Source organism: Manacus candei, unplaced genomic scaffold (assembly GCF_025592945.1).
Source record: "Manacus candei isolate 608988 ecotype Guabito, Panama unplaced genomic scaffold, ASM2559294v1 h1tg000017l, whole genome shotgun sequence".
Taxonomy (NCBI): Eukaryota; Metazoa; Chordata; class Aves; order Passeriformes; family Pipridae; genus Manacus; species Manacus candei.
Genome location: NW_026138065.1, coordinates 2,454,997 through 2,527,085, shown reverse-complemented (window position 1 = coordinate 2,527,085; position 72,089 = coordinate 2,454,997). Strand labels below are relative to the sequence as shown.

The 72,089-nt window shown below is 40.1% G+C and overlaps 1 protein-coding gene and 1 long non-coding RNA gene across 2 annotated transcripts; one reads left to right on the top strand and one right to left on the bottom strand.

The window, feature by feature from the left end:
• Positions 1–16,713: 16,713 nt before the first annotated feature.
• KCNK1 (potassium two pore domain channel subfamily K member 1) lies at positions 16,714–50,815 on the bottom strand. The gene is made up of 3 exons (XM_051783218.1): positions 50,230–50,815; positions 22,965–23,360; positions 16,714–19,473 (listed from the first exon to the last, which is right to left on the bottom strand). Exons 1-3 carry the CDS (start codon positions 50,582–50,584, stop codon positions 19,214–19,216), a joined length of 1,011 nt encoding a protein of 336 aa, XP_051639178.1. The 5' UTR covers positions 50,585–50,815; the 3' UTR covers positions 16,714–19,213.
• Positions 50,816–61,942: 11,127 nt separating this feature from the next.
• LOC127469168 (uncharacterized) lies at positions 61,943–66,350 on the top strand. Its single transcript, XR_007903884.1, has 3 exons — positions 61,943–62,019; positions 66,052–66,252; positions 66,297–66,350. It is a non-coding gene; the product is annotated as an uncharacterized LOC127469168 (long non-coding RNA).
• Positions 66,351–72,089: the final 5,739 nt, after the last annotated feature.

The window sequence follows — 72,089 nt, the reverse complement described above, 5'->3', positions numbered from 1 at the left end:
TCACTTCAACCAACAGACATCGAAATTGCAACTACCAAGTCTCATCACTGGATCCAACAGGTGGTGACTATATAGCTTTCTACTTTTATCCTTTCTTTCTCTTTCTTATACGTTTTCTTAATTGTTATTTTTATGCTTTTATATCGCTATATTACTATAGGCAATAACAACCAAAACTGTTAACTACCTGTTTTCCCCTGCCACCAAAATTGTTTTAAAATAAGCCCTACATATATACATTTAGAAACACTGACCATTTAGCGTTGTTTCACTCTAATCCGCCCCAAGGGATCTGTTAACAAGAACCTGGGCTACCCTCTCCTTCTGGGGTAGGTCATAACACACGGTGACACTTGAACTAATTCAGATATTCTAGCCAAACTAGAAGTGCTGTAAGAGCCACAAGGGTTGCAGTATTTGCATTGTGTAAGTTAGTACCATCCCTTTCATAGCCCAGTGCCACATCATCTAGGCATGAACTCTTGCTTTGAAGCCCAGTTCCTAGCTGTTTGGAAGTGGTGTGTTTGAGTGTCTATGTCTTACATCAGAGAATAGCGGGAATAAATTACAGGATTTGTCTGCACAGCAAAATGAGGTGCGTCTGCTTCTGCACAAACAAGCTGGCACAGCTCATGCCACAGATGAAGGAGACTCAAGCAGGCTTTGCAGGGAAGGACCCAGGTGATGGTGGATGCTCACTAGTTATACTGCCATGCAAGCAGGCAAAGCTTTTTATTTATGGTTCTGTTTGCAGCTTGTAGAAGCAAATACACCACACCTACTAAGTGGTTATACATGGTAATTCTAAAATGAGGCCACTCATTGTCTGTTCCCAAGAGCCGTCACAGTCTCAAAGCAGTGATTCATGTGGGAGCTCAGTGGATGGATACAGCCTGCTTGCCTCATGTCAGCATCTCATTGCCAGACAGCTCCCTCTTAGAACATGGGGTTTGCAAGGTTTGACCCTCAAAACTGCATCCTCCCATGAAGAAAAGCAACATGATTCATGCACTTTTCTTCCAGAAGCTGTCACTAGCAACAGTAAATTGTAGAGAATTAAAGTCTTTCTCTCCAGGTGACTTACAAGAGTTTAAATCAACGCCCCTTCTCTACATGCCTTAGTTCTTTGTGGCCCCTTTTGGCATGGTCCCTATCTCTAGTCTTTTTTCCCTTGGTGCCCCCTCCTTCCTTCTCCACGTCCTTACTTCTCCTCTCCTGCCTCCCTCAGCTTGCAAGCTTGGCTTTTGAAGGTTCCTCCACCATCTTCTCCCACAGGACTTCACCTGGCTCTCCCAACCCTTCATGCAACACTTGTGCCCAAACACATTAGAAAGTAAATCAACATTCCAGGTTGCTACAGGCTTGGGCAGAAAGCCCAGTGAGAGTGTTTCTCTTTTGCTGTGTTCAAGACCAAAAGTCAAAACAATTGATTCTTCTGTGAAGAGCGCCCAAGCAATCTCTCTGCTAAGTGAGGTATAACTAGTCCCACTCCAAATACAGGGCACAGGGAGCAAGTGAGGCCATACAGTGCACAAAAAAGCAAACAGCCCAGCCACTGAGGTGATGAAAGCTTAGAGCTGATAGTGACTAAAAAGGCTTTATTTCTTCCAATGAACATTAGATATTTATTATGAAGTCCAATCTGGATTTGAAGGCAGTATTTTTTAGGGAAAAAAAGTTTCATATATGTGAAACCTTGAAGTTGGGTGTACTGTTCATGCCACCTGAACAGCTTGGAAGAGAGTGACTTTCTACCCGTTTAATTCAGGATTCAGTATTTCTTTGCCTTTTTGTCTTTCACTCAGCCTTATTTTCTGGTAGAAATTGAAAACACCATTGTTTGAAAGCAAAATGCTTGAATACAGCCATAAAGGGTTTATACTCTACAGTCTTTAGAAGGAAGTATCAGCTGTTAAGGTGTACAGGTGACCAGCCCTAAGCCAAACACTGCACAGGATTAAAGAGGGAAAGCAGCTGGCCGGGCATATCTGAGACTGCACTAATCCAACAGGAACTGGAAAAAACTAATAGGCATTTCAGAGAGTGAAATAGGAGCATGAGGAACTCCCTTTAGCTGAAACTTCAAGAGATAGGGAGATGCTTATTTATTGGCTGTCACTGAGGTCAAATCAACAAAGCTGGGGCCTGTGGGCAAAAATTAAATAGAAGCAGGTCAGTTATTTGGGAAAGGAAAGGTATTAAAAGGGATTGGTTGCTAGGTGAAACAACTCATGATTTGGGCTCTATGGGTTACTCATCAAACATCCCTGCAGCTGATCAACACAGCCTGAAGCAAGACAATAAACCTGTTATAATGATACTGTGCACATCTTGCTTCCTTCCCTTGTCAGAGCAGTTGAGAGGCTGTCATTGAATGTCAGGCTAGATGGGGCTGGAGGATGGACTGAACACCACCTTAGCATCAGTGTTCCTAAGTAATCTTCCTAACATGCACCCAAACTTGTTTATTTATTTTTGTTTTAATGAAGATTTAGTGCAAGAAAAAGTGTTTAGAAGTAGTTCATGTTATTGCAGAACACTGGTTTAAGTCTGTTTGCACTCTTCTGCCGTATTGTCCTTCGTAGCAGCCCTTGGCTGAGCATAGCCATGAGAATAATGTCCAGGCTTCAGCCACACCTTGGTGTTCTGCTTGTACCCTGTCCTACTTGTTTTCCTTCATTAATACACTGCTCAGGGAAGGTTGAGGGACTTGCTAAAACTGGGCACTTTCTGGAGTTGTTTCCCTCATTAAGGTAGTACACAGAAATTTGTATCAGTTTGCCTCGTGTCTGTGCCCTTGTCCTCTTCCCACTTTACTCCCTGTCAAGTACTTTTCCTGGTTAGCAGACCAGAAATTAAATTTCAGCAATACAGAGAACTCCTGGGGATACAGTCTCTACTTGAACCAGTGGATCACTTTGTTAATTCCCCAATGAAGAAATTTTGGGAGAGAAAAAGTCTATTAGATGTGGGGAAAAAAAAAATTAAAAAATTGATGTGTTTGATAGTGAGCTAAGAATAAACTCAGAAGCAAGAGCTCTGGCAGGCTGTAGCCACACAGTGTGATCTTTTCCCAGTCTGGTCACATAAAGGGGGGGTTTGACAAACCAATCACACAAAAGCTGCAATTCTGCATGTCTTGGGCAAATCCATCAGTGAAGTTTGGTACAATTTAAAAAAACACCAAACAAACAACAAAACCAAACTAAAAAACCCTCAGTCCTCTGCCACGCATGCTTGTTGCGAGGTGCCACCCAGGACATCCTGGCCCTGTGGGCAGAAAGGAGAGCGCTACCACCATCATGGTTTCCTGCAAGCCATAGCTGCCCTCAGCTGGGGCTGTGTGAGATGTAGGCAGAGCATGAGCCTCCCCTAAGGAAAACATAACAAAGAGAAGGACCACAGGTAAGTGGAGGCCTATATTTGCAACCACAGGTGCCCAAACCCTAGTTTCATGCAGGGCACCTCCAAAAAGGCTCAAATCCCTATTCCATGTGGACTTTTTCATTGTGCCCTGTTTTGGGCCCCCGGGAGCAGCACCAGAACCTGGGCTTGCTGCTTTGCCTTGAGAGAGCACCCTCAGCCAGAATGTTGTGACAGACCAAGCACCTTGGGCTAAGAGACATACAATTTCTCCAGAAAGAAGAGAAGGGTCCTGTCCTCAGCCCATGCTTGTCTGGGGTACTCAGGTTCTGTGCCCTCCTCCACAGCTATAGTTCCTGCCTCCTGCCTGGCTATGGGGTCAAGTAGAGCTGTAGCACATGCTCATATGCTCCACAAGCCACTGTGTGGGTGAGGTTTTCATACCATCTCAGACTCAACCTGGCTGGGGTCTCTGCTTCTTTGTATGGTCCTGTGCCTCAGCCCTAGACAATCATCTTCTTTTAACAGGCTCTGCACAAGTTTTATGGTTTCTCATGTCCTACTTTTACGGGTTACCACCAAGCAGGAAATGCATTTGATTGTCGCATGCAGCAAAGACATTTGCTATGTGAAATTTCACTCAACCTAAATAGAGCCAAGCACCAGCCTTAGGAGGAGATCAGAGGTCATATCATTACAGTTGTGCTTTAGGGCATCAACATATACCTCCACCTCCCCACAGGCTTGAAGGGACATCCCACGCAAAAATCTCTCCCAAATAAGCATAGTAGGGACATACCAGACTTTCAGTCTCTAACAGCCTACATTTTACTGAAAGTTGCTTCATTTTTTGGAACTTCATGAGCATTCATCCCTAACCTCTGACACCCAGAGCAGTCAGCTGTTTGGCATTCACTTGCCATCAGAATTGGGTGATTTCTTCTCCTGAGAAATGTCTGGAGCAGCTGAGTTTGTAAAAGTGCCAGAGACTAGCCAGGAAGACGCTTTTGCATGACAATGTGTTTTAAAGCAGCCATTCAGTCGGTGAACTGGGCAGGGACAGAGGAAAGAAGTGCCCAAGGATCCCCAGAAGGGGATGGTTCAGCAGGAGGTGGTCAGAGAAGGGGGACAGGGGTGAAGGAAAGACTAGGAGTAGAAAGGAGTGGGCAATCAAGGGGAAAGTAAGGAGGAGTTAAGGCAGTTATGGATTTATGACAGCTGGGATTTTATGAAGCCTTTCAAATACTGACATGCTTTTTAGGCATTTTGAGTCTTTTCCACTGCTGTGTGATAAGAGAAACGCAGCTGCAAGATGGCATATGGCTCAGATAAGAGGAGGCTAATAAACATATGGATGAGGTTTAAATCCAGCTAGATCAAAGGAATATATTTGGCTATTCTCATAGCAAGGGCTTTATTTATCTTTGCCTTGCTATTTCCCCTCAGATAGGAAACATCCTTTAGTCCCAGGGCAGTCTAGCCTTCTTCTCTAGGTCTCCAAACAGAACCTGTGAGAGTCTAAAAAGAAAACTGATCTCCTAGCTTACATTTGCTCCCAGCACAGCCCTCTCATTTCTCTCTAGTCTCAGCTTCTCACTCCCTAGCATCACCCTTACTCCTTTATAGCCTTACCCACCCTAAGCAGCAGTTACAGCCCCTCACCAGTCCCTGCACACCCCCTCTGGCCCTGAGCTGGGGAAAGGTGCAGTGAACAGGAGACACATGCTTCGTCTTACCTTTTTCCAGGACCGAGGCCATTGCACATACATGAATGCAGACCTAGATAGACTGCCTGCAAGGCTACTCACACCTCTTGCACCCGCCAGCACTGATAAGAGCCACCATCACTCTCTGCTGCAAGTCCTCACTCCATAGCTAAAGCTGCCAGGACTTGTCTTACCAGGTGTTTTTTCTCTGCACGTTGCTAGATTTTTGTGATACTCCTATTTATCTAGTCTTAGTCTGACCCTCTGAAGAGAAGAAGCTTCTGCCCTTCAAACCACAGACCTCTCCCTACCCAGTCACTGATTGCCATCACCTACCCCAGCTGCCTGGTCTCAGTTAAAGGAGGAGCTGTCTGAACCCCAGAGGACACATTTTCTTCTTTAAGGAGCTCTGCAGATGACTCTGTGACTGTTCACTCACATTCATCCAATAAAGTTAGCAAACATGTTTAGTAAAAGAAAATGACATCATCTTAAATATAGCATTGAGTGTGATTTTGGGGCAGGATTTGGTCTACTGAGGAATATTAACTCCCCCTTTAAGATAATATCTACTTTATCTGTTGCAAAAATATATAGCTCTGTTTACTCTCCATAGGTATTTGCCCAACAGACAATATTGTCTAGTTTTGAAAACACATCAGGGCACACAAAAGAGCTGCCAGACTCTTATTGAGCTAATGATTCATTTTGTATCGTTTTTTTCCTTATCTTGGGATCCAGGCTGTCGTCTTGAATTATTTTAAAATGAACTGCTGCATCTTATCTCTATTAGAATATTTTATCCTCTGTTCACTCTTGTATCTCTTCCTTATCCACAACATTAAAAGTAAACAATTCTGAGCCTTCTTATTTGATTATTGGAGTTTTATTTTATTGCTTCTTAAATTCAGAAAACTTTTTAAAACAAGAATTTATATCTCGCTTCCCTTTATATTCTGATTCTCTGGTGTGAGTGTTCTTCCTGGCTGCTCAGCTCTTTCCAGCAGACTTTTCTCATACGCTGGATGATGAAACTCCACGTCCTCCAGTTCGCCAGCTATGTGATGCTGGAAGAGAAAGACTCCTAGAGACTAGAATAGGTGATACGTGAGCCCACCTGTTCTGTCTACATTACACCATTTCTCTGCTTCATTAGCCACAGGGTCTGATGTCCTGCCCACTATGCCCCTCCGTGCCAGCCCAAACAGCATGGTCCTTTCCTGTGCACACCAGCTTTTCTTTAAGTTTATTTTAATTTTGGCCTCTTATTCACAAAAATCAAGTCCAATCTACACAACCTAGTCTCACCATAGGATGGGCAATATGTAGCTACGTTTCTATTGGTTCAGCACAACACATGCATCCAGTTATCAATGAAATACAAATCTGGAAAGGTGGGAATTGAGTGAAATGTGCTTTTAGCATTTTCATTATCACAGGCAGATTGCAATGAAGTAGCTTTACACCACAACACCCAAGCAGTCATCTTAAAATCTCTAAGTATGCCTCTCAGGAGCCATTTATTTAATATTTTATCATATTAGGCTTAAAATTAAGAAATACTTTGTACAGAATTGCAATCACATGAACCTGCGAATACAATAGGACAGGACATATAGAGTAGAAGTGGACCAAGTATATGGACTAGTAAGAAGCAGGGATGCGACACTGGGCAGCAAAGCTTCACTGACACAGATATGGACATAATTAGCAGAGGCCCAAAGAGTGGTGTACAGCACCCTGCAGAGCAATCAGAGCTCCACACCAGAGAGCAGAACAGTAACTGGCATCAGAGCAGAAGCTGAAATGAAAGCTGACAGTGGAACAAATGTTGGTCGGTAAAACACAGGCTGATTATATACCAGTTAGCATTGATTCGGATGCCAAGAATAACAGCAGGCACTGGAACAGAGTGGGGGAGTGTGAGGCACTGAGAAGGAGCTCAGCACAACAGAGCAGGAGATGATTAAACAAACAAACAAACATACAAACAAACCCTCATCCCAAGGAGGAAATGATTAAAGCAGCATGAACACAGAGCTGCAGCCACCTTCAATGGGAAGCAAATTCTGCAGAGAGCCAGCAGACTGGGAAAGCCAGCAAATGGCAACTTTATATCACTGAGGAAAACAAATCAGTATGAGCTGTTAGCCAGCATATGTTTGACCTTTCTGAGAAAACCAGCATAAGCGCTTTTATCAGTGAACATGGCAGGAAGATGAGCAAGCATAGAAGGAAGTTTGATTTCCAGACCCTCTGCGATCCTGCCTGCCAAGAGGTGGGAAGGCATGCAGCCATCAGCCAGCCCTGGCCCTGGCCAGTATTCCTTCTCATAGGCAAGGGAATGTGAGACATGGTCATCTGCACTACTCTTATGCAGAGAGTCTCATTTAACTCTTGAGCACTTCGGGACCTGTTGGAAGATGTTGTGTACACGAAAGGCACTGTTCTCCTAACCAGTGACATATCCAGGCTCTCTGTGGCCGTGTCTTACTGGGATAAAGGAGATGACATCAAGAAGAAACACCCAATAGGTTAAACCATGTTAGGTCTTGTATTTCATATTTAAAGTCAATGTTTTGATATCCATCAAGACACTTCTTTTTTCTTTCAAGAACACAGGGCAAGCATTTTTCACCTCCTTTGTTACATTTTATTAATGGGCAGAGGTAAAGTTAGGAAAACAACAAACCCCATCATGCTTGCTAAAAAGACTTACAAAATGTGATCATAGAAATAGCTGGCTAGAATGTACAAATGCATACAGATGGGGAGTCCTGCCAAAAGGGTTATTCCAGTCAACAGCACAGATTGGTTGGCCTCATCTCTACAGAAGAGTTTAGTGACTCACACAAATTTGTTTGTAAAGTTAGGATACTGCAAGAATTACAAACAGCATAAGGACTTAAGTGAAGAGGAGAGAATAAAAAAAAGGTTAGTTGGTAGGGGTGTTACCAACACATAGAGGTATCTCAAATCACAAATTAGCCCATTTCACTTATTGCCTATGGTGCAGACAAGGTCTGTATTTATAATGGGTGACTGGATTATGGCATAGGAAAAATTAGGTAGTCCTGGGGCTAGTAAACACATGAAATGTGATGGAGGAAAAGTGTGGCATAATTCAGCAGGGGTCAAAGAAGAAAGTCTGTTGCCTTGTGTTTGAGATTTTATCAAGGGCTACTGGGGAGGAGGATGATCTGGTTGCACAGTAAAACCATATGCTGTTGCTTAGCCTCCTGCATGCAACAGCCAGGAAAATTGTAACAGTAGATCCAAGAAGTATCAGGTGAGAAGCTTTCCATGGTGGCAGGGAAGGCCCTGGCACTGGATAGGGGCCACAACATTCTCACTGAGCTGTCAGTGTGCATTTCTCATTGACTGCCTTTCAAAAAGATGATTATAAACAGACAAATGGGAAAAGGGCTACTCAGAAACAAGAGATAAGTCTCTCTGTTTCTTAAGGGTAGATCAAAAAAAGCCTGTCTTGTGTAGCTGTGTTAAGAGAAAACTGAGAGTTGAGTTATATTTGAGCAATAAATAAGGGAAGAGAGAGGAATTATTTCCATTCAGATAAAAGCTGCTATAAGCTTAAGTAGGTATACACTGAGACTGAAATAATTTGGCTTGGAAAGAAGAAGAAATTTAATTTTCAGAAATAAAGTGCCAGAGCCACCTTGAACAGGGATGCTGGGAGAAAGTATTTGATTGTTACAAGATAATGTTGGATTATGTTACAGAAGAGATTGTGTGAACACAGGGATGGTTCTTGGGTTTGGAAATGATAGTGTAAGATATGGAGTTTCAATTCCTTTAGTATTATTCAGAGTTCCAGTTGAAAAGAGACTTAGTCACATGTGTTTGTGATACTAGATTTAGCTGTTCACTCTCATGCTAGGCCAGTTTCCTAGTTATCTCTTGGCTCCAGGACAGATTTTCTCTTTCTTACTTGATGCTGTTCATTCTGATTTTGATTTTTACTCTTCTTTAGGGCACTACAGCTTTTGCAGGCAGCAGTAAGGTGTTGGTCCAGGTGCATGGATGACTCAGTGGCACAGAGAACACTATCAGGCAGTCCACCAGTTTGTGTTCCCCCCTGACCTCAGAGTGGTCCAGGTCAGCTGAGACAATTTTGCTTGCTCTTTTCCACGAAATTTTAAGTGGTATTAGACACAATGGGGGAAGACTCTCATGTTTGGCAGCTGATAGAGCTTGAAAATGAAAGAAAGAATATGATAAAGAAAGGTACTGCCATCTGCAATTGAGAAGTCTTTGCAACTGATAGGCTTTTTCCTCTGACCTGGACCGAGTCCAGTCCTGCAAGCATTTCCACAGATCAGTAGATCTGGGCTGGGAGAGACCCTCTCATTTTGGGGAAAATTTACCTACAGAAACCATGACCATTTGTAAATTAGAGCTTTCGGTGTGTACCCTTCCCAAGCCGAACACTCACCCGGGTTTTCTTGTTTTATTAGAACAGGAGAACCAAATCCTACTAAGTGACAACAAATAGAAAACATTACATATAAATAACCCAAAAGGTACAACCCATTTAAATATAACCAAAGGAGCTGTTATTTAAAGTGCATATTTTTTACCCAAGAATATTTCCCGGCTACTAATCTGTAACATAAATGAGCATGAATTCTATTTTCCTGAGCAGGAGCACTGCTTACCCAAAATCTCCTTCAGAACCAGTCTTAGCAGCCATTAAACCTGCTAGATGTACTTAGACTAAACCATTTGACAGCAGCATCTCTCAGAGGACTGGTAACGGAGTAAAACTTAAGCCTGTTAAAAACATATACTGTTTTGCCATGGCTTTAACACATACCTAGAGCTAATATGAAGCCCAAATCTCTATTTGTTTTGAGTTTGTCCCTCTAGATGGTATTTATCCAGCACCTCCAAGCCTGTCACAAATAACTTGCTATAATCCATTTAGCTGGGCTTGAAGTTAAACAGTATCATATGGAAGAGTAGCTGTTAACGCTATGGTTTGTGCACACCATTGAAGTTCGGATGAGAAATAGGCCAAATTTACATTAAAATTTCTAAATTCCCATGGGAATGTGCACTGTAGCTGCTGCATGGGGGTGAGAATATGAAGATAATCTAAGCAAGAGAGGAACAGAAATTCACATCCCATCTCACTGCCTGTTATTGCTTCCTCATAGTCTTTCAGAGACCAGTTTGTCATTACAGAAATTGAGTTCTTGGAATTGAGGAAGAAGCCTCAGGTCTCATACATGATTCTGATTCTTGGATAAACTGTGTGTGTCAATGCTTTCATCTACAGTAAAATAGTACCACAAATATGAAGGGGGCAGAATCTTGTTGCATTTCTAGAGTGTGATAGAGCCATGATCTACCAAGCAGAAGGGTTTATAAAGTCAATTAACAAGATAAACTGGCTTCCTTTTGAGAGAGGTGCAGAAATACAGGTTGAAATTGGAATGGTGACTCCTTGTAATACTCAACACATGGGTTTTCTACTGCTTTTATATCTCACGCCTAGCAATATGTGAGGTTAAATAATGAGATGTGCTTAAAATGCCAGATTTGACCACATGACCTCAGGGAATGCCTCACAGAGCTGCAAACGTTGATAGTATTAGGACAGCATAATGTTGCTGATGCAATGTCTCTAAAAAACATTTAAAAATAAGCTTGTATTGCATTCAAGAAGGTTGGTACCTCCTGGACTACAAGATGACTCCAAAAAGTTGTGATAAAAAGGTAGAAAAATAGCAGAAGTAAATGGTTGTGTTAGCTATCCCTCTTGGTCAGTTTGGTGCATGCACATTCCTCTGTTTCTTGGAATGCAGCAAAATTACCTTCCTGGGGTCTTGCTGAACTGGGGTTAGTGCTTTCCATTTATTCCTGCTTTTCTGCTCTGGCTACTATCTCTGGAAGTTTCACCCAGGCTTACATTTTGCAGCTGGGAAAGAAAGTCCTGGGTAACACCTGCCCAGGGGTTCTATTTTTGTTCAAGCATTCAGTGTCAGTTCTGTCCTCATACAGATCAATACATTACTCTATTTAGTCACCAAACTCACATCTAAGGGCATTCAGGACTAAAACTTTTCAAAAAACTATTGTTATGTTGAGATTAGTTTATGTTTCAATGCATGACTTGCAAAGAAAAATCCACAACCCTTATTAGCCTCCTTTGTGAGAAAATTGAGGTAGCAACACTTTCACCATCAAGATTACCAGTAGCTTGGTAGATATTCACATGGTTTTGGATTGTTTAGAGGTGGGGCCTCGGTGCCTTAATCACCTCAGTATCTTGGAGTTAGGTCTCTTGCCTCATCTCTAATAGGAAATTGCAGCCTCAGTTGTATTTTAAACACAACCAGACCTCACTAAGGGAGTCACGGCACAGGTATCCCCATTGCACACCACAGGGCCACTGTCTATCACAGAGGGATGCTACAGCCCTAGAGCAGCTCTGGCTAATATCAGATCTTTTTTGAGCTGTACTCTGAAGTTAATAAAAATACACCTCCCCTCTCTTTGCAATGCCCTCCCTGCAAGGTGCTTCAGTCCTGACCAAGGGAGCATTTATACATTCAGATGTGTGCTCAGCATCTTGTTGATGCCTCAGGCACTGCCACAAGAGCAGGAGGATTGATGAGCTATTGCTTAAAATTAGTGCTTTGAGATTGTCTGAAATAAATGTGCAATTGATGCTTCTAGCAGCTCTGCCCACGTTTCTCTGAGCTCTGACAACCTCTTGCATCCTGAGGGTCAACACAAGAGGCAAACAGCTTCTGCCCAGGAGGTTGGGCAGATGGGCTAGGAGGGGTTTACAAAGCTCCTGGCTCTTGTAGGATGCAGCAGATTATGTTAAAAATCAATGTCTGTTTCAGACATTTAGGACCATGTAGGGCAGAGAAGACTTGGTGCTGTCACAGCCTCTCCTGTCCCCATGCATCTCCCCCAGGGTAGTTGGGGTAGGGACAAGTACCAGCTGTGCCCTACAGGGACTGGGTGAGGAGAGGGATGAAGGGAAACCTGGGGGTCCCCAAAGAGCTGGAAAGCATGGCAGTAGGAACAATGGTGGCTAATGCCATCTTCCCTTTTTACTCCCTGGCCACAGCCCAGCCCCACTGCAGAGTTACCACCATGAGTACTGGCAGCAATATGGCACCCTGGTTTCAGTGCTCCACTGAAAAATGCATGTTGAACCAGGAATGAGCTGAGCTTTTGTCAAGATGTTTGTGTTCAGCACCCAGAAGAGCTTGGCATGCTTTACCTACTAAAGGGGACATTGAGGAATGCTCGTCTTCTCAGGGCAAGCTGGCAGCTAACATAATGTGGTCTGTCACCTAGCAGACAAAAACATAACAAAGTCCTATAGAAATGCTGCTTTTGGAACAATTAATTAGAAATTGTGTAGCTAGCCAAAGGAAACAGGAAATTTTTAACTGGTAATTAGCATCAGGGACAGAGAATGAGAGCTGGGACACAGTTTCTGTCAGACTTAGAATTTGGATCTGTTCTAATACAGCTACTGCAAATATGTCTTTGTTCCTGTAAGATGTCAGGGAAGAGCATCACAAGGGCCATTTCTGCCTTTAAAATGCAGAAATGAACCTTTTCCCTCCACACTTGCCAATTGTAACAGATTGACTAGTTCCTACTTCTCTCTGTCTCTTACCAGTGTATTTCAAAGCTTCCCACGCCTCAGTGTGGAAGTTTAAAAGTTAAGTAACTCCAAAAAAGCAGTATCTCCTCTTTGATAATCCTTCTATCAAATTATTTTACTCCTTTCTGCACATTGCCTTGTGTGTAGGCTCCTTTCCAGCGCCTGGAGCACTCTGATTTGCCCCTGCCTGCTCCAAGTATTCACCATGTACCCCCTTCACTGGAGGGGTAAACATTTTTACTGTTTACCTTTAGTCTCAGAGCAGCTGTGGTCTACCTTCTTGTGTCCCATTAAGGCTGCTCTCCCCTCATCACTCCATCTTCTAGAGGTGGGGATGTTGCTTGCAAGCCTTCCTGGGGCAAAGACTGCCTGCCTTCACGCTCTGTATGGGTCAGGAAGGCCACGGAGTATTCTCAGCTCTCAGCAGGGGTCAGCAGTACCAGGTCGAGCTCCTGGCAATGAGGGGTCTGACCAATCAGTCTTTCATATTGATTTTTCTCTTCGCTGAATGTGCAGCAGGAATTTGAGTTAAATGAAGTGTGGGTTTTAATTTTTGCGTACTAAATTTCAAACAAGGACTTACTGCCCCATGCAAATAGCATTAATCTGCAAAAGTAGCCCATTAAAACATTTGCGGGACTTGGTCCTAAAGGTGGTGATATACTTTGTTACCAGCATCAATATTTTTTGCATCTCTGTTCAGAAAGCATTCCTCAAATCACAGCTTGCAATCACTACACAAATTTATCAGATCTTTGCCCATAATCAGGAACCCAGCCCAGGAGTGCAGAATTAGGATTTGCTAATTCCTATCTAAACTGATACTACAGTTTGCCATCTTCTGTTTATGCAAGCATTCCAAATAATTTTTGCTCTTGTGTGCCTGAGATGGAAGCTTTACAGTTGCAGAATAAAATGGCATTGCAGGCCAGAATAAAATCAGACTAATGCTTATAAGCCCAGCAGCAATGCACTTAAAAAGAAAAATAAAACCATTTAATTCTTCTAGATGAGCTATTAGTTTTTATAGTCATTACATTACTAGCAGCATGAACCTTGGCTGACGTAGAGAATGCAGACAAGTGAATCATACAGTCCTTATATACCAGACATTGGAATTGGTTTTAGAAAGAAAGTGGTATTCTTAGTGGTGGCTGCAGCTAAAGTTAATGGACAGGAATGGGGCTTTCCCAGGGATTGCCTGTCCCCTTACCTAGTCCCATCATCAGTCCTTAGGGTAGATGGTAAACTTCCTTCTACTCTCTTAATCTCACCTTGCCGCTTCATGAAATGGCCCAGCTAGGTATGAGAGAGTGCTTAAGGACAGTCAGAGAATATTGCGAGGAAGATAAACTCAGAAGGTTGAAAGGGTCCACCAGTCTCAAAAAATTAGGCACAGAGAAAAGAAGTCACAGCTCTATGTGCTACTCTAGATACTTGCATATACGTACAGTACACACAAGACTGCAAGACCTCTGGGATTAGCACCAAATGAATTCTGGGAGCTTTGAGCCTCACAGAAGAGTATGTTTCTCACTTTTTAAGGCAGAGAGTTCACTCTTCTCTTTCCATTCAGCCTGGAAATTAAAAAGGAAGGCAGACTCAGGGCCAGGGTCTTGAGCCACATTTACCCCTGTCACACTGACCTACACTCTTGCTCATGGGTCTGAACACTCAGTAAACTTGATACAGGAAAACTTATGATAACAAGCAGGAGCCTGTTAGGAGCTTGCAGGAGCTCAGGGACTATCTACAGTGGGGAAATGCCACACCATTTTCCTGATTCACACGATATATGGTGCAACTGAAGTAACAGAGAGCTGCAGACTATAGACAAAAGGTGAAAAAGCTACTTCCATTAAACTCCATTTTAGATGACTTTTGGCAATGTCCTTGCTCTTCCTTTCTCTAACTCCTAGTGACAGGCAGTGAAGCCTGGTGAAACTGTGTGGTCACTTAGCAGTTTGCCAGGATGATTTTTTCCTGACATTGGCTGTCAGCCAATGCACCTGCTCCCAGCCACAACGTCATTTGGCCCCAACTGACACACGTGAGGTCCTATCCTTATCAGGTAAGGCAATTGTTCTAACAAACCTGCATCATCACCAGCAAAATAACTGCATCACAGCCCTCATAATCAGCGGCAACATGATGACCTTTGAAGATAATTGTGATAAGAAATCTGTGATAAAAAGCATGTGGAATGGTAACTTAGGAAGGGATGAAACTAACACTGTAGTCATTAAAAATGACACAGATTAAGTACCTAATATGCATTAAGCAAGCATGCAACTTTGCAGAACTAGTCTCCAGGATTTCAAAAATTACAGTTTCTGTTTGAAACAAGCAACATGAAGATACTTTTTTTTTTTTTGCTATCTATAAGCTTTTTGATACATGCTACAACAAGGGCAGATACTCATGCAAAGAAGAAAAGCCCCATTCTTTTGTACTGGTGCACATCTGGAATAACACTGCTTCCTGTTATATATCTAGAAGAATGAACAATAATGGACTAACATAAGGGCAGTAGTATTTTTAGCAACTTATGGTTCATCTTGGTACATTTCTGACTACTATTTACAAAACTAATTGTAATGCGGAGATGCAAGATTTGGCATTAGCAAACAAGTTCTATGCAAGTTCCTATCTACCTGGAGGACAGCACCGTCCAAGTTACAGCACACAAAAAGTCTTCCATTGGCTTTCGTCCCTTTTTCAAGGGCCCATCCCATGCAGACACCTGCTTACTGCAAAGCACTTAACTTGAAACTGCTTTGTGGGAAATAACAGGTAAATCTCCATTTGGTTCTGTGCAGAACAGCCTCTTACTGACCAACGCAGAGAGCACGCACATCAGTGCAGCATGTCTCCTACACATCATACCTACATTGCCTGTCCATGCCTCCTAGATACTGCCATAGATAGATCCAGAACTGCACACTGCTGGGAGCAGGACAATACTCTGGGGAACTGTTGCTACATGCCCGTCTTCTCCTTACGCAAGTTCACCTGTTGGCTCCCAGACATTGCCAGAGACAAAATACTGTGCTAGACAAACATTTAATGTAATCCAGAACTTATGAAAGTAAATTCTTAATGTAGTCCAGTCTTAAGAAATCACTCTGACATAAGCACCCAACTAGATAACTTCAGTAGTGCTGGCACTAAAGCTGCAAACAACTCCAATCTCTGAAGTTACCTACTTGGAAAATAACTCATTTCAATCTCCAGCAAGTCTTCAGCACCCACACAAGGTGCCACTGGTGAACCATGGAAGAAATTCTTAGGGAAGAGAAGATGCTCTCTAAGGGACAACATAGCTGTCACTCAACTCTAAAATCAAAAATCAAGCGAGTTTTTCCATTTTCTTTCCTCCAACACAATGAATGGCCTGTCAGCTCTTTCCCTTGAAAGAACAATAAAACATGTTTATATTTAATAACTGAAAGACAAAGAGAATATGGCAAATATCAGTTATAGTACTGGAATAAAGCTATTAATGGTAAATAAGCTATTAATGGTAAATATGGATCAACTGAAGACAGAAGAGTGAGGATAGGACTCAGGCAATTCTTTTATATGTACACGTAATTTTCTTGCATTTCTAACTCTCTTGCAACTTTTCTTTCAGGACCATTGCTTTATGACCCATGCTCTCTGTTTGGGTTTACATGCATCCACTTCACAGTTTGCCTTGAGGAAAGAGGTGCACTTTATACTACATTATCTTGCATGATAATCTTTCTCCTTCTGGTTTGGATTCCAGTTTTAACTCTTCTGATCTTATGTGTTGGTTTCACCTGAAGATGTAAAGCTGCAGGAAACGAAGGCCATTATTTTCATCCGTGGTACTGATAACCTGCAATGACAGTTTTTCAGATTTCCTCAAATATTGGAGCAGTTAGCTCATAAGGACATGATAAATGCTATGTCACTATTTTTTATTTGCTATATTCAATCAGCATCCAAAACAAAAACAAACACACCTTGAATTGCTTTTTTTTAATAGTAATAACCAGCACATCGCTAAGCCACAATCAATATCAAGGTTAACGTAACACACTCTGAAATTAACAGTCCCTTCTTGAGCTGAGGAAAGTTAACTTAAGGATGTACAAATGCAGACAGGATTTCTGCAACGTATGTGCACGCACACACACCACTAAAGAAAATACTCCCACTTTATTGTGCAGGCAGGCAAAAGCCAGACTTTATTTAAAAGAACGAATACTCACCTGCATCACAGTATACTGCTTAGTTTATCGCTTCTGCTTTGAATTTGTGCTTTCTTTTCACGTGTCTACATTTTGCAATTGTGTACACGCCGCGAAATTAACTTTATATATCATTTAACATCTGTGTATATCCTTTAGAACTTAACGTTACATGGAAATCGAAAGAAATCTTGAATTTTAAGGTACTGAAAACAATGAATAAGAGTCCGCTGAAAAAAAACCCAGTATAAATGTTTCTTGTAGTACAGTACTCTCAATTTTATGTCAGTGTCATTTTAATGCCATAGTTTTCAAATATTGACTGTATAAAGAGAAGACTAGGGAAAAAATATGCCATTCCTAAGTGTGTTAAACTCTGGTGATTTATGATATATGTACAGTATATAAATATATTTATGTATATATGTACATATATATTGTTTAACATTCATTATAAATAGAAGTGTGTTAACTTAAGCAGTATAAAAATAGCCACTTTCCTGGGAACATGCAAACACAATATGCTCTCACCTAATCTATAAAACTCAAAACAACCAAAACCTTTAGCTTCGATTTTCTATAAATATAAATTTTAATTGAAGACTTTCAGCTGATTTAACCTTAAAGTAAGTTTTTCCAGTAAAGATATAAAAATCTGTTTGATGCTATCTATAATTAAGCTCAAACACAGTATATTTTGGGTTATTTACTTTCAAGTATTTTTCCCATGTGCGCTAAATCTAGACACACTGCATTTTTTTCTTTTACAGTAAAATATTATTCAGCTCTAAACACTAAAAGCCAAATTACAGGCAATCTGGCATGCTTGCACTGCAGGAAAAAGGCTCTCCTCTACACTGTTTCTATGTGGGAGGCTGTCCTAATATGGCTATTTGTCCTCCAGATCTTTTGTTCATTGCAAAGCATTATCAAGATTCCCATATCGTAAGATTTTTAAGGCCAGAAGAGAAAGTACTACAACCCATACGTCTCATCTCGTGCTCACTGAAATTCATGCTGAGATCCCTGCATTCAGCACAGTGACTGGTAGCTGGACCAAAACACCTCTCTTGTTACAGCCAAAGAGGTTCCAGCTTCAGAAGTTGAGCAGGATCTTGACTTTTTACTGACTTTTCCCAAGGGGAAAAAATTTCGGTTCCATCGGTTCCATCTGAACCAAATTTTTCTTTTTTTCTTGCCATATGAAAAACTGAAAAATTGTTTTGCCCTGAAACATTCCCTTCTCCTCCAAAGTGGTCGGAGTACTAGTTAGAAAAACAAAAGAAGAAATAGGAGTTATGTTCAAAGGTGATCCTATTTCTGTTCCTCCACACTGCCAATAGAGAGCACACACTGGGTTGTATAGTGGAAAAAACATCACCGAGCCCTTCTTCTGCTCAACAGATTTCAACCATCCACTAGGAGAATGCCATAAGCACATGACTATGCCAGCCATGGCATATGCTCTTTTCCATTCCATTCCATGTAGCTCAAAACTCACTCCTGATCATTTCAGAGGCCTGAATTGCAGCCACCTTCCTTGCCTACAAGCCCATCTCACCCAGAACTTTTGAATTCCTTTTGCTATTCCTCAGAAAAGAAAACAAATAGCATGGAAGACTGAAGGCACACTCTCTTTTGGTGATCAGATGACCTTTCAAGGAAGTAGGAAATTTAAATGCAAATGGTATGGGCAAAGGAGGGACCACAGTCTTGTCTTTTCATTCCTAGAATTATTATTTGCACCTGTAAGTTACTGGGTAATAATAGAGGGATGATCTAGATATTCCCCCCTTCAGCAGATCTATAGGTATTGCTCTGAAAATGTTTTCCAGATTAAGATGCTAGCTATTGTATTAAATCTGTGACTACACTTCTGACAATCAAAAGTGCATATCCCAATATTGCTGTCACCTAGCTGGAAAATGAGGCATGCAACTCAATGAGTTGGATGTCAGTGAAGGCCTACTTTCCTAAAGATGTTCAGCTTGTGCAAGCCTTTCTCTCTGGCATCTCTGAAAGTGATACAACTAATTCCTTATCCCTCTGGCAAAATGTCCTAATGTTCCCAGCCACATCCTATATTTTTTGCTTTTTCCCAGGGTAGCTCCCACATTTTCCTCAAAAGTCTTTTCTAGTCAGAAGTGATAAATCCTTGTTAAAATAGCACAGTCTTCCAGCTTTTATATTTTCAGAAAAAAAAAAGGGGCTTTCTATTTCTTATGGTAAGTAGCATAAATGCACCAAAACAATGGTATGGATATACTCCTGTATTAATTGTTTAGAGAGCTGTCATTGGAAGTTGGGGACTGGGAATTCACGAAAGGCTCGTTTGCCTTCTGATCGTCCTTCATGGAGGCTGCTTGGTCTGAGATGGAAGAGAAGGAGAGCTGGTCATGTTCCATTATATGCACTTGGTCCTCTTCCTTGTCCTTCTTCACATAAAACAACTTTCTAAACTTTTTGAGCTCATGGAGTTCACAGAAAGTCTCAAGAACCACCAACATTGCAATTAGGCCCATCAACAGATAACCTGAGTACAAAAAAAAAAAAAAAAGTGGTTTAATTATTAGCAAACTAAGTTGGGGCTGGAACAGTTTTAATCCTGTAACTTTTCTCACCCCTATCATCTCTGACTAGTATGTTAATTTTCTTTATGACACAGTTTCAGAGCTTTGGACTGTCACATCCTTTTTTTTTTTTTCTTTTTTCATTCCACAAGGAACAAGATCACATATAATCTGAAAAAGCAATGCTAGTGGCTTCAGTTCTGTTATAATTGTACAGAAGAAAAATGTGTAAAGCTATTAAATGAAACAGAATATAAAAATTTACAACAGGCAGACTCCCCCACTTATGACCTTCATGATTAAGTCCCCTACAAAACATTTTGATCAAAAGATCAAAAAGAAATTTTTCCCTCAATATTCCTATATGTTACAAGTAGAAGTAAAAATACAACAGCTAATTACAGTAATTTGTTGGTAAAAAGACAGCAGGTAATTATGGTAATTTGTACCTGTTTAGCAGGACAAATCACTTGTATTGCATGAAAACTTTTGAACTATTTTCCTTTAAAATTATAAGATATCCAACACCCTGAAATGACCGGAAAAACCAAACAACTAGAAATGTGTACAAATCCAATAAAATCAAAATGAAAAATTACTGTAAAATTGCTCCTGGAATTTTAAAAACCTGACAAAGTTGCTATATTTGATGACACCTTGATGGTTATTTGAATGTTTTTCTAACATATATAAACTACCCAAAACTTGGAAGTGTTACTTAAATATTACTGATGACTTTACCCATGTACTGACTGACTCTGATTCTGAAAGGTAATAGTCAGCTCTGATAACTGAGATGTTTGGAAATGGAACTTCCTATGATAAGCAGAACACAGTGCTCTATTTTTTCTTTCCTCTCCAAACATATGCGTCTAAAATTGAAAGGAAGCTGTTATAATGAGCATTTATTAATCTCAGTATTTCATTAGATACCTATTATTAATCATTACATTTAATGAGGAGCATGACTACTTGATTATTTTATCATGTCAATGAAGTAAATCAAGCAGAAGCTAAGTGTATAACTATTCATATAACATATTTATCCAAAGGCTGAACATTAAATGTGCTAAAAGATCAGCACAGACTAATGATTATAATCTACATATGGTCACTGTTCTATAAATATTTCACCTGTAGTTACAGATTATTTACTGGCAATAACACTCTCCTTTTCCTTCCAGGAGTACTATTAAATCAATACTGCAATACCAAATACTGACCTAAATCAGCACTACAGCTAAAATTTATGAATTGTTTTTAAGCTTTTTATCATATATCAAATGGCAACTATGCATTAACACAAGGAAGAAGTGACAAAGCTATGCCAATTAAAAGGCATCTATAAATCTACACTGAGAATTTGTAATTATCTCTGAAACTCAGTCCAGTTGATTGCCAGTTATTTAGAAAGGACTGGTGTTCTCTTAAAAATTCTTGAAAAGCCTATAGTACTACTAAGCATTTTCTGACGTAGAACTCCAAAACACCTTGAAGAAAATTGAAGTTCAGCAAGAGAAAATATTTTATTTGGTTCCTTGAATTGTTCATATGAGAGGAAGAAGAATAATTTAAAAGGTACAACCTCAAAACCTATTGAAATTAAATATTCTAAGGTCATCACTTTGCCTAAAAACTACTTTTTCCTTTTAGTATTTCCTGCAATTTATTTCCTAATTGTTTTAAAGTTTGAAAAAAGGATAATCTGAGCCATAATGTTTTCTACTGATTTTGAATTTTCAGAATAGCTTGGACTGTAACAAGGCCTTTGCTATGTGTGACTTTCCATTCACTTCATCAGCTAGCACCCCCAAATAAACCCTGCAGATCAGCAAGTTAATAATTAGAAACTACCACTCATAAGATAAATACAATGGGTAAAGGAAAAATCTCCTGCAATGCCAACAGGCCTGGCAGGAGAATAAAATAAAGTGTTCTGTTGGCTAGTTCAAGGCCCTGCTTCAAGGAATGAAAATTCAAGGTCCAATCTTTCTTTGTATAAAACAAAAAGAACAAGTCAACAGACACTTTGCCTGCATTAGCATTGCTGGATCAGGCACAGAAGCACAGTCAAATGCATACTGGCCTAAGAAACGGACCTGACAGGAAAGGTTTGTTTTGGCTGTTCAGATTTTTTAACTGGTGTGTCTGATGATCCAAGGACTGCTCAGACTGAAGCTGTTTCTGAAATGGAATGCTTCAAAACACTGTCACTGGAAAATATTGCCATCAGTACACATTTACTCAGAATACCTACATAAAGATAATTTCCTTAGCTTCACTTTCTTAGAATCACTGATCACTGCGACCTCTTCTGTGTCAAACATAATGAAACAATTTAAATTTAACATTTATGGTCTCACTTTACTATCATCTCAGTTTACTTGTCTGTCTTTGACAGCTGGCCATCTTCAACTACCTTCTGTTACAACTGGAGTCAAAAACTTTGTTATTCTGCCTCATTTCCCACTGCTCCTTGATTCATTTCTGTCCACCTGTCATATCACCTTATGAGATGACCTTTAGTTACACAAATCATCTTCTTGGTTCTATGATGCACTGAAATCTTAGCCCAAGATGCTCTTAAACCATTCACGTAACAGTAATGTGAGCTTTTTTTTCCTACTATTAATAAGAAAGTAAGTAGTTATGGTTAGCATAATGGGATTCTGGTTTTAGCTTTTTTTTCTTAACCAAGAAACCTAACCTTACTTAAAAGTTTCCTCCTCACAGAACTACCTAAATTAATGCTAGTTTGCTAACTGACAACTTACAGAACACTCACTATCCACAGGATGGAGAAGGAAAGTCTTGTAGCCATATAGAACTGTGCAACGTAAGACTATGTAGCTTATCAGTGTAGCTTAAGCTATGTAAAGGTCAGGAGTTTCTCAACAGACAGAAATTTCTCAAAAGACAGAGGGTGTCTTTATTCTGTAAAGCAGAACTGATAAAAGGAACATAAAGCTAACAAACTAGTCAAAACTGCCCTTTTGGTTGGACACTGTTCCAAAAGGCATGGACACTGTTTTAAAGGGCATGATGATGTGCCAAAAGCAAGAGAAAAGGACAGTGTGAGGAAAACTGCAGAATGACCAACAGAGGGTTGTGAAGGACCACCCTAAGGGACCACCAAATCAAAATGGGAGGCATGTCAAGGCGAGGAACAGTTTTGGGAAATGGGAAGGACAGATCTGTGGAATCCATTAATTATTCATTAGATAGTTAAACAAAGATATGAAGCTTTTATAACTTGGCATGCACGACTTTTGGAGGATCCCATCTCCTCGTGCATCCAACATCATAAATAAAAGAATGCTGCTCCCTAATACTCACGAAGAGTCTTAGAGAGTTCTTTTTATACCCAGTTTGTGGGCAACAGTGTGATTGTTGTTGGTTTGGTTTTTTTTTAATTTAAAATGCCTTCTACTTAGCTGGTTAGTTTGACACTTACACGTAATTCCAATTTTATACAGCTCTCGGAATTTTTGATTGTAGCCTTCTCCCGGCACATAGTCGCCGAGGCCAATGGTGCTCAGGGAAATGAAACAAAAATAAAAAGACTCCAAAAAATTCCAGTCATCTTCCAGGACCGAAAATATTGCTGCTGGGATTAAGAAGAAGCAGGAGACAGTGATGAACCCAAGGACCATAGCATGGATGATTGCAACGATCTGCTTGGAGAAGCCCCAGCGAATGTGGAAATACAGTACAGGCCGCCTGGTGACATATACAATGATGCGCTGCACCACTGCTGTCAGGAATAGCAGTGTAAATGGGATCCCGATGACTGAGTAGATGATGCAGAAGGCCTTTCCTCCATCAGATAAAGGCACTGTGTGTCCATAACCTGAAACAAAGCAGAGAGGGCACAGGTTGAGTTAAAGGTAGGAGCTCATGTATCAATTTGATAATGGCTATATTGAGTGAGAAAAATAAGCTGCGCTGCACTGTTGCTAATTCTGAATTCTGCTATTATTGACAAATGCTGTTCAAAGGTCTGTTTTAAGCAGGCAAACAAAGCCTCAGTAAGCTTCATTAAGCTACGTAAGCCTCAGCCATAACTAAGTAAAACCAAATATTTTTATATTTCAAAATTGTGAACATCATTGTATAAATGTTTATTCTGGAAAATGAAGAAATGCCTAGTCAGGAGCAGGAGCTTATGCCAGAAAATTTCTATTTTATCTGGGTTTTCCTGCTGACCTTTTCATTTAGTTTTACAAAGTGATGTAACTTCTTCTACCCACACTGTGAATTAGAATAATATATACTTCAGAAAAATGTTCCTACGTCTACTTTGTAGTAACACACTCCAACACCTTTTGTGAAAATCAATTAAATTACATAGAAGTACTGTAATCAACATTCCATGCTATCTACTTCCATTCTTCCACACATTATAATCCACCAAAGATATCTAAAAGCAGAACAAACATTTTCACAGCAAAACTCCTAGGATCTATCCACTGTGGCTGGATTTTTGCCTCACCATTTACACACTGGAAGTATCAATAGGTACACTGCCAAAGCACACTCTGACAGACAGCTTGGTTCTAAATGTAAATCATAGGAACAGAAAAGAACAGTAAATCCAGCATAAAACAAGAATGCTTTCTTCTGTTTGCCAACAAAAAAAAAATGAGTATTTTTGTTTTCATTGCAGCAAGGAAGAGGAAATCTCTTGAAATCTAGTGTGGGCAGCCTTTACACTGATATCAAACCAAGGAAGTGCAGAAAAGGCCCTCGCAATTCTGCATCCCCAAATCAGCTAGCTCACTTGGGTTACGTTAGTGCTGTACAACAAGGCATTTTCCAGAGCTACTGCAACTGGCTGTCCTGAGCAGTCCAGGCAGACCCTAGTGCATACAGGATTATGCTGCTTCTGATTTCTGAACTGGGCTCACTCTGCACTTCCCCAGTCTGCCCAGTGCAGCACTAGACTGGGCAGACATTCCATGAGGGCTCTGTATATCCATGCTTAAAGAACAAATGCACATTGGAAGAAGCACAGAGAAAGGTTACTGAAACCATCAAGGAATAGAGACTATTTTATGAGAGGAAGATAAAAGTGGTTGACTTGCTCGGAACAACTGAATGTAGGTTGAAAAGTAAGAGTATCTCCCTGTTAATGCATCAGCATACAAGTACTACCGAAGGAAAAGAAATTCTTTAGATGAAGAAGAATAATAGTGCCACACAAACAAACAGCTTTGATGTAACATGCATAAATTTAGTCTAGAAATTAGAAAAAGGTTTTTAAGCTTCAGAGAACAGCTTTGGAGCAGCCATACACTTCCAGGACTAGGGAAAAAAAAACCCAGCTATGTTAAAGTGGAGCCCAACGAAGCTTGGTAACTTTATGGATGTCGCAATATCACAAAGCTATACATGACAAGCAGAAATTGAGCTTGCAGATCCAGAAAGTCCCCTGCAAGTTCCAGGTTCCTACATTTAACTATACAGGAACTATAATGCTAAAGAGCATTGGTAGTTTTAGACCGAGGAGAGAGTTTATGCTCCTCTCAGCCAGCAGCAGTAAGATGACATCTTCCAAAAACAACGGATGAGTGATCTGTGTTTGCTTGCTACTCAGGAAACAGAGTCACTTGAGAATGATTATATGGAAAAGCTTGAGCTAAAACAGTTTCAATTTATGAGGCTATGGCAAGTGGGGAAGAAAAGGATTCCTATTTTTCCCCAGAATGCAATTGCTTTTATGTGACTTTTCCTAACAATGCCAATTATCTTAGTCATCACTGTACAAAAGTCATCAAAAAAATAAAAAACAAACCAACACAGCCATAATTTAAAAGAGAGGAAATTATGGATCTGAGGCAGGAGATACTCTATATCTGCTTTCAGACACTTGTGTTCTATTGCCTCCCATCTCTGCTCCTGCACTTGTTTGTAGCTTCTTTGTACTGTACCCTCTTCAGGGAGATGTGTATGTCCACTCATCTTTCTCAGTGGAAACCACCATGATCAGAAGCTTTACAATTGCTATCCTAAGGTATTATTTTGGTATGAAAAATGAATGCTCACCAAAAGGGGACTACTTATGAAGACATTTTTTGATTCCATCAAGGACACTTGCTATGGGTGACCAGAATTAAATGGCCTGTGTAGGCATGTCTTATAACTATTACTGATTATGAAGACAGACAAGATTTATCGAATGCTGTATTTTCATATTGTATAATGCAAATACCAAAATAACATTTACCCATTTAAAAGCACTGGCCTTTGAAAAGCCACACCCTAAGACAACCTGTCCAAGCACTGTTACGTACAGTGACACCAGTGATAAAAGGATATCGCCCACAAATAATCTCTTCTATTGTCTATTCATATCTTAGAGGTACTGTTCCTTCAAAAAAAAGGAATCACAGAAAAGAACACATTCAAGACCAGGTGATTTTGCCAAATGAAATAAGATCAATGACCCATGTAAGCTCAATGTCTTGAGATAGACAATATTTGACTGATCATACAAAGAGCAAAACCCCACAAGATGTTGGCAGTTGGGTTTTATTTCTGTTCATACATGGGGATTTTTTCCTTAAAAGTCATTTATTTTCTTATGACTTGAAGGATTTCTACTATTATACGCATATAAATATACAAAATGTCTTTATCTGTTCTGATGTAATTCTGAATGTTGTCATATACTAAAAAAGTGTATTTTTAGAAATCATTTAAAATACTTAAATATTTTTACATTTATCTTGGTGCTGAATTATACAAGTCAATTATGCATTCAATAAAAATTTTTCCATGTGCTGTCCTTCAAGTTGGTCTTTTGCTCTTATATCTTTCTAAACAGGCTCAGTCATGACTTTTCTATACTCTTCAGTGGTTGTATCCTCCTGTGCAAGTTCCTCTTTTAGTTATTTTCTCTTGTGTCTTACCTGTGTCTAATTGTTCCTGTTAGATCACTCTGTAGATAAATACACGGAATTGATCACTTATTCCAGGTAAGATATATTTTCTCCCTCCATTTTTATGTACCATCATACTTTGTTTTTCTGAGTCTCTCAGTAGCTTACAACAATGTCCAACTCATAACAGCCTGTGTCAAAGCCAGCATTGCCTATGAGCATTTCACCCTACTCTTCCATCCTGTGTTAGCTTGGCACTTGTTGGCACTCGGTGTTTTCTCCTTTCATCCTTTTCAGATACCGCTTTGACAAATCTTAAGCAGTTGTGTATTATCTCTGCTTTGTCTCTTCATAGTTCAGTCCCTCCTGTAGCTCATTAATGGGTCCTGCACTATATTAAGAGGCAGTGGCTGCCTTACAGGTCTTTCAGGACCCTGAATTGAGCATTTAGTGCCAGAGTGCAGAGGTGCTGCAATTCTGTGTTGTAACAACCCAGCCTAGACTTCCACACAGAAGTCCCTGGAGGCTGCCCTGAAGAACAGATGTTCGAATGTTGGATCTGACATCAGGTGAGGCAAGTACCAGGCAAACAGAGGTGCCATAGCCCTCAGAAAGCTTCCCTCAGCCAGCCTCTCCCAGGCTATGGTGATGAAGCCTGGCAGGTGTGTACCCAGGCTGCGGCACTGCCTCTCTCTCTTGCCCCTCTGTTACGCTCCCAGGTCACCAGCTATCCACACCTGCTCTCATGGGCTGGTCCCCTGAATGGGCACCACTGTCCACAGCATCAAAGCTCACTCCTCTCCTTTCATGAATTAAACCATCAATTAATGGTTTTGTGTCATCTTGTTTCCTTCTGCCAGGTGCTCTTCTCTTTCTCTTCTACTACAGGTTTTGTCAAGCCACTGCTCTCTCTGGCCCCAGGTGACCTGTTGCAACACCACTATGCCCTATGTAGAACCACTGAGATTCTCAGGGTGTGGAAAGGGTTCTACTCAGCACATCCAGTGTCCTCCCCAACACACCCATTCAGATGGCAAAAGCATAACATGCAAACTCAATGTGGTAGCATAACATGACAGGTGTACTCATCCCTTTGCTGGTCTGAGTCAGTGTCCTTGAAGAGAAGTCAGCCCTTTAAATTGGCTCATAATCTCAAAATACCCCAATAAATTAAGTGAATCATGTGCTACGTATTTTAGAGTTATGCAAAAATATTTCATTCACCCTAAGCATAACTGGAATGACTCACTGGAACATGATGATGATGAAGATGGTCAATGATAATATTTACATAATTTCTAGACTTTAATTTTTATAAACCTTTCGCATTTTCCACTATGTTTAACATCTTTTTTCCTAACTGGTCTATTTTCCAATATAAAAAAAGGAAATATCAGGTGATGGTAGATCCATGTGGTAAAAGAATTTGGTTGCTGTTATGCTCTTCCTTGAAACAGAAAAAATACTTGAGACTCGGTTTTATGAAGCAGGATGTATTTCACTGTTACACACAGTGGAAAAGTTCACCAATACAGTTTTGCTAAACAAATCTGAGCTTTTCAGCCACACTGAGATAAGCTACCCTATATGGCAGAAAGGAGGAGGAAAACTTCCACTATGACAGGCATTTTTAAGCAGAGGAAATCCATTTGGATGCTACATTTTGCTACCTCCTCAGCTGAGTTAATGGAACTGATTTTGTGTGCATCAGAGGAAGTAGGAGGATGAGGTGCTGTAAACTAAGATGATGATCTGTGTTTAAAGGGGGGAAAAAAGAAAATAAAAAAGAGGGAAAGTGAGGAGGAGGAGATTTGTTTGAAACCGAGTTCATTTCACTAATAAAAGCTTACAAGGCAGCCCTTAAAGACTTGCACCGGCATAATTAGGAAGGTGTCGAAGGGTGTGGCAAAAACCTCTTAAACCAGTTTTGACACTAAAGAAAACACTCATTAGATTAATTCTCACTCAGCACCAGTAAGGGTTTTAATTTCCAGCTGAGGTGATTTAGTATGGTGCTGAACCAGCTCTCTTCAATAATATTATATCCCTCAAACCTCACTAGAATAAAAGTAGTAAAAACAACTTTAAACAATTAATTTAACCATGAGTTTTAGATCTTCTCTGTAACAATTTCTTGCCTAATCACTTCTCAGAGTAGAATTGTTTTGTTTTGCCAATTTCTAGAATCAAGGGGCTTCTTTTAAAAATACCAAACAAACAAATGAACACAAAAACAAACCCCAAAGAGATTCCAACACAGTGATTTACATGTATCTACCAATGGTACACGGTTTTGATTTCTTCTGAGACTGTTCTCTGCTGCCATTAGTTATCAAAGCTGAAGACTACTGATTCCTCAGAATCAATGTTCTGCTAGCTAGGTTTGGAGTTGCCCTGGAAAGGATCAGCATATTTCATATATGATTCATACAATCAACTCACAAATGTGACCTGCTGCACCAAGAAAGGTTGAAATGTCTTTTAACACAATCAGTTTAGTAATAAGGTTGTATGAGTAATTTGGCTGACTGTCAACAATATCTGAATCAAAGAAACAAGGCGTGACTATATTGGCTTTTATGTTCAAAACCGGTTTCAAAATCAATTTCTACCAGAACAGCTGTATGTCAGAACACTTATATCCTGCAAAGCATATGAAGTCTGGCACATCTGTTCATGCACAGGAAGCAATATTTCACCTCTCCAAAGAAACCAAGCTAGAAACTGCATCCACAGATGTTGGGAAAAGGGGATGCTAATGAATTAAACCGGCAAAATGTTTGTATGAGGACAAGGGATACTTCCATACTTTATTCATATTTGTGTGAATACACTGAGAAAGCCAGCTTACTCTCTGGTCTTATATTTGGTATTTTTTAAACTGCCCAAGGATTTGTATCAGTGCTGGCAAAACACTGATGTTCAGTTCCTGTTCTTATATATTCTGAGTCAGCTTAAATAACTGGTGTGAAAGGGGGTGTAGCTAACATGTAACACATTCACATTCAAAAAACATGGCGACTATTAATAAAAAAAAGATAACCCCAACATATACTGGGACAATTAATGCATCCAACTTCTCACTGAGTATGTTCTTAATCCTCTGAAAAGTCATCCCCTTTCCTGCAACAAGCCCATTCCAACTCTGTGCTTTTTCTGGGAGTCCAACATGAAGAGACAGCAAAGGATTTTACTGACTGGGACCTTTGCACAGAGTGGTACTTCTGGTGGAAAACCATTTCTATAGTAATAGAATAATTACCCACATGGAAATACATTAAAAATTTAGTATTTAACAAATATTTTTATATACTATTTTGAAAAAAATGTAATAAGCATTTAGAACTTAATACATAAATGTTTAAAAACTAAACTAAAACTGATATGGAAGTATTTTATACATCCCACAATAATTATCACTACTGTTTATATTATTTTCAGTTATTTTATACTTATTGTGCTACCAATGTGGAATAAAAATATTTCCTTTCCCTCAAAATGTCCAATTTCAGTAAAAAATATAAGCCAGCCAGTGAACATGAATGGAAAAGTAGAAAAGGACGATATGACACTGGGCAGTGTGCAACACAACAGCACCCATACACCATCTCCAACATCACTACTTCACCTACCCTTTCAGGTATCCACATACATTGATCAGCTTTCCCTGAGCCCTCTCGTCTCCAAGCTCAACAGTCCCAGTCTCTCCCACACCTAGTAGGAGAGACACTCCAGTTCCCTCATCATTTTAGTAGCCCTTTGACAGACTCTCTCCAATAGTTCAGTATCTTTTTTTTTTTCCTTGCACTGGGGAGCACAGAACTGGATCCAGCACTCCAGGTGTGGATCACCACTGCTAAGCAGAAGGAAAAGATCATCTCCTTCAGCCTGCTGGCAACATTGCTAAAGGAGCCCAGGACACCATTAGCCCTTTTTGCTGCCTGTGCATGTTGTTGGTTCTCCTTCAGCTATTCATTATGCAACGAAAACAGAAAGGCCATTAAGTCTTTTCAAATGAGTTAAGTAAGTGGGATCAGAATAAAACCAAACATTACACATCTATTAATTTTCTTTAATAGAGAAAAATTACAGTACCATTTGTTTATAATAAGAACTCCTGTATCTTCTTTTGCTATTATAAGTCCATTTCCATTTTTCTAGAGTGTTACATACTTCCCCCTTCTGCAGCTTAGTAGTCCTGGGAACTCTCAAGTCCCAAAAAACATTTAATAATTGCAAAATTATGGCACAGAAATCCTTATATTATTCATTATTTACCATTAACCCATTTCCATGATCTCCAAGGAATATTTTCTTCTCAGCTAGGAAATGCGTTAATATGGTTGTTGCCTTTGTGCCAACCTAGCTGATGATGCTGGAGAATTATCTGTTCAGGGAGATATTTCTGTACCCTGTACTATATTCAGGTTGCTGTGCACCTTTGTATATAAACATGAGGCATAGGAGGTGGGAATAATAATATTGTGGCCTGGGCATGTCTTTCCAACTCTACTTTTTTTCTGTACCAATTATGCAGCAGAAGAAACTGTTGCCATCTTAAATATTTAGGACGAATTAAAACAACCTTTTATTTCTTTCTTCAAATTCTGACATTCTTTCATATGAATTATTATACTTTTCTCTCATGTAGAGATTAAAATATAAGCATGACTTTCAAAATAGAAAAAATCCCACGTTCTTGAAGACTGATGAAAAATAGCTTTGCTTTGCTCCACCTGCGAGTTAGCTGCTCTCATGATCCCCAAACAGTAATATAAAAATGCATGTAAAAAACATTTTTCAACCAAATACAAGTGAGAAAACATAAAAAAGTACAAGTACCTTGTTGTCATTTCAATCAGCAAGAGAAAAGATGCGGTCAGTGCAGGGGGACCCCTGGAAATTACATATTTATAGATGGTAATTTTCTATTCAACACATGATCATATTTGATACCCTTTACACACCACAGAGGCAGTAGGAGAAATTCCATGATGTCACAATGAAGAAAATGTTTTTGCATTTGGCCTGTCAGCAAAACTAGTTCTTTAAAACATGAAAATAGTTCAAACAGGAGCTGAGATCTTATTCTAAAAATCTTATCTGAATGTAATGAAAAAAGCAATATTTGATCGTATTACTTAGAGGATCAAGTATCTGCCAATTCTTGCCCAGAATCAATTATTTTGACCATTGGAATGCAGTGTATAGCCGCAGGAAAAAAATGGAATAAAAAGAATTGCATAGTCACCTTGTTTACATCAGTATTACAGCACAGTAAAAGTTGATCCATAGAGTGGAATACTTGGTACATGGACCTAAATTCATCATTATATTTAGGGAAGCCAGGGTTTGCTTCAGATTTGCTTTACTCTTGTTCACAAAGACTGGATGCCCAGTAATATCTGAGGTACCCTTCACTGCCCTCCAGGAGTGCCTGCTTCACGTTGTTTCATTAAAAAGAAGCCCAGTCTGTATGCTCCACAAGTGTGAACCAAAGTGGGAAGTGGGAATGATCTGCAGTGCACTCTTGATCTGAGGGCTACACTACTACAGGGCCAAGAAATCTGGCAGACTTCAGCTGCCTTCAGAGTTCGAAGCTGAAGTTAGCAGCGCTTCTCTGGCATCAGCTCCTCCACTTGCAGAGCTCAGCCAGAGTGGCTTAATGGCACACCTCCCCATATTATTCTACACTACCTCTCGTCCCAAAGATCATCCATGTATTGCTTACGCCATCCAGCAAGGCAAGGCACATCAGAGGTAGAGGCTACAGTCTGATGGGCATACAGAATGGCAGCAAGCAGTAACATTTTGTCCATTTACAGGGACTGCTGGTTTTGACAGTATTTACCCACAGTAACTATGTAATGAAGTAAGTGAAAAACATTACAACCCTGTAACAGTGATGCTAATGATGAAGTCATTCCCGTATCAGCAGTTGAGATCCGGGGAGGGGTATGGGGGGGGGGGTGGGTGTATAAGGAAGTACTCATTACTAGAGCAGCAAAACAGCAGATAGAATCCAATGCACAGGAACCAAATGCAGATAAAATATTAAGTACAGAAATTAGTATGTCCCTTCTACATCTAAGGTGATTATTAGTGAGTGTTTGGTGCAGTATTATCTCTTCTCAACAAAAGTACCAGAGAGAAATACAGCTCAAAAGATAGTAACTTTAACTGCAAAACGATAGCATTCTTTCATGCCACTGCCCGACACCAGATCTTGCTAATCCTGCCTGGATGCATTATGTATGAGTAAGACAGATATTATCAACCCAAGGGTACTGTCAGACCCTTTCAGCATAGTCTGCATGAAAGCACACGTGTTAGACAGGGTGGCAGGACCCTAGGTGAGGCACATACTCCATCCCAGGGCTAGTAAATATGCCTCTAAAAAGGACATGCTTTCCTCAGGAAGCGCTTGGATTCTCCAGGCACTCAGCTGGAGAATAAGCTTTCCCACTTATCCTGCAAGAGCAGATTTCTCAAAGTCTGCCTGTAAGCTACACAGCTCCTACCAGACTGTCCATTGAGAAACTCCTTTTGGTTGCGACAGGCTAAACTTTCAGCCTGACATGCAGTTCTTGAGAGCTGGACCCATACTCCCACAGAGCCCTGAAAACTTCAGTCATGTTTTTTGAAATGACATGTCATTAAAGATTTCCTGTCCTCACTGTGCTTAAGGAATGATTTCAGCAGGCAGAGGTCTGCTAAACCTCTGTGGCAAAGCATTCAGGCTTTAGTTCTATCACAGATGATATTCAAAAGACATGCATGAATTTCTGGTTTGCTGTTTGGGTTCATTGTTTTTTAAAAGCTAACAGTACTTTGGTTTTTTTTTTAAACCCAAAGTTTTTATACTAGAAATTGGTTCATCTTACTGTCATCCTGGATTTAAGATCTTATAAGGGTTAAACGGCAATCAAACCAGAATCCATCTGGTGTTGGGCTATTTATTCCCCCATAGACCTCTCAATAACTGCACATTTCTAGAAATACCTATCCAAAACACAAACATCACATCTTTAGATCTGCTTCTAGCAAAGATTTAGCATAAATAAAGAAACTTTTATCTTGTTTCGACAGTTATTTTCTATTATCTCAGATTCATTTTGCAATGGAGAGAAAAAAAGTAAAAGTTACAAAAGTCTGTTGAATAAAACTCAGCCAACACATCAAAAGAAAGGTGAGACTTCCTGAGGGTTCCTCTGAGAATTCAGCCAGGAATATTCCAATTATTCTTTTATTGGTTTACTTGCCTGCTAGGCAACAGATGGTCAAAAAATCTGTATCAAAGTAGGGGCTCTACCAACAGACTAGTTTATTATGAATGTTTCCTAATATAACAAATTACGTAAGTCTCAGAAACTTAAATTTGATAAAAGAGAAATGTGAATTAGTTTTATTAGGAAAGTTTTACTTCCAGACCTCTGAAACATTAGAAAACAAGATGAGGGTTTGTGCTGGTCTTTTGTGAAAGGTTTTTGCACTGGTATGTTCAGCAACATGAATACAACAACATTACTATAATGACGGGGTTTTAAAGCCAATGATTAGGAAGATTAACAAGCAATCAAAGAAACAGGTTCTTTAAAAACCTTCCTAAGAACTTCAACACCAACTTCAAGGTATTGAAAGAGGTTGTCATGGTTTAACCCCAGACAGCAACTAAGTATCATGCAGCTGGTTGCTCATTCCTCCTTCACGGTGGGGAGTAGAACCAGGAACAAAAAGCAAAACTTAGGGGCTGAGATCAGAAAAGTTTAATAATTTAAACTAAGTAAAATATAATAATAATAATTGTAATAATAACAACAATAATAATAATAATGAAGATGAGAGAGAAAGGAATAAAAAACAAAACTGGTAAGTGATGCATAATACAGTTGCTCACCACCTGCTGGTCGATGTCCATCCCATACCCAAGCAGCAATCGGCCCCTCTCAACCAAGTCCCCCCAGCTTATATGCTGAGCATGATGTTGTGTGGTATGGAATATCCCTTTGGCCAGCTGGGGTCAGCTGTCCTGGCTGTCTCCCTCACAGCTTCTTGTGTGACCGCTTGCTGGCAGACCATGGGAAACTGAGAAGTCCTTGATTTAGGGTAAGCGATACTTAGCAACAACTAAAATATCAGTGTGCTATCAACATTATTCTCATCTTCATCCTCAATCCAGAACACAATATGAGAAATTAAAATTTGTTTTTTTTATATAAATAGGCATATTGTGAAGTTGTAAGGCATCCAAGTTCCAAGACCTGAACTTGGGTATCAGGGTCTCTTTCAGTGGGATAAGGGAAATGAGAAAATTCTTAAAAATTAAATCTTTTAGGGCCATTTTGTACACGAGGTTCTTCTTTTTGGGCTAAGAACAAAGGAAGATCCATCACTTTTGACAGGGAATGGCTTGCAGCCAATTAGGTTAAAGGGAAAGCCCCTTTTCAGAGAAAAGAAACCTTTTTAGGTAAAACTGAATATATTAAAACTTATCTGAAAAGGGTGGGATTTTGGAAAACTATAAAATGTATAAGTTGTACGCCCACGAGATCTTTTCTCCCTGAAAAACTCAGTGAGAGAATGACCCGGCACGCTGAATAAATTCTTTGTTTCTTTGTTCCCCGAGTTATGCTGTTTTTCTAAATTTAAAAAAGGGATTTTTCCCACAACAGCACCGTACCAGCTACTAAAAAGAAAACGAACTCTATCCCAGCTGAAACCAGGGCAGGGTACAAGCCTTCCTGCAGTTCACAGAACTGCAGATCCTGAGATTCACATCCTGAAATATTCGAAGTAGGAAAAAAATTTAACATGGACAATATTTTGGCAGAGAGAAAATGTCATTATTGACTAGATTTAGCCAGTAGCTTGATATTGGTCTTCTCATTTCTTCTCATTTCTTTGGTAAAAGGCATGATGAGACTTTCACCTTGACTGCAGCATAAAGATGGCATATCTTTCACAAAATATTTTACACATCCAGATTTTGTCTTCAGTTACAGCAGTCTGAACCTATGGAAAAACTCTTTAGCAGCTAAGACACATTTAGCATCTAACTCACAGCGAAGCTCTGAGGACACACGCTTTTCGAAGAGACTGGCAGAAGATGGAGCTTTTTCTTTCCAGAAAAGATCTGGAACCATGAATTCATTTCATACTGCAACTTTATCTTTCCACACGCCTTCCAATTTTCGTGTAACAGGTTTTAAAGTTCTGTCAATTACTTCAGCCTTCCACTACTTGAACGACCTTGTGTATGCACGGTGTACCACAGGGACGAGCCAGCTGCCACTGCTGAACCCAGCACCTGTACTCTGCTTGAAGCCTGGTACAGTTCATTAGAAGGAGCTTTCTAAAAATTTATAATTCGCACCTGTTACCATCCCAAATGTACCCTGGGATGTGTCAAAAGCTTTGAATGTGTTTCAGTGGCACTTACTGCAGTGTTTTAATCACATAGCCAATTAATGAAGAACACCTATCTAGTCTTGTTAAGTTATCATTTCTTGCACTGAAATGAGCCACAGTTTTTCTTCCCACCATCTGGAAATAAAAAGAAACTACCAGCTGCAAATTAGTATGCTCCCCACCTCCACTTTGAAACAAAAATTGCTTTATTGCACCATCAGAAGGAACTGAGCATGAAAACAGTGAATGAAGTTTGTATTGTGGGCAGTAAGGAATTATAACACAACATTAAAAAATTAGGCCATTTCATGCTGTGGAGTTCAAATCTGTAAGCAGCATCTTTGCATTAAAATGCAACTTCATGTAGAAGAAAGGTTTATCTACTAGATGCAGCAGGGGAACAGAAATATTTACTTCTAATCTTGTTATCGATTTGACATGTGGAACACAGGGAAATTACTAGCATCAGCTGTTTTGTTTGGCAGAGGAAGACACATAGTCCTTACCTATCTTTGTAAGATATTTCAATATTTCATATGTAAATCAACCAGACATAATTCATTTGCATGTGAATAAATCCTATTATTGTCTTCTGTTTTAATACCTATTTCTCAGTAATTTCTCAGTAAATTTCTCGGTAAATACCTACTCAGTAAATACCTCAGTAAATACCTACTAAATTTCTCAGTAAATTTCTACTAAATTTCTGCTAAAATTTCTCAGTAAATACCCACTTCTCAGTTGAAGAATTCAACAGCATGCAAAGCAAAACAGAAGCAAAACAATTTAACACAAATTGCAAAAATTCACTAAAGCAACTAACAAAAATGCACAGAACTGAAGTGCAACACACTCCACTTTTACACACAGCATATTCCATCTTGAATACTAATTTCTAACTTAAAAATAATAGTTAAGATAGATTAGGAGACAATACTTACACAAGGGCCAAAGTGAGATAGTTTTAAGGATGAGACGGCTTATTCTAAACTCTAAATCACAGTCCTAAATATGATGATACTCTGCCATCTGAATACAGCCCACCTGAATATACTCACAATTTCAAGCTCAAAATAGAGCATGAATTTGCAAAACTCAATGGGGAAATACTTCAACTGTTGTAAGAACTAGTTTAGTGAACTATAAACAATTTTTATAGATACACTAGTCATATTCAATCATTCACATGTTTAGGGCATCCCACACACCAAATACTAATTGTGGGAAACATAAACTTGATTTGTTACACTGGAATCAGGATACTCAGGATAATCACAACTGTATATCCTACCAATAAAAAAAGGGAAAAGAAAAAAATAGCATTGCAATTGCACATACTATTTATCTTCACAAGCAGATGAAATGTAGAGGATTTTGCTTATCTAGAAGAAGTTATTAGAAATAAATAGGGATGTAGCATCTAAGGTAAACTACATATACAAGACATTCAGCCAGCAATGTAAAGACACACACAGAACAACTTAAATAATATAGTGTTTGAAAGTCACACAGGATCTGTTTAGTTTTATGGCAATTTGTTTTAAAACAATGAACCTCTCTTCAATTTGTTAGAAAAATGACTCTTGGTAGGATAGCTGATGATTCTAGAAATTCTTACAACTATAGGATGATTTTCCTAGTGAAAATACATCATTCTAGTCTCTCGGGACAGAATAAGATAGTCCTGCATAAAACAAAAGCATTAAATCAGTATGAAAATTCATCAAAAAATACTCCAGCTCTCCAGTCACAATTCTGGTCCCACCATGTCAGTCAAAGACCATCAACACTGACCAATGATTTTGAGTCCCATTTCCTTAAATCCCTTTCTAGCAAGGCAGCACACATATCAGAAATGCTTAGCAAGACTGAATCACACTAAGGTTTCATGTTCAGCACCTCCTGCTTGCATTTGCAAACCATGACCAACATGAAAAAGGCTGGATTGATATGACCTGTGACTCTATAAGGAAAGTGCGATACTGTATGTGGTGTCTCTCAGACCTCAATATAATGGGAAAAGGAATGTAAAATTGGTGGTAATTCCAAAAAAAAAAGGCCCAGCATCAAAGAGCCTGGGCAGCAATGTGTAAATTGATAGTTAACACACCTTGACAAGGGAGAGATTTCTTTGTAAGTGTCTGGTCCTATGAATGCATCCAGTTTCTTGTAATTTTCAATTATCAGAATTTGTAAACTAGTTACAGTGGTATGACTGCATTACTTCCCCACTAACTTCAAAGATGATGCAATTTATGATATATCACTAGTTACCCAGAAGGAAAAAATAAGGTTCCCCTTGAGATATGTGTACCTGAGATACACAGGATAGAAATATTTTAGTGGTGGCATCTGTATTAACAAACAGGAGTCCTGTTAAGTTCTTTCAGCTTTGCTAGCTGACATTTTAATCCTGCTTGAAATAATGCTCCTTTACAAGGGACAGGCAGCAATTGTCAGATACATTATCATTACAGGAAACATGTTCTTAGGTTGCCAGCTCCTATCTGTTGTTAATTTGTCCATACATTTTTGGCTCTTTCTGTGCTTTTCCCAAGTTATTACATGAAACACCTAACTTAAACCCAGTTTTGCTAGGAAAAAAATTGCTATGTGGATCTACCCCCTTTTGCATCAGTTGTAGTTTACCTGAATGCAATAACTCAGAGCAAACTAATCCACCAGGAAATGAATGTTTCTTCCAGTCTGACAAACTGACTTGGCTTACTGTTGAGGTTCAGCTCACAATAGACCTAGCACAAGGTTGGACCACAGGTGAGAATCAAGAATCCAAGACATCTTCCTACCGCTGGCAAAGCTGTTAGGTAGGCTCAGCCCATTTTGTTTTACAACACCCTGAGCAAACATTTAACAGGCAAAGAAAGGCATTCAGCATGCCAAAGCAGAACAAATACTGCCTTCTTCTCAAAAAGGCTACTCGTGTATTTGGTCAGTTAAATGGGCTGTATTAACTGGTGTGTAGTTCGTTTTCTACAGAGGACACAACTGAACAATTCCCTAGAAGGGAGAGGCAATATTTCTGGAGTCTCCACTGAAGGAAAGATACAGAAATGTGCATTGCACACTTCGATATGGCTTCAGTAATTCCTTATTCAAGTAGCTGCAATTTTCTCTAATGTTGTTGAGCAGAAAAACTATTACCAAAGGAAAAAAGAACATCCAGTGCAAGAAAATAAAAGCACACTGAAGTGCTCTCCCCCCCAGGATGGGAAATCAGCTTACTGTATGGGAACACTGCCTAGCAGCAGGAATGGAGAACTGCAAGACAAAATTCACAAGCTCCTATTCTCAACCATACTAATGGCTCATACATGACCTTTCACAACTGTTTGTCTGAGTTCATTCTTTTGCAAAATACATACGGAAATGTCACTGTAATATCACAAGATGCAGAATATAATAGAAGTAAACCAATAAAACAGTTTCTGGTAAGCACGCGCTTCAAGATCTTCTGATAAAAAGTGTTTCAGAAATGTGAAAGATTATCACCATCTCCCTCATGACATCTAAGGATATGGCATAATGCAAGGCTAAAACCTGGAGTTCAAACTTCTGTTTGAGACGTTGAGAGAGCTTCTATCTTTTGCTTTGGCTGAGATTCATGACTAGTAAGAACTCCTAGTGTAAATGACATTTGAAGCAGCATACAAAATCCTATCAGGTGGCTGTTAGCCCCAGAAAACTTGACCTGAACATTCAGCTGGCTTCACTAGGTACATATAGCTGCACTAAAAGATATGACTGAAACATAAAGACTTACCTTTGCACTACAGGTATGCATAACAACTCCAACAATAAACTAAGGCCTAAATCTAAGGCCTGAGATCAGCCTTAGATTTACTATTTTCTTATCAATATAAATTGTTGATTCACACAATACAACATCATGTAGCGTTCATGGTTCTTTGGTTGCCCAACCAGACTTGCAGCAGTGGACCACAAGCCAGGCTGGAGTCCTTGATTTTTCATCAGATGTACGAATGCACATAGGTAAATTAAACAATCTCTTATCCTCACATAAGAGAGTTTCATTGCTAATTTCATTGCTAAATAGTAATCATTCAAATTATTTACAGCATTTTGCTTTACTTTCTGTGCACCACTTACAGTTTACAGTAGCTAGGACTTTCAAATAGTAATACAATTATAAATCTTTGAGCCTTATCAATTTTTGCTATGGTGCTGAGTCAGCATTCCAACACTAACCAAAAATATAGTCATGAGGATCATAAAATCATAGAATTGTTAAGGTTGAAAAAAAAATCTAAGGTCATCAAGTCCAATCATCAATATATGTAATATCTATAAATAAGTAACAAGAAATGCTGTGAACTGTTTAAAATTTAATTGTCCATTAGTAAATCATACAGCCTAGAGTTTCCAAAACTCTACAAGAGATGGAAGTTCTTTAGAGTTTTCTCATTTCCTTTCGGCTGTAGGCATCAAAGGGAAAGGTCTGTGCCATTCTTGTACAGCACACGGTTGGGAAAATAGCTATTTTGAATAATATACAGAGGAGAGATTCCAAGGCCTTCTCACATTAATCTTAAATACAACAAGCAATTTTTAGGGCTCTTTTCCCTTTTTGTGAAGGGAGATGTATAAGCTTCTATAATGAAGTCCCCAGGAGTTAAACATCCAAGCTATGTAATTTTATAGCAGATCTCTGGACATGTTGTTACTTCCTGAACACACGGGGTATTTTTCCACTTCAGCTTTCTTTAAGTCACATACAGTACAATCTCAGCCTATCAGGGAGGAGGTGAAATCAGATCTTCATCTTGTGTTTGCATTTGATGACTCTAAAGTAACATCCCCCTTTTCAAATTATCTTGTAAACAAAGGAGGATAGCTACTCTAGCTTGCCTCTAGACTTTGGCACTAGTACTGCACATTGCAATGTCTAAGCCTGCCAATCACATTTTAAAAGCTTGATCGAGCAAAATATGTGTTCATAGTATGCCATGTAGTTTTAAAATAACATAGAAAGTAGAACACCAAGTGTCACATAAGAGAAAATTCAATACAGACTTTAAAATAAAATCATACGCAAGTTCTGTTCTGGTGAGTGCTGCATCATTTGAGGTCTTCTGAAAGATCACTTTTGCCTCTTAATGCTGAGAAATCTTCTCACTCTTGGAAATAATTGTAGTTTTAGTATGTATTTCATAGAATCATAGAATGGTTTGGGTAGGAAGGGACCTCAAATATCATCTCATTCCAACCCATCCTGCCATGGACACCTTCCACTAAACCAGGTTGCTCAAAGCCCCATCCAACCTGGCCTTGAAAACTTCCAGGGATGGGGCAGCCACAACTTCTCTGAGCAACCTGTGCCAATGCCTCACTACTCTCACAGGAAAGAATTTCTTCCTAATATCCAACCCAAACCTACCCTCTTTCAGTTTAAAGCCATTCCCCCTTGTCCTGTCACTACATGTCCTTATAGAAAGGCCCTCTCCAACCTTCTTATGGGCTCCCTTCAAGTACTGGAATAGGTCATTCCAGAACCTTCACTTCTCAAGGCTGAACAATCCCAATTTTCTCAGCCTTTCCTCATAAGTGAGGTGCTCCTAAAAACATTTTCAGTAAAGTTGAGCAAAGGATTCCTTTTACAGTCATTTTTAGCAATATCATACAGCCAGTACAGCACAGACAATAAGTCATAAAATTCAAGTACTGCCTGAAATGTATTTTTTTTGCAAAAGCCAAAGTTCTGAAGCTGGATTCATCTCTCATTAGAATCAAGCTTCTGCTTATTGAAAAAAAATGTAAACAATTATATGTCTTAACCTTATCATTTCAATATCTAATTCTGGTTGGTCCCTCTCCCCACTTAACCCAACTTATGTATCTACTCTTGGAAACCTTTTGTGAAGCAGCTACTGTTAAAGAATTTAAGATTATTTAGCTGAGCAAATTTAAACAGTCTTTAAGTAATTGAAAGGCACAGAAGGAGGTTCATCCTACTACAAGTAGGATGAAATTCAGAGGTACATTTTAACCTTTTCATTTTAGCTTCTGGAGTTATTTTTAACATATTCAGAAAAAACATTCAGTGTGTGGGACATGAAATGCACAGCAAAAAGAGCAAAAGATATGATACACCCCCATTCTTATAGTACCATGCTCTTAAATGCTCTCAAAAGCTGCACTTGCAATGGTATTAAATTGTGCTTGAAAACATTCTATATAGAGGTTCTGGTCACTCCAGAAGTTTACACTTTGCAGTAGAGGACAGTAAAAAGACGCACTAAGCCTCTACTCCCTGTTATCATAACAACAGTCTGGACTCAGAATTCTCAGGAGAAAGACGGAATACTGATGGTAAAGTTTCTACTAGCAAATAGTATGAAACTTTGTCAGAGGACATAGCCTCACTTTCTCACAAACAAGCAGAGCTGTACTCAAAAGACTACTGGATAGGCTTGTTCCACTGGCAAAACCTGTTTCCCAGCCCAATCTCCACCCTCAGCTGCTGCTAGGGAACACTGCCTAAGTGATCTCCCTCCTTTCCCATTGGCATTTCCCCAGTTCCTCAAAGATGATGTGATAACTTTGAAGCTGCTTAAGCAACTGTCACAGAATCAGTTTAGAGTACAGACTATGGTTCTACTTAGGAAGCATCAGCTAGTAAACGTTTGGAGTCTGGTGACAGCTGGTGTACCACTTTGATTCATATGTGCTTTTAGTTCAAGGAAGTTTGCATACTCTGTTTTCAGGAGACGAATGTGTATCTTTTTCTTTCCAAAGGAAAGAAATTCCATATGTTCTTCCAAGAGGTGCTCTGATACTTTCCTGAAGCACAGTCACTTGAAATGCTTTGCTTCATTCATTTCTTTCAGTTCTGCTTTTAACCACATTGCTGTTTTGTCCTCACAAGAAACACAATCTGTTTCAGCTAAGTTCTTCAGTGAAAAAGTGAACTGACACATTTTTCCCAGGTATTCTGGGTCACATCTGTAACTACATTAGGTCTTCAGTTGAATTTTGTACAAACATCATAACTCTCAAGCAGCTGAGGTCAGATCCAGAGAGATAGTAGGAATTTAGGTAGCTAATTCCTAAGAAACTTTTTATTGCTATTCTTTAATCCTAAAGGCATCCAAACTGTCATAGGAGTCCTAATTTTTCTCAAATTGCTAAAATTCCACTTCTGCACATGCCAAGAAATATTTTGGTCTTCATATGGTTTCAAAGTAGCTTGCAGCCTACTTTATAATTAACCTGGAGCAGCAGCTAAAGTAGGCATTTCTCCATAGAGTATGATGTTCCTGTATCCAAAAGACCTCCACAGATTATTAAAATGATGATGCAGTGGGCCAAAGTGAAATAAAGAAAGAAAAAAAAACAGCCAACAAATAAATGAAAACAGGAGAAACAACAGATTTAAAAGAAGACATTTTAAATTACATTCAGATAAAAGTGAAAATCCTACTAAACAATGGTCAGGAATTGATTGTTAAGTTTTAGAAGTCTTGCTCTGAGAATGTATGTGATTTTTAGCTTGGGATTTGATTTGTAGATGTCAGTAGAATAGTAACAAAAATTCCAGCATTACAAAAGGATTAAAAATAGAAAATATTTAATGAAAGGTAATTTGGGGGAAGATGACTCTCTTTCTTTTAATAAAGATGTAAATATCATAGAATAAAGTCAGAGTAATGATTAGAAATAATAACAGAGCAACAGGAGACCATGTAATTCATCTACGACAGCAAATAATGGTAACATAGCTCAAATAGGAAAAAACAGAGAAATAGCAAAGGTAAACATTTACAAAAAAAGTAGTCAATTAATAGGCCCAAGGTAGAACACCAGTAACTCAGTCCTGACCCCAGTTAAACTCTGTGTATCATACTAAGTTCAATGGACTTGTTTTGTGATTACGCTTTATTTATTTTGGGGGGAGGGATAGTGGGTGTGTGTTTCAGCAAGGGAAGAATTACCCTATGCCTAACACAGGACTACTGAGGCAGCAGCTGCGGCCCTTCACCTGTTGAGAGCTGCTGGGATGGCTCCTTATCACAGATTAAATTTAGCAAGGCAAATGGAACCGAACGACACAGAAGTGAGGACAGATTTTGTAAGAAAGACATTCCATCCATGAACAGCCAGCACTGCTCTAAACAATAATACAGTCCTGCTACTCCATGGCATATCCAGTTTCTGCCAGGAGATGGTTTTTACTACTCATTGCCTGTAAACCACAAATATTGGATTAGAGTGACTCTTGACATCCTTTGTTACAGCAAGCACAAGCAGGATTTTGGCACAGCTGATTGCTGCAGTCCCACGAGAAACCAGGAACTACCACCCTGCCTGGAACACAAGACATGACAGACCCAGATTTCCTCTCTGCTATTGCTTGCTTCAATAGAGAAAACAAGACCTTTGTCCTGGGCACACAAGAGATAAGTGACCAATCTGCCAGCTCTAACTGTCATCTCTGGCAACTGAGTGGCTTGTGTCCTGAAGCACAGAGCCTAATATCCTTCCCAAAAAGTTTATATCGTTGCTTTTGACACATGCAGGTTTCTTGGAGACCTTCATACAACACATTTTTGGTTTGTGTTTTTTGGTGGGTTTGCTGAGTTTTGCTTTGTGTTTTTTGGGGATTCATTGTTTGGTTGTTTGTTTGTTTGGTTTTTTTTTAACTTAAGCCCCTACATTTCTGCTTTAATTTTTTTTTTAATACTTCATTGAACATTCCCATGATTTTGTGTTGTAAGGCAAAGATACCAAAAGCATCCAATCTACTTGCTCAGTATTAGTTCATATATACTCAACTTCTCTTACACCTCCCCTAGATGTAGTAGTCTTTTTGTCTCCTCTTTCTAAAAACAGCTAGAAAACCCTGGTTCAAATCCTTGTCCTGAAAATAACATTAAGCCAAACTCAATTGAAACCTCCCACATCTCAGAAGGCAGCATCTTAACCCAGGGGCCAGACTAGAATATGACAGAAGCAAGTCTGGAGCTTCTCCAAAGGAATTCTCCCTGAGAAGAAAGTAGACACTCAGGCAGACAGAATGACTCTCTGACTTCACGTTTATACTACTTAATACAAGTGGTTCCAGGACTGATGTATTTGGAGGCCGACAGCCTCGGGGATAGTAGCTTGTGACTACCCTGTCCCAGAACACCCTGTAGCCTTCAACCACTTGGCTTCAGATCCAAACAGTTGGCTTATTCAATGTAATCCTTCTTTTCTGGCATCTTTCTCAACCTCCCTTGCCATCATTTCCTTTGATTTTCTTAGAAGTACTCCAATATAAAAAACACTGTCGCAGGGCGAAGCACAACCTCGCTTTGCGTCGAGATCATCTACAGCAAATTACCTTTTCCCGGAGATGTTGTTTTCAAGTCATAAACAACTCTTAAAAGAGAAATAAAGTTCCCAAAGTTTGGCATCCTCACCCTGGTGAATAGCTGCAATTCATCCCACCAATTAAAATAATCTATAAGCGCTACAGTCAGAGCAACAGTACAGTGAAGCTTCAGTTTTCTGCTGGAGTCAGGAGTGACTACTAGTGAGACCAATCTGAGTTTAATCCATCACAAAGTTTCCATATTTTAATATAAGAAGCAACAGAGAATCTTATGACTGGTCTCTCATTTGGTATGAATTATGAAATGTATTTATTCGGTGTGTATTAATGAGATACTACAGGCATCGCCAGGGACACAGCCCACATATTCTGACAGCATCAACATAAAATATGCATTTTACAATGAATTCAAGTATGAGACAAAAAAAAATCCACTTTCCCTAAAGCCTCTGTGAACTATCCTCTTTCTATTTAAGTAAAATTCACATTTTTCCATAAGGTATGAGAGACACAGGTAGTTTCATCCATCTGAGGATTCTACTGTAAGAGACTACATATCTTATGATGTCTTTGCAATGCTCCATTGTGATGCTTTCATGGCACTACCTCATATTCCATGGATTCGTTAAGATCTGTAATGAACTTTCTTTTGTAGTGCATCCACTTACTCCAGCACAACATCACAGCCTGTTACTTTTTGTAAATAAAGGCACAGTTAAGTTTCTCTGTCAAGTCATCAGTAGCAATGCTTATGAGAGTCAGACCTAAGCAAGAACATCCTTATGAATCAAATGATATATGCATTAACTCCTCGTACTGCTTGCCAGTAAAACTCCTGTAAGTTATTTAACGTGAATGCAAAACTTTCCCTGAAAGCCATGTTTCTTCTCTACTAGCCCTTAAACCAAGCACTTTCAAACTAACAGCCAGTGTCACCATTTATCTACAGCTACTGCATACTCTCTTCATAACACAGCAAGCAGAAACCCAAATTCAGTATATTGCAGATCTTGGGGGACATTCCTTGCAGTGGAGCACAACACACTCATCCTCAGTGTCAACAATGAAACTGGTATAAGCCAAATTCTGGAGGAGATGCTGCTTTGCACGAACCACCCTGCAGACAAATACATTACAGGCTTTGAAAGTGGTTGAATACTAACAGTTCTCTTACTGTCTTGACTCCTGTGGCTCAGAGGAATGACCACCTGACCTTAATCAAAAGATTTAAAACATGCACTGCCATCACAGAAGATGCAACTTCTCACCCCTCCTCTGCAAATCCCTAAATCAGGGCAAGGCTCTCCTAGCTTCCTTCTAGTGGGTATCTTGCCAACCCTATCACAACAGAGAAGGATCTTTTTCAGCATCCTTCTGGTATGCAAATGTTAAGTGAAATCTACAGCCGTATTTGTGTTTCAGATGAAGGCAAAAATACTCAAAGCTGGACAGTCAGAATAAGACTTATGGTCTGTTTACATAAAGTGCCATGGGACATCCTTGCACAGAGAAGACTCTTTCCAAAAACAAACATAAAAATACAGGCCCCAAGTTCCTAAATCAGCATTTCCTATCCTTCCCTATCTATTTTCCTTCAAAAAAAGAAGTCACTGTACACTTCATATCTTGCAACACAGCTAATATCAAGCAATATCAATTTCTTCAATTACTTCATTCTGCTTACAGTTCATGTAGTGCAGTATTCTCATATTGCACCAATATGGGATAAGAACGCAGACATTGCCAAGAGTGGTGAAAACACCACCCAGAAGAGTGAGTGCAAAAAATTACTTCATTTTTATTGTTAGTAATAAAAGACATGAGTACAGATGGCCCCACAACAAAGCCAACCAGAAAGAACTGCTTCAGCACGATGATTCATGACATCTAGCACTGAGACACGCAACAACCATAGATATGTATAAGGTCATAATTACAGAGAGTTTCCAAGACAGACATTATTTAAATGCACACAGTTGTATAGTCTTACTGTTTATGTTGTCAATTATTAGTGACCTAATTGCTTTCTCTTACACATGGCTTGTATGGCCTTCTGCATGACTGCTTAAGTTGCACAGGGAGGAATAAAGTCTTTAGAAGAGAAACCTCCTGCTAGTCACTTCCACAATCTGCTGAAGCCTCACCACCAGCCCATTTCACTGCCCTTTGTTTGCCCGTCCTTTAGGCAGCTTGTGACAGTCCTGTGACAGCCCATGTGTGCTGCAACATAAACTGCTTTCAAGTAACAATTTGCCTTTACTGTGTTTATTCTGCAAACTCCCTCCATTTATGATTTTTTTCCAAATTCTTAAATGACTTTATCACTTTCTTCAAGGATTTTCTCTAGTGAGTAAGAAGTCAAGGAATATAATAAGGACAGGAAGGAACAAGTGAAGTTAGGGATGCTATATTTAAACACTTTCCCTACATATTTTATATAGAAAACTAAAAGGTTATGAAAGAAGCCTTGTCCTCTGTGCAAGGAGTAGGTGTGCATTTATTTACATGACGAATGACAAATTCAGTAAGCTGAACATATGGAACATCCTTGTGCTCCCTGCAATTTCACTTATGCACAAGAAGCAACCCTCAGTTGGTACCACCAGTACCAGAGTTTTCTTTTCTGCTTTTATTCTTACTGTACTCGGCAAAGGGAGGGCATTTCAGTTTGTAATAGTACAGCATTTTTTAAATGTTCAAACACTTCTGAACAGCTGTTTGAAGTGACCAGGTAGGTTCTGCTCCTTGTCTTCCATTTTCATGGCCATTTCAAGAGCCTTGAAATATTTCTTGCACAGGTGCAGACTTAATTAGGGAGAAAAAATGCACCTCACCAGAAATCTGCAGGCTCTGGGGAGTATTTGAATAAGTGGTGGTCATACTACATTAATCTGGATTTATACCTGTCTACCTTGTACAAGTTATTTCTATTAAACAGGAATCAAGTGCAGCTAAAGACTACTACATAAAAGAAGAAACAGACAGATTTTGTTAAAAGGGGCCCAATGCAAAGGACTATTGGACATAGAAGGAAGTACCACCATTTGATCTATAATATTGACCTATTACATCAATGATGACTAAATGAACTTCAGTTTATGAAACGGACAGAAATAATGATAACTCATGCATTTCAGACCTCTGTCTGTTCTGAGGATATGCCATTTAAGTGGAGTTCTCTAATGGGTTTTCCATTTGGACAATGGTACCTTGCGTCTTCTTTTCTTGTAGGGCCTCTATGATCAAGTCAGCCACACATGTAGGGCCAGGTTATGCCTTGCCCTTAAGAAGATATGCAGTGGGTAAGAGATATCTCTGCCTGAACTGTATTACTGAATTCAAACACATTAAAACATGTGGCTATGTATTACCAGGCAGTACTAAGGTGTTACGAACTCAGTCCCACCCCCACCGTCCTGATTGTGAACATTTTTTGATTGATTTATCTCTGAAATCAATATTACCAGATTTAAAAATAATAAACTGCAGGGACTGTGGATTGGATTTGTCTGGTTAAAAAAAAAAAAAAAAAAAGAGAAGTTACATGCAGTACACTGTGTAAGAACATATAGAAAAGCAGGATACCTTTTTCTTTTTAAAAAGGGTTATTATAGAAAAAATAATTTGAATAAAAAAATAGCTCTCGGACAAAATAATTTACATTTTATAGTAACAGACAGTGTAACTGATTAGGAATGAGAACAAGCATCATAAGGTCAATTAGGCACCTTAAGTTTAAAGTGCCTTACAGTTTTACTGAAAGTAAAAAAATAAAAAAAGTAAAAATTTGAGTGCTGAAGTATTATCACAATTCCATGTTTTTTCCACTCACAGTATTACTATACATTGATTAATGTTTAGAAATTTATTCACTGAGAACATTCAACTGTCACAAGCATGTCACTTTCTCTCTTCACACAAACTTTAACTCTAGTTATTAATATGCAGACGGGGGAAGTGTTGTGTGGACACCCATAACCCTGGTTTACTTTTTACAAACACAACCTCCTTATAACAGGCAGACACCCTAATCTCTAGACTCAATGACAACTATTTATAGCAATATTTACAGGACAAGCACTGCCTGTTTGAAATCAGTCAGGAAGCGCCAAAATAAGATCAAGTAAGCAAATTATTAAATTATTAATATCTGCTGATTACATTTCCCATAATAGAAGGAGTGCTAACTCGGGGGCAGGGAGGGGGGAATAAAAAAATAAACAGTGCATCTTTTATAGTAGTATCAACGTATTGCCAAGACTCAAAGCCCTCTGGTTGGACAAATTTTAGGGTGATTCTTTTAACGCTTTTCTTATTTGACAAGCCTTTGTTATTTATTTCAGTGAGCTGCATTCAAATCACCAGAGCCCAGCTCCCCAGCACAAACGTCTCCACTCATCCTTTAGAAATCTGTCCACTATGCTCTTCAGTGAAATCCGATTGCTGAAAAAAAAAGTGCTTATAAAAACTATAGTCAGATGAATGCTTCCTCAAGCTTTTCAAAACAACAATGAAACCTGCTATTTAGAAGAAAATAAGCATTATCTTTTAGTCTTTTACATGCAAACGTTAAATGGAAATTGACAGTAAAATATGAAACTGAAGTTTAACTTCATCAGTAGGCTCCGCTTAGCAGTTTTCCCCTCTCCGCCCAAATCAGCCTGAAAGAAACGCACAGGAGACACCCCCAAAATAATTTAAAAGTTCAAAGAAAGAGATGGGCATTAGGCAGGATTTTCGAAACCGCCAGTGATTTCAAGGTGGGGGGACCTGACAACCTGGCTTTTAACGCTGAATTAGGGCGGGTTTCAAATACGGGTGATGAATCCTACACAAAACATGCCTCTCACACACGAGAGTCTGGGAAGTAACAATTACTGGGGAGCCCAAGCGCCGCCGCCCCCCGAACGCCCGGGGCCGGAGGTCGCACCGTCCCCGCGGCCCTGGACATGCGGGGGCCGGCGGGCCCCGGCCCCTCTCCCACAGCCCCAGCTGCCCCCAAACCAGCCCCTCTTATCTCCGCGGCGGCCCTGAGGGGGTCCAGGCCTCCCCGGAAGGCCTCCGGCGCCTTCCCTTACCCGTGGTGGAGAGGACGGTGCTGGCGAAGAAGAGGGAGGAGGTGAAGTCCCAGTTCCAGTTTCCCGAGGCGTTGCTGAGCACCGAGACGCCGTAGTTGCTGGCCTCCAGCACCCGCATCAGGAACTGCTCCAGCTGCTGCTCTGAGAGGCAGGCATGCTCCTCCAGGAAGCGCTGCTTCAGCTTGCCCAGCTCCTGGCGCAGCAGGTCCTCGTAGGGCAGCTCCACCGAGGAGAAGACCACAGCGCCGAACACCAGGTAGAGCAGGTAGCCCAGCACCAGCAGGGCGAAGCACCAGGCGGAGCGGTGCTGCTCCACCAGCCGCACGCAGGAACTGCCCGCCAGCGACTGCAGCATCTTCCCGAGCCGGGGCCGGCTTGCGCCCCGGGCCGGGCCGGGATGCCGAGGGGGAGCGGGGGTTGAGGGACAGAGGGAAGGGAAGGGGGAGCGCGGCCGGCGCCTGCCCCCTGTGCGGCCGCTGGCTGACTTTGGAGGCGCGGAGCCGCGCTGATGTGGCGCTCACGTGGCCGCCGGCGCAGGTACCGCGGCGGAGGGAGGAAGGGAGGGAGGGAGGCAGGGCCTCCTGCTGCTGATGCTGCCCCTGCCGCCGCCAGCCGCCCGGTCCCGCCGGCTCTCCCGCCCCACGCCTCTGCCGCTGGCTGCCGGGGCGCCGGCGCTTTCTCTCGTTTCTGTTCCTTGTCAATGAGTAACGCGTGGGGAGCGCGGGGGATCCCCCGCTGGCGCTCAGCGAAGCCGATCCAGAGCGCCCCGGCCCCGCGCTGCAGCGGCGGTTTATTCCCATTTCCACACAAAGTCTCTGGAGATTTCTTTGCCTCGCTGTTCCCCACCCCCTACAGTTGGAAACTCCCAAAACAGCAATTCCTTCCACTATTGAGTTGTTTTATTAGTGCTATTTATTTATTCATTCACATTTCAAAGAAGAATAAGGTGACGCAGTGTGAAGCAGTAGGCTGAATTTCATTCAGTTCAGGACATGACGAGTTCAAAGAAACTCAGATATTGGGCAATAATGTCCTCCCTCAGGTCCATAGCTTCAAAATGGGGCCTTTTAGGGGTGCAATTCAAACTAGCTGACCTCCATACAACTAGCAACTCTCCATACAAGCTAAAGGAGTCTTTGCCACTGTGCTGGGTTTCTGGAGACACTTTTTAATGGTGTGAAGTGCCCAGCTAGCGCTCAAAGCAGCGTCCAGGATGAATACAAAGGCACTGTTCAGCCATCCCGCTGTGTAGTCACAGCCAGTGATCTTTGCAAGTTTCACTTTGAATGCTTCTTTCTTCATCCATCTCAAACTCTGGCCAGCAACCACACAGTTAACTTACCAGATGAAGTTCCCCACCAGATGAAAAGCATCAGTGAAAATTAGAGCTTCCTAAAGTATCCCTTAGGGGTGAATAAAGGCAGCTTCTGGTAAAGGAGAGAGACGAGATTCTCATTCTCGGATCACATCCTACCAGGCTCTGCCAGTTCCCTTTCACCTCTCAGCTGATGGCAATTTATACTACAGTCACAAAGTAGTAGCTTGTAAATTAGAACCCTACTAGGGCTGAGCCAATGAATTTGGACAGAGTAAATCAAATCCAGCAACCTGTCTTAAGCTCTGAGGTACCCCTCAAAGCTGTAAGGGCTACCATGGGAAAAGAGAGAAAAATGAAAGGCACAAAATAATGTTTTATGCCAGAAACTTTAAACAATGTGTCAACATTTCCTGTTATAGGACGGCTACATGAAACTGTGGGATTAATCTGGCCTGGCAGAACAGCTCATCCAGTTCCTGGTCCATTCCCCACTGCCAGCCATAGCTGAGATATTCCAGGGACTTAAACATGGCCCGCACTCCCACTAGCCTTGTTTTATGATCAAAATGTAAATATGTTCGTACATGCAAAAAGCAGCTGCTTGAATGCTTGGTCAGTAGTGCACTTGGGGGATGTGGCAGGTACATACGAGACAGGCCGAGCAGGCAGACTCTCGATGCTGTGCCAGGAACGCACAGATGTGCTGGCCCACACGTGTGTGTCTGTGCATCATACAACTGGGGCGGGGGCACTGTGGACACTTGCGTGTTTTAGTATACAGGTAAAGTTTTCCCCCGTGGCTGAACTCCTTGACTGTTGCAAATGGTTCCAAACTATTTATATGTAGAAATTGTAGCACCCAACAGAAGTGCAGCATAATTAAATTAGGGCAAGGGCTTGAAATGAGGAGCTGAAGAAAATCCATGCTGTATATCCAGAAGTTAATTGACAAAAGGACAGAGGCAGAGATGTCACATCCCTATACCACCACTTTAGCACCTTTCATCAGCATCAGTGTATTTTTATAATATAAACTAATGATGTGTAGGAAAAAGGCAATTTCAGTCAATAGCAATAAAAATTGATTATACTGTCTGAGAGTGTAATGCAGACAAGCTTTGGAAGGGAGTATTCCAAACAAATGTTTGCTTGCATTGCACTAAGGCAGCATGAATTTAAACATTGTTACAGAAAAACAGGTCAAGGAACCTCATTGATTGATTTGGTATGCTTAACTAACTCCATCCAATTAGTTAGTCACTTGTCCCCTCAAATTCCAAAGGACTGAGTACCTCTATCTCTAATAGAAAAAACATTTAAAACAGTACATGTGACATACTGGGATCCATTTTGATCAAATGTACTAGCTATGGTAGGTTTCATAATACAATTTTTAATTTATTTCAACATCTGGTAGGTACAGTTGCATTCGCGATAGAGAATGGTCATATCTTTGCTATAAAACAGTATTTTCCCAACCTTCAAGCTAAATATTTGTTTAAAGGTTAGAAAATGTTTGCCTAAGAACACACCTCACTTCAGTGGTCATAGGAAACTGTAGCTGGGTAGCTGAACAGTTTTATTTACCAGCCTCCTTCAGTTTTCCATTTTTATGAATCACTCATTCTCCATTTTTAGAAGCCACTCACACTTAGAGGCTTCCTGGGATGAGAGAAAAGAGGACTCTGCTGAATAGAGCCTGCACTACTCTTCTAACTTGATTTTTTCCCCCCACAATTTTTTGGAGGCGTGGGCTGAGGGAAACAATGGCAGAGTATCGCAGCTGTGTCACCAAAGCATTCAAGTTCTTGCTTCCAAAGCAAACATCTAAACGGTCTGAGTTTTAGCCACCATTATTAATGTTCATGTTTAACTCAAAGCCTTTAACATACCTGGTAATTTAATTACAGATTTCTTTGGGATAGGTGTGCAGAAAGGTGTCTTAATATTCAGTTTTCTGACTTCAAGTGATTGTATTTACATAATACATTTCCTGTTATAGATAATATCCTATGTAATGTAATTATGTCATTCCAGTTTAATTCCAAAGTATGCTGTAACCATTTTCACATTGTTTTGCTCGTCAAGGATCAGGCTAATCAAGGATTCAATGTGCTGAATTCAGTGTTATGTACTATATAACAGAAAGTCCCAACATGCTTCAGCAGGGAGTGACTGAAGTTGTGGAGCCGACTGTTACAGACCAGTCTTTTCCCAGCAGAAATTTCATTCTACTGTGATCGTCCCTCTCAACAAAACATGAATCCTGTTTATTAATAAAGTATACCACATCGTCACATCATTCATCCACCAGCTATGCTCAGAAAGTGCTGGAGAAGTCCAGCTGCAAGCAGAGTGAAGAAACCCACTATTGGTAGATACTGGTGCTCTCTATTGCACAACTCCCCTCTGAGCTACAGAAAATGCAAGTACAGGTTGCCTGTCTACAAGGGGAGAAGAGAAGACAGACACTCTAATCCACCACTGAACTGAGACAGAAACCACAGCTGTGCCCCGGGGTGCTAGAAAACCACAGAGAAAGTTATTAGTCTCTCTAACTCTGCTTCCTGGGGACATAGGACAACTCCCCTATCACATCCCTCAGCTAGCAGCTTCTGTAGCATAGTCCAGAGGCTGAGAAAATCCTCTCTTGTACATGAGAAGTGTAAGGCCCTCTGAGAACTGTGTAAATCACAGACATTTTCTGTTAGGAGAAGTGAAATTGAAGTAAAAAGGTTTTGTGTTCATGGCAAGTCTGTTTTCCTCTGAGATTTTTAGTTAACTAAAAGAATCTTTGTACTGACACATTTCCAATAAAATGCTGAGGGGCTTGAAACACCGGAAGACAAAGAGATGGTGGCTAGAGGAAGAGGACAGCCTGGTGGCAGACAGTGACTAGAGAGGGGGACCACTGTACTCTAGTCTTCTGTCCAGTGAATGAAAATGAAAATAGATAAAAATAGTAGCTTCAGTGAAAAGCAAGAATAGCTCACAACAGTGCTTCAGCGCCCAGAGACTAGCCTATGCTGAGTGACATATGCCAAAGAGGAGATTTGACACTGGGGTTCGGCTGCTGTAATCACTGAGCTCTAGTCTGTGAGCAGGAATGAGTCTGAGGAAAAGGAAGACACCCATGTTTAGCAGTGTTACTAATATCAAGACTGTAAAATATTTTCAGCACTAAAGGAAACCCTGAAAGTGACTCATATACACAAGAAGTTTCAAGCTGACTGAAAGGATTATTTATTTTCCTTTTTTTTTTTCCCAAATGAGTAGTGTCATGGCCAAATCACAAAAATTTTTACATCAGTCTTGGAAGAAAATGTCCTTCCTGTTATTATATTGAAGAGCATAAATCCCAAGAAGTGGGTAAATAAAATCAGTTACCAGGCAATACTTGTCCTGACAAACCTGTTCTGCTCTGGCATACCTACAGCATGAGTTCAGAGAACAGAGGAGGTGGTGTTGAGGAACAGTGGGATGAACCAGGACAGCGTGGGAGGCAATAAACAGTTACGTGGGGAGAACATGAGTCAGAATCAAACCTGTGTCACCCTTACAGCTGAATATTGACTAGCAATAGGGAACTGATTGGTCCTTCAGTATTTTTTCTTCAAATTTGGTGCGAGTATGAATTCAGTGGTTACAAGTCTAAAATCTGACTGATCAGTCCTAAATTACGTGTAAATGAAGAAAGACAGCCATAAATGTAAGATTCTCTGAATTCACTTCCATTAGTGCTTCTGCCACATTTAACTGTTCCACTGAATATTTTTTAAAATGAAACTGAGGAGAAGTAGAACCCTTCAAGATTTGCTCTATCTGTTAAATGAAAGCTGGGACGTAATACATTTCCTGTTATAGAAGTAAATATATTTGAGCAATTGTTTCTGAACACTCAATTTGTGAGCTTTTGCAGAAGTTAACATAAAGTTGGCTAGCTCTGATTGAATGTCATGGCCCTGTGGGCAGGCAGGATGTGAAGTTTTAAGAATCACATCCTCACAGGCACTGACACAAATGCAGTTATGTTGAGAAGCAGTCAGATGGGTTGCCATGTGTTCTGTTTGCTGTGGGTAAGGTGTTCTATTTTGGCTAAATGAAATCATCTAGTTTTGGGTCAAATAATGTAAATCTTACAGAATTTGAAACAACACAGCTTGAATTTATAGAAAAAAGATGTAATCTTTGAAGAGGGGATTCATTCCATCTTAATGTGGCAGAAGGATGGAGATGCAATAGGAGAGTATAGGTTATTTATTTAGTATGGAATATTTAGGTCTTTAAAATTTATCAGCAAGCAAACTGATGAGGATAGAAATATTGCTGTGGAAGAAAACAAGTGAAATCTTTGTCCATGTTTATGCCATTTCCAACATCCTGCCTGGCTGAATTCTACTTGAGATGGAGGGGAGAAGGCCTGAGATTTAGTGGCTTCCTAACAAAAAATCATTTTATGCTGTTAACTTAATGGTGCAACACTGTCCACAAAGGTTAAGACCACTGATCTGTAATAGTGAAGGAATGACTGTGCCTGGTTTGGAGCTATATTTAGGGGAAGGTTTATGTCATGAAGTAGTAATGTTTAGAATCAAGGAAGTTTATATGCATGGTCAGGCACAATTTCTTTCTTGAGTGAGTCATCTTTGTTTGATGTAAATGTGATTTTCCTTAGAGTTGCAATAGGTATTCATATTTAACCAATGATCTTGGTATCTAGGTAGAATAACTGATAGACAACTTTTTTATTAAGATAATCGTTTTGTGTCATGGAAAAATTAATTTTGTGTATACTTGCCATCAGGTTTACCCAATGACATTGTCCAAAAAGGCACATGGTTGCTCTAAGAAGTATCAGTCCAGTGGGGATGAGGGCTGCATATATGTACATAAATACATGCATCCATGTATATGCGTGTATGTTTTTATATAATCTTATATATAACATGCTTCCTCAAAGTTCTCACTATTATATTGAGTCATATCTGTGTAGAAAGGTAATTACCTGTGATTTGTAGGATTGTGTTAAGGCTAAAGGAATGTAATAGCTCAGAGAATTCAGGATGTCAACATGACCTTATTGGAATGTTACATTAAATGAAATTCGTTGTTTTAAATAAAGTGACCTTGTCCTCCTAAATCCTGTGACGCTCACCCAGCAGAACTGGTCTTTTTAACCTCTTGTTCAAAGTGCCCAAAAGAAGAAAAATGGTTAATATACTTAATACTTTTTACTGAAAATAAGGCTTCACTGAATATTTTATATGTCTTCCATCTTCTCTGTAGAATTTTTTGTACTTCTTCCCCCTGCTTGGCAGCCTGCTGTTAAAGATGGCTATGATGGGAAATAAGAAATTAACTGAGGTGGGCTCAAACAGCTGTGGGTGTCCAGGTGTTCCTCCTGATCTTACCAGCTCTGGGACCAATCTTGGCTTTGTCTCTGAGATGGTTCTTGGGCACTCAGGAAATGACAGTGTCTGCAAAGCCTACCATCTTTCTCTGGGTCACTTTCTAAACACACACAGCCCCAGAAAGGATTACACACTAAATGGTCTCTCTGTAATAACTTTTTCCAGTAGTTAGGCTATATTTCCGTGGTTTCTGATTTTGGTTAACTGAGGGCCAGTCCCAGTCATTGAGGAGTATTGGTAGGTCCTTTAGCCTGTTTTAATTCAGTTTGTATTGCTGTAGAATTTGTGTACTTGTATAATCAATTTAATGCACAAGCTGAGTTGAACTTGTGTTACAGTGGCAGACAAAAACTTGGACCCAGCAGTGGTGACATTCTCACTGACAGCCCACACACCCCTCTTGTCCATTCACAGAATGGTCACATTAACTTGTCAAAACAGCTTTCAGCTTCGGCTCCATTTGACTTCATGTTCCTGCGTACCAGCATGTGTACACAGCACAGCACTGCTCTCTGAGGCCTCCCTGCCCTGGGCTGTGAGTTCAGACAGAACAGTGTGCACACCTGGACTGCATGCACTGGGGTCAGTGTGCTGGAGCCGGGTCCAGACACTGTCTGCTCTTTGGCTCTGCCTTGGGCAGAGCGACTTCAGAGACTGGAGGTGTTTTTGAAGTTGTCATTTGTAACAGTGAACGTCTGGATACCTGCAATGATCCTGGCCCATCTGAGACCTTTTGGAAACTACACATTGCCTCCGGGCCAAGATACTTTGCTAAAGCAGGGAAGTCTGGTGGTGGATGTGGATGCCTGCACATGGATCATACAGGGCAAGTTCTTGGGGTGACTATCAGATGCTGCCTAGATGCAGCCCATGAAGTAAGGGACCTTGGAAGAAGTAGGGTTGCAGCTCTGGGAAAGAATCTGTTTCCTGCTGCAGCCATAGCTGATAGCTAGGATGTACAGCAACTTGGCTTTTCAGGGCTCTAGACTCCTAGAGATTTTAAATTCTAATGAGAGACCCATCTTTGCAGTCTCTAATACATAAAATACACTCTAACCCAGAAACTCAGACATACCTGAAAACAACCCTTGTGTCTGACCTTGTGTATTTCCTGTGCTGATTGAATCCTACAGTTTAGAGGACTTTAATGTTTAACTGTAGGGAGGCATAAGCTCTATTACTTTCCTACAACTGTCCTAGCAGGAGGGAGAACCCAGGGAACCCTCTTCCCTGGGCACAGGCTTTACAGCCAGCCCTTGGTGGGGGGTGAGCTTTGAAACAGGCACCCTTCCCTCATCGTTCCTGCTGATCAAATCCACCTCTTTCAGTGGTCAGTCCTGATAGCTCTGAGGCATAATAGTTCTTCACTGGGAATGCAGCATAAACCAACGTACTGAACCAGGAACCCTCAGCCACAGCATCTGTTCCTCATAGCTGAAGGCCCACATTATCACAGTGAAGTCAGCAGGAGTTACTCTTCACTGATGAGGAAACACAGGCAAAACCATCTTATTTGTGATACTCCCACCTGGCTATGCCGTTTGGATAGGTTCATTTTCCAGACACACCTTCTGCCTCAACAGTGTTAAATTTTAATAAGTGCAATTCGTTGCCTTGTTGAACCAATGTCTGGAACAGCCCATGGGTACTATTGCCACATGCACCTGCTATAATGAATACCAAAGCCTATTTCAGTGACCTGAATCTTTTGAAAATTTAGTCCTTTATTTTTATCCACTTAGAGGGAGCATAAGCTGCAGTGTCCTACTTTTCTCAACTGTGTCATCTGACTCATCAATCAAAATTGAGTTTGAATCCTATTATCACCCACTGATTTTCAATCAACCCAAAAACCTATCAGAAGTACAAAAGAATGATTTTGTCACTCAGCCCAAGACACCTTCACAAATCTTCTGTCATCAGATATCTTGAAATTTAAGAAAAATACAATTTTAGCAGGCCCAAATTCTACACTCTCCCCTGAAAAGATACACTAAGATAGAAAGAATATCACAGGACAAGAGAATAACTTCTGTGAAGTAAGACAACTTTGAGATTTTATACTATTGGGTTGATTAATTTTTAACATAATACAGTATTATTATTGTTTTATTCACTTCTGTCAGAGTGCACTGTATGCTCTTACAGCATTTGACAGATATAGAAATATAAAAGCTGTCTGGCCTACAGGCTATTAAAAAAAAGGCTTAAAATATAAGTCTATCCAGAAGAACCTCTGTTAAAAACCTGACAGTTTTCCCCCCGTACTTTTAGAAATGCATGAAGCAATTTAAAAACAACATCACCCCATCGCCACCCTCACCACCAGAATCTGTTTTTCTTGCTGTAATGGCAAAGAAAGTGTCAGTGACCTGATCCTATTCTGTCTGACTCATGAGACCTATATGGGACACAATTACAACATATGCTAGAAGATCCTTCCTTCCTTCCTTCCTCTTGAAATCTCTTTCTCAGAATCCAGCCTGCTATCCTTCAAAAAAGTCTTCAACCTTGCCAGGAATAAAAAATAAAATACTGAAAAACCCAGTTTCCAGAGGAAAAAAAAGACTAAACATTTCTCACAGTGCCACCATTTCTCTTCTGATGTCTCACACCCGATTTTAAGACTGATCTACTAAATGCTTTGAGAAGATCAGGCTGGGACCTAACAATTGAAACCCTGTTGAACATTGCCAACTATGGATTTTGATTTTGTGCTGCATTGCAATTTTGTCTACCTCTCCCACTTCTTTGTTTAAACTAGTCCTACCTGTGCCTCCATTTGCTCCTAGTTAAAAGTCTTGTTCTACTACACACCCCATAAAGTGAATTTAGGATTATATTTTCATAAACAGAAAAATGAAAATTAACACTATGTATATTTTTCAAGCTGTCCTTTCATGGATGAAGTCCTAAGCATTACTTCGGTGCAAACAATTAATGATAAAATATTAAACCAGGCTGCAGAATTGACCATTAGCCTAGGTTTTCCAATGAAACTGAATTGGTGTAAAACTAATTTTGAGACAGTACGTATGCAACTTAGTGGATAAGAACAATATTCCTGACAGGTTTTATGCTTTGGATGAACCTCTGCTTTCAAGTCAGTGTCATATCCTTCATCAAAATAAACCAAATCAAAATATTAACAATCAATAATAAAGTTATAATTAATAGTAATCTGACATACTGCCATAATGACAATTAATTTTATTTTGTGTTTATTAAGTAAAGGGATGTATTTTTCTAGGGAGTGCACAGAGAAAGAAAAAAGAGGGAGAAACCCCTAATATTATTGGGTATTAGAATAACTTGTCATATCACTAGTCAATAGGGACAAATAAATCGTTTTCACATCGTACTGATGTCCTCTGTTTCACTACAGTTGAATTCTTACCATAACTTGTTTGGCTACAAAATACAAAGGGTTTCATATGCTGTGTGCCTACCTCACCACATAAAATGTTTCTTTTTGGAAAAGTTTTATCAGTAGAGTGCTGTTTACCTGCATTAGTACAAACCACTGTTCATGAGAAAAAGTGAATCTGCTGATGAAATCCAGTATGTCCAAAATCCATTATTGAATCAAAAAGGAAAGTATTGTTTAGAGAAGGAGCTCATGGGCTGTATACTCTTCTTTAGTTAATTTGAGCTTTGATTACAATAATTCACTATAAGGCACCAAGGAGCTAAAATAGAGAAGAATCAGACTGTGATAAAAGATATTTTCAGCAAGATTTTTGTGAGAATGATGTATGGTGTTATACATTAAACATTAAGCTTCACTGATACTAAGCATTTAGGTTAGTGCTGAAAAGATCCCTTGGTCCTCAAAGGATTCTCAATCCACTTACACAAGGGAAACAAGCATGAGAAGACAAGCTGAATATGCATCCAGCAGCTAGAGGCTGAATGATCTCCTGTCAGAATTCCAGTAAAGACAAGTCTCCCCTAGCCAAAACCAGTGAAAGGCTCTTGTGATCTGCCTCAAGCTGTTTAAGGCACCTAGAAGAAAAGTCCTACTTGTCAGCTAATAATAGTGACAAGAATCACAGAATGGGTGAGGTTATATGTATACATGATGAAAATGATGATGGTTATTCCTACTATTCAAAACCATAGCAATTTCATCCAGAGTTGAGAAAACCTCAATATTTTATTGCATATTTATAGCCTCATGCTATTATCAAATATATTAAGCCACAAAATTTATCTCAGGTATTATATGATATTAGTGTGCCATAATTACTGAACAGCTTAATGATTTTGCGCACTGAAAAGAGAGAAAGTTTCAGTGCTTTTAATCTCCTAGCAGCCTTTGAGTGAGGAAATTCTGTTTTCCTCATTTTTTGCCTGAAAAATGGAGTCATAGAAACAGACAATAACTTTTTGAACCCTGGTCACCATGAGATGGGGCAAGGCATTTAATAACATAAATAGTCAGGAGTGCCATCAAACCTCTACTGACATCACTAGTGTTACGACCCGCCCCAGGAAAAGAGAGGGGGGGGGGGGGTAACTCAGGTTTTATCAAAAATTCCTTTGGGGTGGATTAAAGCGAAGCGACACTAAATAATCGGTGTATGAAAATATATAAGATTTATTTCAACAGTTTTGTATCAACAGATAGGTTAACATTTTTGGGTGCTGTCATAATCAATAGGTAAACTAACACCTTTGGGTGCTGTCATAAGCTTTCTGGGGAGGAGAAAAATGCATAGGGGAGAGAAAGGCAGGATAAGAGCCAGGGAGAGTAAAGGAAAGAAAAGCTGAGAGTAGATAGATGTCCATAGTCACCGCCCACGGGGTCCAGCGATGCTTGATGGTCTTGATTCGCAGGCGGTGGGGGAGAAGAACTCCCAAATTCCCAAAGTCACCAGTAAGTTTATATGCTCTGGCGCCTCCCTGGCATGAGGGGTTGCTTTTCCCTTTTTTGGACTTAGTCCTCCAGAGGCACATTGTCTTTTCAGTTGTTGTTCGCCCAGCAGAGGTGTCAATAGGCAAAAGCCTGCAAGGTTGACTCTTCATGGGCTATCAGAGGTAACTAATCGCCCAGCAGGTGTGTCAAAAACCCAAGGTCAGTTGTTGTTTTCAGGACAGTAGGTGTGTCAAAAGCCTGAGAATGCATAAATCATCAACTATCTCAGTCTCTGACACCACCCCGTGATTTATGCATTCAATAGTTTTTCTTCTTTTGTCGTTCTCTGTGAATCTTCTTTGTGGGCAGTGCTTTTCGTATAGTGGACAGGGAGACAGAAGAGTGAAGGAAAGGAAGAGATTGCCCTAATGCATTACAATTCTCCCCCCCTTCAAAAAAACAAACTAATTTTATAATAACATAGTAAGCTAATTTGCATTAGTTACTCTCTCCACCCTGTGGGTCGTCATAGGGGATGTAATAGGATCTCAATGGTTACAATCAAATTTCTTAACATTAATGAGGTTACAAACATACATACAAATATTTGAAATTATACATCAAAAAACACTGAGTTACTTGGGAGCTGGTAAAAGGCTTTCTTATGTTTTCTTTTAGGCCTAAATTTAGTTCCGTTTTTGTTAAATTTAACCAAATATAAAATTCAATGCCTTTCAAGGCAGAAGGCTAATGTATATAATGCATATTCATATAACTCTAAATATGCACAAATACTTGTACTAACTCCCAGGTTATATTTGGTTGAGTTTCTCAATCGAGAGAGATATTTAAAAGGACAAAATGAACTTGACAAAAATCAAATTAACAGTACATCTTATACAATTTTACCAGTAAGTTGCTCACATTCAAAAGCTTCTCCCAAACTAACCTGCCCCCCAACAAAATAATAAAACAAACTTGGCAAAACGAAATTAGCAGTACATAAAATGGCCCGTCCTACACAATCTTATCAGTGAATTGTTCATAATAAAAAAAAAACAAAACCCAGATAAGTTAACAATTATTAATAAGCTGATAACACAAGTAATTCTGGGAGTAGAGGGAGCACAAACACAATGTTTGTGGCAAACTTTTACATATTACAGACTTGAGACAAAAATACATATAGGCATGCATATTACAAAGTTATTAAGATAAAAACATTAAGAACAGTATAAGTCTTCAGTCTCGTTGCTATTTCGTTTTCTCATGCTGCCTCTTGCTGTAATTGAGGCTCCATTGGTTCCATGCAGTTTGATCTCATCTGCTGGCAGGTTTCTGCAAAAGAACAAATCTGGCCCACTACAGACCCATTATTAAAAAGAAGGAACTATCTATTTATCCAACTCCTTTTCTTATCTGGCATAATGTTACTAGGGCAATAATAATAGAGAAGTTTGGAACATGTTTTCTCCAAAAAACAAATAAACTCAGACGGACAGAGAGGGGTGGGAGACCAAACACCCATTCTCTCCCTCTGGCATCTCTCCAGGCTCGACCCTTTAATAAATCTAACCCCAGGATATTAGCTGGTAGTGGCCCCACAATCATGGTAGTTTCTGGGGCTGTCTCATCTCCAGGTAAGCAGCATTTCACTCGAGCAGTGTATTGGGGTTGGGATTTGCCAAAGGCATCAGTTACCCATATTTCCTTTTTGTCTGGCTTAATACCACACTGGGTAGCAGCTTCAGTTTGGAGTGCTGAGACCTGTGCACCCGTGTCTACCATGGATGTAACTAAAGATTTAAAAGGGCCAAGAGGAAAAGTGATTACCAAATCTCCCTGGTTGTTTTCTGTAAGCTTTCTCTCATAAACCCACTGGCTATTTTTTGGCTTATTTACTTGAGGGCAGTAAGTCCAGTTCCTTGACTCAGAACTGGTCAAACTGGTTAGTCCGGTTTCTGGAGAGGCTGAGGGGATCACAGTGTTGGACTCCTTAGAGGGGCTGCCCTTAGGGGGTGCCTTGTGCTCTTTGATCTTATCCCAGTGCTTTATCAAGTATTCTAAATTAGCAGTGGGTAATTTATCCATCACTTCTAGAGGAATTCCTTTTGCAACACCTTCTCTCCACAGACTGTATCTCTTTCTTCCGCTAGATGACACATTTTGTTGACAAATACCTGGCGAGGCAGGTTTTTGGACTTTCCCTGCCCTCCTGCAGTGTATTCTCTGGCCATTGGTACCAGGGAGCCCCAGCTGCTGACCAGTAGCTATTAATTCTTGGGCTATTTCCAACCAGGTTATTCCTGATGGAGCACCCCTTCCTCTAGGTCTGGGGGTTGCCTTTATGCGCTCCTGTAATTGTTTAGCATAAACTTTTAGTGCATCAGGCAGGCCTCGAATTAAAACTGGAAATCTCTGTGGATCTGCCTCGAGTTCCATTGGGGAATTTCGTTGTGGGTCTAATAATTTTGTATGCATTAACTGGAGACATGCGGTTTTTTGTACACTTTTTACAATGTGGCCAATTGTGGGTGTTTTAATCGTGTAAGGATCTCCCCTTTCTATAGGGTCTAACCCACCTGCCCAGTAGGCAGCTCTCTGGGTCAGGGACCACGGGGCTCGGTTATCATTTGTGGTCAGGAAAACCCCTGGGCCCCAAAATCCTCTGGCCTCATCTTCACTTAATAAAATTCGGTCTCCCCCAGTAAGGGACACCCTCCACACATATTCAGTCTCTGATTCACTGGCCTTACGGCTATATTTTTCCTGAATTTTGGCCAGTGCTTCCCCCGTGTACGGGGTAGTTCGTGTGGTAGTTTGCCGATCTGCCCCCTGGCCAGTGGTTTCAGTTTTAATGAGGGGACGCATATGTATTACCCCCTCCTCCGGGTAACTTTGCTTCAATTCTTCTAATTCCCCAGAGGGGTACAGGGATTTGTTAACATCTACCGGTTTAGGGTATTTTGAATTGATGTCTCGCAATTCACAATTTTTCATTTCCAGTATTTTTTTAAGCCTTTCATTTTGTTCCTCCTCATCTTCAAGGGCTGACCTAAGCAATGAGTTAATCTCTCTCTCTTTCTCCAGTGCCGGGCGTTCAGCAGTTAACTGCAGGCGTTCTTTTTCTAATTGCTCCTGTAATGCCTTCATTGTCTCTTGAAGAGACCTTATCACTTCACCGGTAGATTTTTGAATAGCCTCTTTTCCTAGTTGGTCCTGCAAAGTTCTCATTGACTCTTGGAAAGATTCTATCACTTCACTTACAGATTTTTGAATAGCTAATTTTTGCCTTTGCACTGCTCTAAGGAATACGCCTAAGACAGCACCCAAAAAAAACAGTTCTAAACCAAGGATAGCTATCAGGAGGGAATAATCCCCATATAACTCAACCCGGGGTGTCATCATCCCCTTCGCCTCAGTCATTAACCCAGCTTAGGTTAATGTCTTTCTCCCCCTTAACCCTCTGAGGGCTGGTTTGACTCTCTCCTGGAAAACCTTTCAACAGGTCCAGGTACCAGAGAACCTTTCAACAGGTCCAGGCCACACCAGGAAACCTTTCAACAGGTCTGATGTGCCCGGGTCACACCGAGAGGAGAAAAATTCTTACTATAATTTTACTGCGAGGGGACAGTCACCATTTGACTCGCCCTCTGTACCAGTTTTAGACTACACCGATTACTCCACCACATCCAAAGTATCCTGTCCGTGACGCCAAAAATGTTACGACCCGCCCCAGGAAAAGAGAGGGGGGGGGGGGGTAACTCAGGTTTTATCAAAAATTCCTTTGGGGTGGATTAAAGCGAAGCGACACTAAATAATCGGTGTATGAAAATATATAAGATTTATTTCAACAGTTTTGTATCAACAGATAGGTTAACATTTTTGGGTGCTGTCATAATCAATAGGTAAACTAACACCTTTGGGTGCTGTCATAAGCTTTCTGGGGAGGAGAAAAATGCATAGGGGAGAGAAAGGCAGGATAAGAGCCAGGGAGAGTAAAGGAAAGAAAAGCTGAGAGTAGATAGATGTCCATAGTCACCGCCCACGGGGTCCAGCGATGCTTGATGGTCTTGATTCGCAGGCGGTGGGGGAGAAGAACTCCCAAATTCCCAAAGTCACCAGTAAGTTTATATGCTCTGGCGCCTCCCTGGCATGAGGGGTTGCTTTTCCCTTTTTTGGACTTAGTCCTCCAGAGGCACATTGTCTTTTCAGTTGTTGTTCGCCCAGCAGAGGTGTCAATAGGCAAAAGCCTGCAAGGTTGACTCTTCATGGGCTATCAGAGGTAACTAATCGCCCAGCAGGTGTGTCAAAAACCCAAGGTCAGTTGTTGTTTTCAGGACAGCGTAACTAATCGCCCAGCAGAGGTGTCAATAGGCAAGAGCCTGCAAGGTTGACTCTTCATGGGCTATCAGAGGTAACTAATCGCCCAGCAGGTGTGTCAAAAACCCAAGGTCAGTTGTTGTTTTCAGGACAGTAGGTGTGTCAAAAGCCTGAGAATGCATAAATCATCAACTATCTCAGTCTCTGACAACTAGGAAGTTGATATGTACAGTTGATAACAGTACTTTTTTGCAATCTCACGAAGGACTTGCTTGCCTCCTAAACCTCTAATCCCTAGTGACCAAAGTCACTGCATGGAAGAGAAAACAATGATGGAATCAGTTGTTTGCTGCCAGCAAATAAGTCTGTGTACAAAGTGTAGGGAAAGTATATTTTTTTACAGCATGTGGAAGGGATGATTTCCAAGCTGACCTCTGCCAGCAAGTTTTGTGCCCTGGTGGGGTCTTACCTTGCTCCTTTACCAGGCCACACTCTTTACCTGTCAGTAATTCTTGCTGTATTTTCTGGATGTTTGTATCCATGCAGGCACGTCCAAAACTCGTCCATGTACCAACTGCTCTGATCCCAGTCACCATCAACCTTTTCTACTTGACATCCTTGTAATGATGCAGCATCTCCCAAACATTATCCCCCACTAAAGAACAGCAGTTATTTTCAGTTTAAATATCAATGGATGAAAAATCCTTTTAGTGTCCAGTTCTTACCTTGCAGCACAATGCCTCTGCCAGAGCTGGCCTGAGTGACTTACCGTGGTGTCCAGGCTGTGGTGGAAATATGTGACATACGCCAGGGACACTGCAGCTGCTGGTGCTGTCTCCTCCCATATGGCAATATGTGGCCCATGTATGACATTTCCACGGGCAACGGGGACAACAGATCTGAGGGACCATTGCACTAAAGGACCTGTAACAACTTAGCAAAGCCAGGGGTCTTGTGGTTAATTCCCTAAACACCAATTCAGAAGCTTGAAGATAGGCACTCTAAAATTTTTAGCCGCGGGCTTCTTTCTGCTTAGATGTTCCCATTCATATTCTGTGATAGATAGAAATTATTTTGGAAGAACAAAAGGAGCTATTACCACGGGATCATATAAATCCTCCCTGTCTTCTGGGAAGTTCAGGCTGAAAGAAAATCTGGATGTAACTATCCCAAAGCAATAAATATTTATGAAAAATATATATCACATCATTTTACAAACAATTGCGCAATATACTTTTGTGACTTTTCTCCCAAGGCACTTCTTTTATAATTGATGACAAATGGTGTGATGCTTTGCAGCAAGAAAAGATCTCCCCTCCAGCCCCCAAAATGAACTCCCTAAGACATATTTCTTCTGCTTGATGTTAAAGCAGAAAACTGCATTTTCACCTCATCATTTTCTATTGTAATGGTTTTGGTTATGAAAATAGAATAATCAAGAAAACTATTTTAAAAATAGCTTCACTAAACCACAGAGGAAATTATATTGTCTGCTGAGTTTGAAAATCTGTCTATAATTCGATTTAAATGTTACTCTTTTCAGTGCATTTTAGCATTTCTGCAGACTGTAGTCCTTATGAAGAATATAGTTCCAGCGTATAGCCTTCCTCTTTTGAAAATTATGACCCTGTGGCATGCTTTCAGGAGAGTATGTCTTTATATTAGCTATAAAAGATAATCAAATAGTTCATGCAGTCTCATTCCTGTAGCATAATTTGTTATCATTTGTTTTTCTCTATTTGTTGTTGTGTATTGTAAGTCTATAAGGAAAATTATTGATCTGTAGCTAAGGATTGTACAGAATATTACTATAAATGTCTCTATTTTGTATTTTGCAAGTGATGCTTTTATATATGAAGTGCTTTTACTACACATAAAGGGCAGTGGGATTTCAGTAATTGTAACATTTTCTTTCCTTCTGCAATCTTACTATATAAATAAAGTAAAAAGTTATTAGTATGAAAGATCTTTATATGGCTGTGCTTTTGCAGAAATATGCCAACTGACCAGCTCTTGTTTGTTTTATTTCATTGTCTACAATAATGCCATCACTTATGAGGTTAGGTTTTTCACTCATCCACCTGTGGAGGCCATTTGCAAACTGAGGCTTGTTTTTTGAAAAAGGTACTGAAGAGTAAAAAGAGACTCCTAAAGAAACTATCTGGTTAGTTCATCTGGTTATCAGGATATTGCTGTGCTTTAATGTCTTCTGGAGGCACCCACAGCACATAGTGTGTGAACAGGGTGGGGAGGTGGAGAGAGGAGAGGGACACAAGCAGGCTGTGGTGTCCCCTGGCCACCTGGTCTCTCTGCCGTGTGTCCTGATGATGTGCACTCCTGTAGTAGCTGCTGCAGTGCTGTCAAGCCTCCATGATCCTTTCCTCCTCATCTTCCAGTCCACTTTTAACATTTGACCAGCTCAGATTTGCCCCCCAAATCAGTCTCTGAGCAGTGAGAGGGAGGGGAGGGAATGAGAAGAAAAGGTGCTCAAGGCCAGATCATTAGCCAGCATTGATCAGAGTAAACAAGACCAATGTAGGCGGTTTCTCCTACCTGTGTTTCTGATGTGCATGCCTCCATCCTTGAGAACAGCGGAGCTGACCCTCTCCTCCACCGTGTCCACCTCATTCTCAGGTGTTCAGCCACTGTTAGATTTGTGTTTTAAACCAATTGAAATATAATGCAGTGAAAATATGTTCTCTTTGGGACCTCTGATTTTCAGAAGAAATAGTTCCCCTTGTTAGCCAGAAATGTACTGTAAAAATCACACCTCAGCCCACATGAATCCTGACTGTACTGGAAACTTTAACCTAATTAAACTGTTAACTTCAAACTCTGGCATAAAAAGAAAAAAGGAACAATTTTTACATTAGGTAGGTAAGGCAGTGTATCCCATTTTGGCACATTTTGTACCATACAATGTTGAGTTCAGATATTTCAAATCTAATTAGGACATATACAGTGGACTTTCACTGACTTGTGATGTAAGTAGAGCCATCATTTCCAGCGTGAGCAACTCAGGTGATCCAGCTTGCCTGCCCTCCTGGCTTGCAGACCAGGCTGTTGAAACAATGCCATTTCTTTTATCAAAAACTCGTGACTCCAAAGGTCTATCACTGCAAACAGTTACGGGAGCAAATCATATGTCAGTTTAAAAAATTGAACAGTAAATTGAACTGCAATACTGTATCTATCTGGTTATTTAAAAACAGATGAACAAAGAAAATGCAAAGCACAGGAAGCAGCCAAGAGAGGTTTACAGATTACTCGAAGGCTGAAAAATTGCAAAGAAACTCCCATTCTGGAAACAACCTGGCTAAACACCCACTGAAACCAGAGAAGTGGTTCCTTCACTTGACTTTGAAAGTCCTATCAGACACATCATTTGTGTCTTCTCAAAACAAATAGATAATACCTAATTTCCTTTTTTGTTTACATGCTCATGCTAAGAGCCATTAACATCCCCCAAATAAGGTAAAGGGAAGGGTCTTGGACGTGTAACAATCTGGCCTTCAGACCATAAACTTTCAAGTAAATGGTGCACAGCAAATCTATCAACAAATAGAGTGAGTTAAGATTGTCCCAAGAGGCCTTATTAAAGTTACAGGAGAATTATGAACACATTCAAAAGGTTCTACTGAAAATTGCTATCAAAACCTCTGAACTGTTATAAATATCCTTTGGCAATACTCTTGAGTCTTCCTGTAACATTCTGCAGAAGATGCAATTCTCCTTTAAACTCCACAGGGTGCTTCAAAACCCTGCAAGGGTTATAATTTTGTAATAGATATCATTATCTCAAACAGTTATCTTAAAATGCTCTTTCAAAAAAAAAGTAAGGAAAAGTAAAAAAAGAAAAAGCACTTAGAAAACGAGGGTTTTTCACAAAAAAAAATAGAAAGGAGACAGCTGAAAAAATTTAGTATGTGTGTGTCAGTAAGTGTGAATATAGAGAAACTCAAGGACTAGTAAAGAGATTAATTATATTATTGAATCACTAGCGATCTACAAATAATTATAGATTAACATCTTCTAAAAGTGACTTCGTGAAATTCTAAGAAATATCATTAAACCTGACTGTTTCAATTACCTCCCAATGCTAGAGAGGTCAAAAATTTTCCTTACAAATACTACTATAATCAGCCTGTCCCAGCGGCTCAGAAGGCAGAAATGTTCCAGAACTAAACCTCTTTGCATGTCATCTGGATTTGTCATCTTGGACAACATCACAAAGACTGATTTGTGAGTCTTGCTGATTTGTGATTCCTGTTGAACAGCATGCATGTAGGTGTTAAGCTTGAGTGTAGAAGTAATGTGGTGGTTTTTAGAGGGCTTTTGTGCCTGACCTGGTAAGACCTTCAAGTGCACTGTCAGGAGATATTAAGTCTCCCTGTGAGACAAGCTCAACTCTTATGTTTCTGTTCCACAGCATCAAGTCTGAAGAGCTAAAACACCATGAACATCTGTTACTTTGTAGTCACTGAGCCTTATTCATGGTTCAGCATAGAGCTACCCTTAGTTTCCAGTAAGAGGGCAGCTTGCTGCCTACACAGTCTGAAGAAAAGTAGCTGTGATGAATGGATAAGCCTCACTTACATTTTGTATCCTGATATTCTGCTGCCAGTCTGGGCTTTGAAACTCTTTCTCTCTGAGAAAAATTTCCCTTTATCCATGGGAATGCCTCTGAGTATTAATGGCTCCAGGGAATAACAACAGCCACTGAAAAGTTGGTATTTGGGACTTGTCTAATTCCTGACAGTTTTTCTGGACAAACATCATCTGACAGGACTCACGGGAATAAACTTTGCTGGGCGCTATATCAGAGTGGGTAGGTTTTCATTGGAAACTAACTTTGAAATGCTAATAATTTTGTTGAATTTATTTATGCATTATTCCTAGAATTATTCTGTGCAGCTGCTCCATTTCTCATTGTTGGGATTTTCCCCACAGGGCAGTGGGAACCTGTGAGTTACAACTTGAGACCAGTTATCCCTCAGAGCCTGGTCAGGCAGTTCACTATGGGAAGGGCTGATCTGACACTGGTGCCCTAAAAATGTCGTGCTCGAGTCAGCTCCTGGCTCAGTGGTTGTCAGAAGCTCCTGGCTGTCAGTGAGAAATTTAAGTAATTAATTTCTTCCTGAAGAGATTTTCCTGAAGAAGCTGAAATAAATGAGGTGTATTAGCTTGTTTTAGAAGAAGTCCATCTTGCTTTTACTGAACTAATTACCCTGCAGTCATACTGCTGGTTGTCTTTTTCTAATGCATTGTGAAATCTGCTGAATCTGGAGCCGGAGCAATTATGACACCTCAGGTTCATTTGTGATTGAAACCAGTGACTGTTCTTACAGCTGACATTTCATCAAAAAAACTCAGAGCATTTTATAAACAGAGGTTCCACCCAGAACAGTTGGAAGAGTATATCAATTACTAATAAGATATCCTTATACTTGAACATTACATGATGTCTTTTCTTCTCAAAATGTTTTACAAATACGCAAATACACTAAAAGCTTCATTGTATGTGGCACTATATACAGTATAGGAGCAACCAAATAGGGTTTAAGGTAGGAAGTGAAACTGTAATTGCCAGAAAAAATGACAGAAACCAGTCTGAGATGCAAAAAGTAAATACTCAAGTTAGAATTTGGCCAGGATATGAAAGCTAAAATATGTGTGCTCTTGGAAATGAAATAATGCCATTTTTAATGACCACACTGTCAAGGGTATTCATTTACAACTGTTTTAACACAACTCCTATCAACACAAATCTGGACTTTATGTTAACATAGGGCCAGAGAAATGAGTCATATACAGTGAAGTAATAGTGGATCACTGAACCCACCTCTAGGTGAATGTCCTCGAGACTAGCTGGGCATTAATGGGGTGTGACTGCTCTGCTTAAGGTGATACAACTGCAACACACCACAGAGACAGGACAGGTTTTCTCTCT

Bases quoted from the DNA above. Each gene is read 5' to 3' on its own strand.
- KCNK1 (XM_051783218.1), bottom strand. From the start codon at position 50,584: ATGCTGCAGTCGCTGGCGGGCAGTTCCTGCGTGCGGCTGGTGGAGCAG. The intron at 23,361-50,229 runs GTAAGGGAAGGC...GCTTTGTTTCAG, and splicing joins CACCGTCCTCTCCACCACGG to GTTATGGACACACAGTGCCT. The intron at 19,474-22,964 runs GTAAGTGTCAAA...TTTTGTACTCAG, and splicing joins GTATAAAATTGGAATTACGT to GTTATCTGTTGATGGGCCTA.